This window comes from Columba livia, chromosome 2 (assembly GCF_036013475.1).
Source record: "Columba livia isolate bColLiv1 breed racing homer chromosome 2, bColLiv1.pat.W.v2, whole genome shotgun sequence".
NCBI lineage: Eukaryota > Metazoa > Chordata > Aves > Columbiformes > Columbidae > Columba > Columba livia.
Genome location: NC_088603.1, coordinates 139,127,048 through 139,199,136, shown reverse-complemented (window position 1 = coordinate 139,199,136; position 72,089 = coordinate 139,127,048). Strand labels below are relative to the sequence as shown.

Here is a 72,089-nt window from a genome sequence, read left to right as displayed (position 1 = left end):
CCAGTGAATGCAGCTGATGTAGAAGGTGAAGAAATCCTACCAAAAGGCTGGAAAATAAGAAGTTTTAAACAGACGCACAATGTAATTAATAGTAAGAAGGGGACAGTGTGTTAGGACAAAGCAAGGGGGATATAGATTAAGTTTATTGTGGTCGGTTAGATGTTTCATGTGAAAGTGCTTAATAAAACCTGGAGAGACAAAGAATTACCAAAAGCAATCTCTAACCAGAGGTAAATGACTTTGAATTGTGGCAATATCACAGTTAAGAGAGACAAAAATACTGCTTTTGAAATGGGTGAGGAGTGGAGAAAGGGTTTGGAAATTTATAACTGAGGCAGCTTTGCAAGGATTTATTCAAATAAGTGCATTTATTTAGGGGCACCTAGATGGAAAAAATATGATAAGAAACAGGAACATGGAATTGTCACGAACAGATCATGTCAAAGTAATCTACTTTCCCTCTTTGAAAAGAAGTGGAGATCATGGAAAGGGGGAACTAGATGTGATCTATCTGGATTTTGGTAAGATTTTCAACATTTTTCTATATGATGCTTTCATGAAGAAACTTGGCAGTCTGGTCTAGCTGAAACTGCCATGGGGAGGATGCACAAATACTTGGAAAATGTAATTAGATTGGTACTCAAAAAGTAGCTGTCAAGAATTTGCTGACAAACAGGAATAGTTGCATGCATGAGGTTTCATAGAAATCTGTCCTGGGCTTGGTATCATTTTGTGTTTTCATGAATGACTTAAATGATGGAAGAGCAAACATGCTTGTGAAATTCACACATGACACCACGCTGGCAGGCTCTTTGGGGGCCAGGAGAAGAATTTAACATGATCTTGATAAATTTAAGAAATGGTCTGAAAGCAATTAGGTGAAATTCAATAAAGGCAAGTACAAAGTCCTAGGCTCGGGAAGGGAAAAATCTATCACACAAAGACAAAATAAATGCAGGAATGTCTCCTTCTAAAAATAAAGCAATTTTTGAAGCAGAAAGCACTCAAAATTGCAGTCCAATTTTTGTGAATCCTAAGGGTAACAAGAGTGACAGGTAATAATGGACGGTCCTCTTAGACTTTAGCCTTAACTTTTCACCTACATGAAAGATCACAGAATATCTCACATTTCCATTTCCTAAAAGATGGGGAAGGGGCAACAGAATAATTTTATTCTCTCTCGATCCTAGGACTCCTCCTTACTGTGCTACAGCTATAAGTTAAGGTGTATTTGGAAACCCTAGGAGGGAAGAATGAGGAAAAATATATGCCTTTTGTTTTCTTCATAAATATCAGTACATCAATATCAAGAGCCTCTCCGTTTTCCTGGCTGATAATATCCTGCCTGGCCACATGGAGTTAAATCAAAGCAGGCTGTTAGTGAGAAGCTGGCAGGAAATGAAACAATGTAAAGTCATAAATAAGTATAAATGTGTAAGGTCCCATCACAGAGAATACCAAGAATCCCAGAGAAAGCAATGGGAATCGATCAACGAGTAAACGGCCCTTTCTGTGGACCTGAATGGGCACAAGGTTTGCTGCCGGAGGGAGATCTTGTTTCCTGGCCACCACAAGAAACCTTTGTCAAACAACAGCTCTGTGAGAGGTTACTCTGCCCCGATCCCAGCGCGGGGTGGTGGGAGAACCACAGACCAAGAGGACACTGGTGTGGAAGGCAACATGGGCAGGGTTGTGTGGGAAGAGCTGCTGTGGGACCAGCACCCAGCCGGGAGGGACAGGGCTGCCTGTCCCTGTCCCTGTCCCTGCCTGCACAGCCAGGAGGCAGGGACTGGGGCTCCCACTCTCTGCTGCTCCTCTGCAGCCCTTCCAGGAGGAAGAGACAAAGTTCTTTTAATGGTGTTCATGATCTTGACTGGCTCAGGCCTGTTTACAAGAACTTGCACAGAAGGCTGAATTGGCTAAGTTGACACTAATGGAGCTCCTCTGGTCACCGTGGGGGCTGGCTCACTGGCGGGGGACGTGGAAGGCTTCCCCCTCAGAGTAGGATGCACTGCCTACACCTTCCTGTGGTCCCCCAGCAGTGCGTGACCTCTGCCTCTGTATGATGGCGCTCCATATCTCCCATAATTAAAAAAAAAAAAAAAAAAGGCATTCCAGTGGATATAAGGGGCATAGGCATTTCAGAGACCTTGGGAGTCAAGCGGGTGAAGGACAGATCGTGCATGTCCTCTACAAACTGGCTGAAGAATATGCAGAAAGAAAGGCAGAGATGTTGCGGTGCTGGAAAAACTGAGCACGTGACAAACCTTTTCCCACTTAATAAATGAGAAAGCAATAAAAGAAAATAAATACAAATTCACTGGTCTAACTCAGAGCCAGCTCTTGCTGTCTTCAGCAGGCAGGCTGCTCCTGGGCACCACAGCCTTCAGTGTTATGCAGTTTTAATGATGTCTCTGCAGGCACACAGACAAATTTTGAGATCAGTGGCCTTATACAGGAGGACATGTGGGTTGCTACTGTCTCCTCTGTAAGCTTTAAGAAATTGGTGGCAATTTTGCAAACAAGCTAAAGATCTCAATATTAATACGCCACTTAGAGCCACTCAGCAAGTAACGCCTGCTCTTCCAAGGACAGCAATCGATCAAAATAAAAGCTTCCATCAAAAGCTCAAACAATCTTAGTGTTAAATCCAACTACTCTGCAAAAAATGGCACTTTTTTTCCTTGTCATTATGCTGTAATGGCAAAACAGAGATAATATTTTACCTGTTATTGATTTCTCTGGGTTTGATTACGTTATCAGTCCCATAAAGGCTATCACCTGCCGCCCAGAGAGAACCAGGCTCATGACAACATGACTGGCTGATATAAATGCATTGTGGCTGTGCAGTCAGAAGCAGCAGTATTAAAACAGTATTTGGTCTCTAAAGAGAGATGCTTTTTGCAGAGGAAACTCATTTCTGTGCAGAGGTGTTTAAATGTAATTCAAGCACTTAGGATTTTGCGGATGGATGATTTTCACGCTGTGTGTATTTACCTTCTCTCCTGCTGCTGCCAGCTGAAGAAGGAGATCATTACTGCCAACTCTGAAGTATCCAAGTGCCTTTGGAGAGGGAAACATTGTGTGTGACTCCCGTGTTTGCTGCCAGCCTCCCACGGCACCATTCCCTGGCATGGCAGGTGATGGCGACACCTGCACCCGTGGTCGGGCTTTCCTCACTGCCGGTAAGCATTACAGGGCTGGAGCTGAGGGCATCAAGCAAGAACCATAAGGTTGTAGCGATGCTTGTAGCCTGGCAAAGAGACACTGTGGATTCATAAGATATATAAAGGGAATACATTTTATTTTTGGTTGTGGGTAGGACAGTACTGCAAAGCAAACACCAACCTTTCTTCTTATAGCATCCTTTTCTATGTCCAGATTTTCTGGGTTTCCACCATAAACACAAATACATTGCCCGTCCTAGCTGCATAATGTAAGAAATCCAACTGTAGGCATCAAGTGGAGCCTATCACTATGGGATTCAGTTTCCTAAATTCTCCATCTAAGATCATCTTTGTATTTGAGGAGCATGCCATCCCTGGAGATAGAGCACTTCAGGCTGTTGTGCCTTTGTTTGCCAACATGAAAAGAAGAAAAAGAAGGATAAATTAATCACTGATGCGCTGAGGATGCATTCAGTGATTCACCTAGCCTGGGAGGAGTTTATGAAAAGGCTCAGTTCTACAAATGTTTATTGCCACATTACAGTGACATTGTTCTGACAGAAAATGCTGGCTTCTATAAATTAGCTAGAAAAGAGAAAAACGTCCTAAACCAGGCTCTTAACTATAGATTCTCCTCTATATTTTGAGGGGCAAGCAATTACAACAGCTTCTGGTTTTATTTACTCAGGTGTAAATCAGTTGCAGTCAATGGAGTTTTATGTAAGAAAAAATGTCACAAGTGAGACCAAACAGATCAGATAATCCCTTGCTATGCCTGCTGACAGGGTGAGGTCAGTGCTTGCTTTAGCCCTTGCATCATACCAATTGCAAAATATTATTCATATTATTACCATAATCATCTTTTTCCTCCTGCAAAGTATACCACGTGGCAGGATGCTGAGTACATCAAAGTTATTTTCAGTGCCCCTTTGCTTCTGTGCTCTCCTGTCTCTTCTTTGTCCCTCACCACACTGTCCTGAGAGTACTTTTTGTCAAGTGTAAATGTGGAATTGTATGTGAAGCTGAAACTTTGTGATTTTGAAGTATCTGCTTTTGCCTGTGGGAAATCATTAAGTACCACTGGTTGGCTAGAGAGCCAGGGGGAATGTCAGTATTTGTTGGTGTATATCTTATAAATCTGAAAGTAACTCAGAGCTGTGAGATTGTGTAAGTGCCTACGCTATAGAGGCAAATATTGCTGCTGAGATCTCTGCTCTCTCTTGCTCTGCTCACCCCAGAGTTACCTAGTGTAACTTTCCACTTGTCAGCATGGACAGACATCCTACTCATGATCCAGCTGTGTTGATGGAAAATGTGCTGCTGGTAGTTGTCCATCTTCTTCATCCCCGCAGCTTGCTCATGGGCACTCAGGTGGAAGCACTTTGTAACCTAACCCCAGCGCTGGCTCAGGCCAACAATTTAAACTGTTTTAAGTCATCCAGGATGATCTGGACTGTAAGAGTCACCCAGGATGATTTGTACTTGCCCACTTGGAGAGATGGGGATGCCCACATCCCCTGTGATGCTAACAGAGGGGAGGACAGCGATCACACCTGCACCCAGAAAGGCAGGCTGCAACCTTGAATCTGCACAAGTGCACTGGCTTAATGAAATCCATTTAAAGCTGCCATAATTAAGCTGATGTATGTATGTACATGCAGAATAGATGTAAAGTCTCACCTGGACTTGTTAGAGTTGCATTAAATTGGATTTAAAGCACATGAGAAAAGAGCTTGCACCTTCCTCTCACTGGCATCTTTGGACACTTTTGCAATACCAGCAATTGAGCTCAATGTTAATATTGTTTGTTGGCCTTGCAACTGGAAAGAGACACCAGCAGGATGGTTTACACTGGGAAATTACATCATGTTAGAATGTGTTGCTCAGGACTCTGGGTGACTACTACAGTGTCATTTGCCATCATAAACAAGGCCTGTGAGACAGCTGTGGGGAGGCTGAGCACCAGCGGATGGGGCTGATCCTGCTGCTATCTGAGCTCCTTTGGCAGCAAGGACACACTGTCATGGTGCAGGCAGGCTGTGCAGCTTTGCTTACTGGCTGCAAGTGCCAACAAGATTTTCTGTTTGTTAGTGGGTGATTTTTTTTTTGTTAAATGATCTCAGAGAACTAGATCACATATCTTTACTTCTTTTTCTTTTTCTTTCTTTTCTTTTCTTTTCTTTTCTTTTCTTTTCTTTTCTTTTCTTTTCTTTTCTTTTCTTTTCTTTTCTTTTCTTTTCTTTTCTTTTCTTTTTCTTTTTCTTTTTCTTTTTCTTTTTCTTTTTCTTTTTCTTTTTCTTTTCTTTTTTCTTTTCTTTCTTTTTTTTTCCTCTCCTCTCCTCTCCTCTCCTCTCCTCTCCTCTCCTCTCCTCTCCTCTCCTCTCCTCTCCTCTCCTCTCCTCTCCTCTCCTCTCCTCTCCTCTCCTCTCCTCTCCTCTCCTCTCCTCTCCTCTCCTCTCCTCTCCTCTCCTCTCCTCTCCTCTCCTCTCCTCTCCTCTCCTCTCCTCTCCTCTCCTCTCCTCTCTTTTTCCAGTCTCAAAACAAGCAAAATCTCCCTTCTTTTCCAAACAACTTGAGCAGGCTGCAACCAAGATCAAAATAGGAAAGTGTCAATTAACAGGCAGTGTATGCTCAGTTGCGAGACTGAATGGGCAGTCAGTGTTTCTTGGCAAGAATGAATATGGCAAAACCTTGCAAAGGTTTTGAGGACTGGTTATTTAAAATTCAGTTGCTTTAAAAAGCAAGGGTTCATTGGCTCCCTGCTGTTAGGTAACTATGAAGAAACTAAAAATAGCACCTGCAAGAACTATCAATTTATAATTTAAATGGCAACCTATAGTTTAATTGTATATAAGGAAAGGTTAAATAACAAAGAATATTTGGCTGTATTTCAGATTAGGTTATTATTCCCAGGTCATGACAAAGTGTTCAGTATCCTACTTATATGTCCTCAGTCACCCTGTGCACATGCTGCATCACTTCAGAGGGGGCCTTGGTAAGGGGCAGTGGTTGTGAGACTTCGCACACCAGATTCTTAAGCAAACTTGAAGTAACATGTCATTTTTGCTTACCACAGTGTGTGCATATTTTATAGGGTGAAACAGGAGATTCTTAAATCAAGATAATGGCAATTGTAAGCAAAAAAAGCTGTAAAACTAACCCAGGGGAAAAAAGAAGAAAAAAAAATAATAAGAAAAAAGTCTTCAGCCAAGTCAGCTCGTGTCTCTGATCTTCCACAGGACTGCAGGACTGTAAGAGCTGAAATGACAGGAGGGAAGGAGGATTCAGCCAGGGCTGGGACAAGAGGCATCTAGAGAAAAGGAAAATCTCTTCCAGTAGCAGTCCCCGTTAGATTGCTATAAGTCATCTGTGAAACCTCAGGACCAGTCATATTCTTCAGGATCAACTTTTACTCAAGGAAAAAGTTTGGAGAATTGCAAGATGAGCAGAGGAAATCTGGATTATCTTTGGAATAGAGAAACTTCAAACATGGGAAGGTGGTAAATCAGGGGCAGGCCTTGACATCTGAGATGTCAGAAAGACCACTTGGGACACGGGGCTCTCTTCTGGTGCAGTACAATGCTTGGGCTTGCTTTGTACACATCTCTGGTATTTAACTCTACATTGCAGGACTAAAGGTCCTGTGGAAAGCAGACAGTGATTTCAGAGCCTTCAGTGCCTGGATGGAGTGCCTTGAAGTGATTAGGTTTTCACTATGAGATGTACAAAGCTCCTACAAAGCCAGGTCCTGTATCGTATTGCTATATGAACTACCTAAATGAAAACTTATGAAACTTCTAGTCAGTTGAAAGTCTTTGTCTGTCATTATTCTCCACTGGATAAATAGGGAGCATAAACTGTGGGTAAGAGTTTAGGCCTTGTTAGGACACAAGACTTGAACCATCCCTAGAGGAGGTTTCTTTTTATTTAATTTAAAAACACCTCCCTTCCAATCCTCTGTTTTTTCCCTTGTGGTTAACATTGCACACAATTTTACTGAGAAGCAGCTCACAATGAACCACTTCAAATATACCGCTGCATTTGCAAAGGAAGGAATTTCTCTCTGACAGTTCAGCAGCACCAGCATGTGCTGGAAAATAAGCATGCACCAGCAAACAGCATGATGCACATGGGCAATCCTAAACAAACAGACTGCTTATAGTGTGACTGCATGCAGAGACCTAACACGATTTCGAGGTAGCTGTTTTCAGTACCTCAGAGCATCGAATCAAACTGCACAGAGCAAATAGAAGTTGCTGTTGGTCTACATGTGAAAATAATTATTAGGGGAGAGAATTATCATTTTGTCATTTTTGTACAGTGGAGACTTGGTCTGTGCTTGGGAATTGTAGGTGTTACCAGAACACATATTTTTAACAATAACAGACACCAAAAACATCCTTTGTTGAAAATACAGGGACTAGAGGAATCTGTATTCCCATCTTTAGACAACATAAAATTGAGCTACAGGTACTGAACTATTTTATTACAAAAGCTTGATACTTGCAACATGCTATTTAAAACCAGTGACATATCTACACAGGGGACACTTGCAAGCCACACCTGAGGCTGATGGGTGACCTACAAAAGCTAAATGCCTGGCAAATATGTTTTCCATTTATTTTCTTTTTTTGTTTTCCTTTTTGGTGGTAAGCCCTTCTTTCTTGGAAAATATTCAAATGTTCATTTGGAAACCTGAGACTGAGTTGTGCTTTATATTAGGCTTCATAAAACAAAAAAAAACCCAGAAACATTGTTGCAAAATATATATATATATATTAAAAAAAAAAAAATATATATATATATATATATATATATATTCTCCAATCATCTTTATCGGTACTATGACTGCTAATGGTAGGAAAGTCACACTCAGTGATACGTGAGGCAAAAATAGCTAAAGGTTATTTTAGACCGCTTTGACCTGAATGTCTGTGCAGCTCTACAAAACCAGTTAAAGTCAGAGTCCAAGCCAGCAGCTTGCCGCCCCAATCCCCGTCCCCGGCACCGTGCTGCTCCACAGCATGCCAAGCTGCCTCCCCAGCCAGCTGCAGCAGAAGCTGCCATGCAGCAATCCCAACTGAAAGCCAAAAGATAGCATGTCCCAAATCCCCTTTCCCTCCTCCCACCAGGAATGGGCACGTGTATCTAGACTGGGAAGGCCAGTGACATTGGTGTGGTGCCTGCCTGGCCATTGGGGTGTCTTGTCTTCCAACCCAACTCTGCAATCCTTTCAGCAAGCAATTAGAATAATTTTTTTTCTTCTTCTTTTTAATAGTCTTTGTCTACATTTGGATATTCTAAAGTATCAAACACAGGAGCTATGCAGGTTAAATAAATGCAATCTCAGAAGTCTACCACAGTCTTAACGGCATTATCCCTACTTTGCCATTCCCATATCCCAGGACAGAGAGGGAAAGGGAGGGTGTACATGTACAAAACATTCATCCTGAAAGACAGTACAAAAATGGAGAAGACAGGAGGACAAGATTTTACAGAAATGGCAAACACAGCTTGCATCCAAAGTAAAATGTTAAGGGAAATCTGTTACAGCCTTCAAACTCCAAAATACTGTTTCTCACAGGGAATCTAAATCACCCTCTAGGAAAAAGGGAAAAAATAAAACCTCCACAAAATGTCAAGGACCTAAAATCTATCTCTATCTGTATCTCAGCTGTTTATAAAGCCAATCTCCACGGTTTCTGTCATACATTTCAGTTACACATGTCCCGAGCTAGCAAACTAGAAGATACAAACCTGATCTATATAACCATGGCAATAAGCGAAGATATCTGTGCACGCTCTAAACCATGCTTATTTAAATAGCAGGAATTGCTGCATTTGATTTACAGAGAGATGAGTAGGTTTCTGCAGGAAACTCTACTAATAGTTGAAAAAAACAGTTCTGCTATGGACTAGAAATGGGTTCTCCCCACCCACACATACATCTGGGATTTGATCACGGACCTTTAGGAGAAACCCACAAAGCCTGTTCTACTTAGGAGAATATATTACAGGGCAAAGGAAAACCTTGCGGGCTTGAGAATTGGGTGGAATCCATTTATTCCACATGTGAAAAGACTGGATGAGGAACTGGAGGATCTGCAACAACCAAACTGAAACCTCTCCATGTATTACACACATAAGCCACTCTTGATTGAAGTCCTGTAAATCTTTTCCTTATATAATATGTTTCCTTGTCTGGTAGGGCTTGATTTCAATTTATACTGTTCTTTTTTTCTTTCCATCATGTTCAAAACTATCATAAACAGTCTGTAAACTCTGTATCGCAAATGGCTTTCTAATAATAAAAAGGTATTTTGAGAAGAAAGATCAGTTCCTCATGTCTGTGTTGAAAATGGGATACCATCATGTAGTCAAAGGTAAAAAAAAAATCTATTAATCTTTAAATTATTGTAGTATGGTAAAAATATAATAAATATAGGAAGGAACATTCTACAGACTCTAAATAAAGAACTAAATTTCTAGCAAGAAAAGAAATACTTTCCCCAAAGGAAGTTAAAGCTTCTGGAACATCCCTGATGGAGGTATTTTCTATATGAATTGTTTTTAAGAACTGGAGGACATAAACTAACAAAATTGTCTAGGTTAAAAAAAAGCCTAAATCACAGGCAAAATATGTATTTTCTTTACTAATGCAGTTGGCTTCTTCCTCAGTGAAGTACTTAAATTCCATCTTTTGTCTCCAACAGACACCTCTGCAAAATCCTGTTTGCTTACACCATGACAGTATTCCTCACCAAAGCAAACATCTGCACTTCTGCAGCAAATGCTTTGGGGATCTCTACTTGCTCTTTCAGGAAGCATCTGTGTCAATACACCTCAGTGAAGACATTCTTTGCAAAAGAAATCTATCACCATCTTCTTGATTTATTATTATTTACTGTTGTGCTGTCCAAATAATCCCAAAAGTTTATCCCCATCTCTGAAGATCTGTACAGGTTTTGTTTGCTTGGATTGGTTTCACAAGGATGAAAGCAGCATTTCCAAAACACTACAGTGAGCATTGCTGTAGTTAAAGCAAAAAACATTAGTGTTTGATCTTTGGTTTTATAAAAGCTAGTTTATAATCACAATATCTTATCTGTTCTTAGAAGGTAAATGGTACATTTATGAAAACAGAACTTATAAGGAAATAAGCCTATTGAATTGTACTTTAAAATGCAAAGACATAAAAAGATTTTGCTATTTGTAGTGTGAAGAAAGCTTGTTTCCAATTCCACAAATATTTTAACAAGCAATATTGTGTATATACAAGCTTTGCAATATCAATTGAGTGGTTATTAAACATATTTGAGTTCTTCTCCTGCTCCCAGCACACTTGCACACTCACACAGACATATGTGATATTCATGTTAACAATTTATCTCTTGGAGGGAAGAAGCGAGTGCTTTCTCAGTCCAGTTATCCTGCAGGTTGCCTCAGGTTATTCTAGTTTTTATGTTCAATTTTGCAGGGATTTTATGGATTTACCAAAATACCATAATTTTTATTTTGAAATCACATTTTTTTCCAAACAGACCCAATCCAGATCAGACCTTATCATACTCTGTTTCAGTTCACTGCCACCATATGTAAGTGTTGTCAGGGCTGTAATACATAAACTATCTGGCTCCAGGTCTGGTTTCGCTGTGGTTTTGGAATACAGATTTTATAATATGCAGTTTCCTTCCTCTGAAGTCAATGGGCTATTCAGTGGAATAAGGTTTCTGAGGCACAGGTCATATCTTCAAAGGCATATAGGCACTCAAATCCTGTTTAAGGATATTCCACTGATTTGAGCAAGGTACGTGCCTTATCCCCTCCAAAGGAGGGGGGGGATTCCCCAAACCACAGCTAGACCCAGGTTAAACAAGTACCCAGGCACTCCCCAGACAATCTCATGACTACACATCCCCTAGCCTTACTGATAGGTCACTAACATAAGACACAGGTTGGACATGCCCTTCTTTAGGTGAGACTCAGTGCAAATAGAGCCATCCTCAGGTTGCTCCAGTTTATGCCATTGATGAGACTGAAAGACCTGATTGAATTTTTGGCCTTGGATTGCTTGAGTTTCCGTGATGTTACTGCACACACACGTGCAGTGAGCTTGCTGCACAGATGGTCTGCGTACATGTGCCTCTGGTATGGACATCTGAAGCTTCTGGGCTGCACCAGACTGGCTGAGCAGAAGCAAAGCAGCTGAACAGCACGTAAGCAACAGCATTGATAGTCTCCAGAAGCACAGCGCTTTCTGTGCCTTCTCTATGAACATACAGCCTCTGAAGCTGCCCTAAAACATCAGATCTGCTGTGTTGGTGCGTGGTGACAACAGCACATGCTTCCAGCAGAATTTATCTGCTGCAGCACAGTAGCCATGGCTGTGAAGTCTGGAGAGGTGCCAGTGCACTTGGAGCTCTTGTACTGGACCTTCAACCAAAGCTGCTGTACATCCAGAAAGTCAGCCAAACATAGCAAAATCCTCAAAATGAAATTACATCTCCAAGAGAGAAGAAGAGGACATGTCCTGGAAAGCTCAGCTGTATGGCATTTTGACTCCAAGCTCCGAAAAAAATGTCACCTTGCTTGGCTGTCCCTTTGGCTCTGACTAAATTATTTGGACTCATGCTTTCTGATAGACCAGTGTTCTCTGACTTCTTGAGATGTGTGTGGACAGTGGTAGACTTAGGTCAAACTTTATGGTGGCAGAATAATAGCTTCAGCTGTTTTCATTAAGAAAAATAGTTTTGAAAGAGCCCTTCAGGCCAGGGCTACACTAAAAAGTATTGTTGCTTTAGCTGTTTTAAAAGGTGCTTATGCCTGGGGACAATCACCTATATGTGCCTAGCTGTAGCAAAATTTAAATCGTCAAGCCATCAGGATGTAGACTGCACGTTTGGTTGTTTTACAGGTCCTGCCATAAGACGGATAATGAGAGATGGGGAAGAAGCCCAGCTGAAAGTTCCCAGAGGTTTGCCCTGACTCTGAAGAGCTGTGTCATTGATTCAGTACAGAAAATAGGGCCCTTATACACACAGATTGTAGTCTAAAACTTGTTTTGAGCAGGTATTAAACTGGATGATACAAAGGACATCTTTGGCTTTCTGCTATTTGCCAGAGTGAGAAAGAGCATGTGAGGAAAAAGAAAATATCACACCATGGTTTTCCTGCTAATCATATTTTTTCCCTCAGCCATCACTAGCCATGCTCTATTCCCACCTCCTTGGTGAGTTCTCATGTTCCTATATAACCAGAGCAGATACTGCTGTGGTATTTGGGGTCAGGGTGCATCTTCTCTAACTACATGTATGAAAAGCAGGTCTTGGATCCACAGTAAATTCCTCCCCTTGCCCTGGATCTGAGGAAGTTGCAGGTCTTTCGATCTGTGCTGGAAAACCCAGAGAGGTGTAGATTGGGGATGGGGCTGATTCAGGCCTCTCACAAGCCTGCAGATGAGAGAAGGGGTAAATGGAAGGCAGATGGTCACGACTCACGTATGGAAGAATTAAGCAGATATACGAGCAAAACCTCACAGGCAATTTCTTCCAGCTAATCCCTGCCATAATTTTTCCCACAGCAAAGCTGATCCAGTACATCATTTCCATGAGACAGAAGGCAGTTTTATCATTGCTCACTTCTCAGAGGTCTTAGACACTTGCTTTTAATCATACAGTGTATGCTGACATCTGGTGGTATTCAGTAACCAAATCTTCGTTAAACAAATAAATTTCAGTTTTTAGGAGTATTCATTTTTGTTTTCCTTTAGTTGGGTCCAGAAAGTGAGGATTCCTCCTAAGCCATCTTGGACTGGAGATTAGTCCGAGACATGCATATGGTCCTGGATCTCTTGCAAGACACTTACATGGGCACTTGTCCCCAGGTGAAGACAGAACCACCAGACAAGGGACCCGACTGAATTCAGACACAGTAATTCCAGCACAAAATGGAGCAAAAAGCATCTTACCGTTCCCCATTCTGAACACAGAGAGCCACTGCACTAAAAATGAGTGCCACAAAACTACCACAGGCTTTAGCAGGAACAGAGGCACTGTAAAGTGGTGGTAACACTTCTCATGTAATTTATTTTATCTTTATTCCAAATTAGAGAAAAAGAAGCAAAACACTGTGTATGAACAGCAAGTGAGATTGCACCAAAACCTTGTTTCATGGCAAGTGAGAATAAGTAGCATGGAGTCAGCTGCCATGGTTTAAAAGATAAAAAAAATTGGATTTAAATCATGTTTAAATTTCATTTCCTCCACTCCTTATTCTGTTTTTGATTAGTTTTAAGAGCAGTTGATGGTCTTGTGATTTGAAGGTTTTGCATTTTAAATTTTGTGTACATGGCCTAGAATTTTATGTGAAATTGTGGGTTTGATCTTTGACCTCTGTTTACTACAGTCCTGATTTGCCACAAATTTGATATCAAGCCGTAAGGACCTACTGTAAACAAGCTGCTCACTTTACATAGCTATGTTTGCTTCCTAAATGAAGAAGTATGTATGAAATATACTTTGGGTACTGTAGCCTCCTAAAGAAATAATAAAAAACACATCGCTGCTCAGCTCTCCAGGTGATGTTTACATTTGGAGAAAATAAGTTGCATGCCTAATAGAGAGAGAAAATGCAATTCTTGTCCATCCTAGGTTTGCTTTAAATTGTTCTTTAAAGATTTGAGAGCTCAGGCCATATCTTTTGATGTCAGTGGGAATTTTGCCATTGATTTTTAAAGGATCAGGATTAAGCCTAAATTGTTAGGGTCTAAAAGGCAAAAATGAAAATGTCCAAAGTCTACAAATCTCTCACTGATCCACTATCCCGAAAGAAGGGACAAAAGCCTTCTACAAGGTCTGTAATGTACATCTTGATTCCAGGACTCCTGTTTTCCATACATTTGTATACTTCAAGATGAAAAGCAACTTCCAGTCAGGACTGTAATTGATGGCATATGGAGTAGGACACACTTCCACCATGGACTTGTAAAGCTGCTGGGGAAAGGGAGATGAAAGCTGCTTGTAAAAATCAACAGGCTGTCTGTACGCATCTTCCACAAGTAGTCCTGGCCTATCAGTACACAGAACCCTGCCTGCAACCCCTCCCAGGAAGAGTCCCCAGCTCACAGGTTCAGGCCTTCAGGCGTGGTCTTACACCTTACAGTAAATGACCCAGCAAAAGTCTGCTGGTGAACATTTAGCTCAGAAACGTGTCTGATCATCCTGCACAAGCTTAGCACTTTTTGCACTAATCTGGCACTAGCAGCTACATCTTTTGAGCAGCAGGTCAATGTAAGGTCTTCACCTTTCTCCTGTATCATCCAGCCAGGATCATCCAGCAGTGAACTTCTCATCATCTGGGCTTCGTCCTCACAGTGGAGAGCAGATGGTGGTGGGAACACCTAGGCACCCTGGAGAAAGGCCTGTTGTCCTGTTTGGCAGAGGAGGAAACAGTAACCTCATGTGTTTTCTGGCTTAAGGAGTCTTGGTAACTGTGACCAAAGCCTGGTAGTCAAGGATGTAAACTCTTCTCAGCTAAGAATACAGTTAATCTACAGTGAGGAGGTGTAAGCTCAGAGAAGTGATGGCAAACAGATATGAAAGGCCCTCTTGTATCCTCTTCAGACACCCTAGTGCATTGAGTATCTGAAATGAAGTGACCCTGGTGCCAGGTCAAGCTATCCATGGATGACTTAGGAGGCTAAAGCAATTGCAGGTAGGAAACCGCATAATGAGCATGTTGGTTTATGTGGTCCCAATATCAGACAAGCCAGAGTTCAGGGAGACATGTGGATCAAGCAGTTTCCCAGATCATGTGAACTGGTGGTCGATAAAGCACCCATTGCAGTCTGGAAAGCCTTGTGACCCAACAGAGGAACATCATGTTCTTTTAATAGAGACTCATAACTTGACCAATGAATATCAGATAGAAATACAGCATCACAGTAAGGAAATCCATGCAATTAAAACCCACAACAGTCTCTTGTGTCTCCATTTCTCAGAAGTACTCCAAGCTGATAAGAGCCTGATGGGAGCCACTAGAGGCCGATGTCATTTCCCAGGCTGTGTAACCCTTTCTCTTCTACCCCCAAATGACTGTCAATAGACCAGGAGGAGACAAAAGAGTGCCACCTTGAAATGAGTCAGTTTGATCATCCTTGAGATTTTCTAGCAATGCAACCAGCAGCTACTCCATCTTCACAGGTGCTACCTCCTGCTGGGTGCTACTCTGAGTAAGATACTACTCAAAGGGAGGGAGGTGGCTCAGTATTGTTCTGATTCTGGTGTGGATCAGCTACTACATCCAGACAAAACCTGGTACTTCTGTTGCCTTTGACCAAGTATAAAGACAGACAGAGCCAGCAACAGCAAGTCATGTCACCTTCCTGAAGATACTTGCCCTGAGGTATTTCTTGAGCTACCTCAGATTCCCCATGACAAGAACTGAAAATACACATTATACATGTGGAGGAATTATACATGGTGCATTCTGAATACATCCCCTGTGTTCAGAACCCTGACTCTGGTGCCAGATCTCTGTTGTGCTGTTTTCCTAGGATATTGTGGTGCTCACTGAGGACACCTTGTAATTCCATGGATTTGAAGCAGGTCTAGTCTATTCTGCTTGCCCATCTGGCAGAGGATATCTGTACTTTGAAGGACCTGCAAACAGAACTCCACTTGGGGCAGAAGCTTGCAGCACAGCTGAGTGCCACTGAAAGCTGGAAATAATGTTCTCATTCAAAACATCCTGCACATCCCATCTTCTGCTTTCATTCCATGGGACATTTCCCCAGAATATTTTAAACATCAGTCCCAGGGGCTTTAGTACCGTTATGCCTGTCACCTCAACATCACTTTCAGCCTGAAGTCAGCAGTGCACAAGCATAGGGACATTTGCACATACTGAATTGGCTTTTCTCATGGAGGGTGGTACCTGAGTGGAAATGCTTTCTGAAATGCTGTTTACTTTCTTAATACAGCTGGCTTACAATGTAAAGAAAGACTAAATTCATCTTAATAACTTTGGGCTCTTATACATGCAATACAATCAGAGATTTTAATAAATAAAGGATGCCATAAGGGCCCCTGGCACGCTTAGGCAGAGCAGACATGCCTTGACCCAGTGCAGAACAGTGATCCATCACTGCTAGGTCAGCTTCAAAAGCAATTCAACAAGGGCTTGATGTAGACATTACAGAAAACCTGTTCAAATAGCTTTCTTATGCAAGAGAAAACCACAGTCACATTTGCATTTTTGGCAGTGAACCAACAAGAATGAAGTGAAACAACAAGAACTGAACTCAAGAGATATTTTGAGCTGCTCCTCTCCTCCCACTCCCCTTACACTCCTTTTCAATCTCTTACCAGTTCACACATTTTTGGCAACACAGAGCCATACTGCAGAGGTCACTGGCAGGCTGCTGGGGACCACTGTGGCTTTTGGCTACCAAAGACAACTTCCCCAGCCTGGGGAAGCGTCAACCTCTTTGGTCGCCATTTTGAGCTCAGGCTGAGTTGACTGTGGGTGAAGGAGGCAGAGGACCGGGAAACTTTCCTCAGCCCAGCAACCTTTGACAACCAGTTGCTACTTTTCCTCCTCACCCAGGGATCTGCTATCCAACAAGTGTAAATTGAGGATGACAAATAAGAACATTAGCCTGGTGTTTCTGCTAAAATGATTGGCCTTGGAGAAGCTGATGTTGACACTTAAATTGTCAGCAGACTTCCAGTTTAGTGCTCCAGTTAAGAATGGGTCCATTCACACTTCCCTCTGAGCTATTGTTTCATCTCTCTCTAGACTGGGCAAATACCACTGCAGCAGTTTACACTCCAGTTCCACTTTAAAGGGGTTTTTTTGCAACCATAACCCAAATTGCCTAGAAGCCTTTTTTTTTTTTTTTTTAATGTAAGCTTAGACTCTGGAGAATAATTATGCAACACTGTAAAAATAGTCTGCAGCAATTTACATAGCTGTGAAATATTGGAGCTGTTTTTTTTCCAGCGTACTTATGTATACATGGCTGCAGCTAGCCCCAGTATTTACAGGACTCACTGGAGCTGAGATCACAGAAACTGGTATTTCAAGTTAGGCCACACACATGAACAAAACATTTATTGTTATAAGGCAAGGATTGGTATTTTGGAGAGTTATATCATCATCTAACTGAAGCACTACCTTGCCACTTCTGCCTTTCCTATGTCACCACTAGCTGAATTCATATAACATCCTTGTGGCTAATGCAGCCATTGATTATGTAGTCAAGTAGGAGAGCATTAATTTAACTTCAGTTTCTTTCTTGTAATTGCATGTTTCTTCCATTTTTGAACAAGTTAATCATACTGAGGGGCTGTATTCACATTTCTCTCTCTGCAGTCAACTTTGCTGCTGTGCATTTCTATGAGGTATCATACCTCCTTGCCTGCTGGAAGCTCAATCCCCAGCCTGCTCTCCTGCATGATTATTGTCTTCTCTCTTGATGCATCTTGCTGACAGTAGGACCACCAGTCTTACTGGAACTAAGCAATCAACCCCACTTCTTAAGAGGAGCAGAAAACTCAGCTGTAGCAGGTGGTAGAATAACTACCTGCTGAGTTTTCTGCTACACTAATTGTCAGGACTTTGGACGTTTTCAAGCCCAGCTGCCCAACAGGATAAACTAATACAACCCAATACTTCCAAAGTACAGTACAAGCTCTCTGGATTGCAAGCAGTTTTCTTGTCCAGAGCCTGAAAATGCAGTGGCTTAGTTCTTCCTTTCTATGCTTCTCTAGAAGACTATTTTTGTCTCCCATGTAATAATGCCAAGCTCCTACCTTGCTAGCTCCTACTTTCCCTTTTAAGGAGCTTTTCTAGTTGTTATTTTCCCCAGAGAGCTTAAGTGATCAAATAAAAACTAACTGAATGAAGGGACAAAGCTGCAGCTTCGGAACAGACCCATGGCCTGAAATCTCTGCAAAAAGTGATTTAGGAAATACTTCCAGCTCTGTCAACCTAGCAGTGACGAATTAATAATTGACCATTAGATTTTGGCACTGATTTGAAGGAGTTAAATTCCCAGGCTGCCTTTTCAGAGCAGGGTGGGGCATTGGGGAAGTCAGAGGGAGGAAAAAAAGGCACCTGAATGCCCTGGGAGGGAGCAGCAAAACCTTCTGCCAAGATCCCCTTACTCTTCTATGCTGCAAACACTCCCCAGCTGAGGGTGTCCTGGTGCCTACAGAAGACGCAACCCCCCCGGCCACACACACCTGACGGGGGCTGACTAGCCCTGGCAGCTGTTCCCCCACTAGGAAGCCAGTGCCACGTCCCGGTTCTGCTCACATCTCCTCACAGCCACCCAACCCCACTGGTGTGACAGCACATGGCATGGCCAGTGACCAAGGCGTGAAGCCAGGGACATGGACATCCTCCCTGATTCAGAGTGGGCATTCTGGAATACGTCCTTTGGGGGTTCGGGCACTGGGAGCGGGACCCTCTCTGGCCCCTGGTACAGAACACACAAGGTAAGTGCTTGCTTGCAGCACCATGTTGGGGCCCAAGAACTCCCCAGGGCTCGGGGAGAGTGGGGTCATCATTTCAGCCTCTCCCCACCCTCCTCTGAAGAGCCGCCTTCCAGCACCTGTTTGCTGCTGGCTCCTGATCCCTCTTCACCCTGTTGTTCAGCCTGCACTGCCCCAGCTTCCCCCCACCAAGCCGTCCTTCCTGAGGAGGAACCGGGCAGAGCTGTACTGTTCTCTGCTAGAGCATTGCTGTTTTTTGTCAGCGGTGTTTCTGTCTCTGTCAGTGCTGACAATGTATTTGGGCAGCTGCAAAAGAGAGACTGAAGTGGCCCCTGAGAACTAGCAAGTTGAAGCATCTGCTAACAATAAAAATGAATTGGAGGTTGATTAAACCCTTTACCTTTTCCCTGCTTTTTGCTTCACAAACTAGGAGGCATGGGAGAATATTCAACATTCTTGGTTTTTGCTGCATAAGAGGCAAACCACTTTTTTACGATGCAAAGTATTGGTATAAATTGTGCATAAAATGGCTTGCAACTAACTGCTCTGCCTTGTCTGTGAGCAGCTCAGTAGCAGGTCATAGCCCTGGGAAGGTCCCAAAAACTTTCCCCTCTGGCTTCTGCATTTGCTACTGGGTGGATATCCAGATGAGGGGAGGCATGTCACAGCCCCATGTTCTCAGAGGGAAGGAAAACTCTGAATTCCTGTGCTCACGTCCCTGGAGCAGCAGGACTCCTGACTGATGGTGCTTCTCAGGACCAGAGTTGGAAGCTCTTATGGGAGACAGGAGTGTGGAGCCAGGGGTTGTTGTGGGTTTGGGAGTTAGGGTCCTGGGGCTGGGAATGCTGGCAGGGCTGCTGGGGAAAGGCAGGAGCAGGGACCTCCCTCAGCATGGGGACACTCACCTGCCCGTCATGGTGGAGATATCTGTTTGCAAAACATCCCAGCCCTGCTCCTGTACTTCTTGGGGTGGTTGTGTGAGGATTATTGTGTTTTAAACACGGCAGTTTTCTGGGAAGACCTGAATATTTTTTTGTGTGTTGCTTAAGTATCAGTGGGCAAGACTGGTTTTCTGTGCTTGCATTTGCTTGTAGATTTGAGGTTTTGGAGCAGGTAATGGGTAACTATGGGTTGTGTTGCTGCCCACCTTCATTTTCCCTGTGCAATCTCATTTTCACATTTCACATTTTTTTAAAAAATATCAGAAACCATTTCCTCCAGTAAACAGGCTGTCTTGGCTGTGATTCAGCGTATCAGCCCAGTTTCAGCACTTCATGTGGAGGCTCCTTCCCTTTGCCTTTTCTTGAGGCCGTTTCATTCTCTCTGTTAGGTTTTGAAGAGGAGGTCTTTCTTTTTCACCACTGCAAGGGACTATAACTGCACCACCTCTCATTTGTCTGGAAACATTGAAGGAAAGCTGACTTGAATTGCTTTTGGGGGAGTATTTTTTGGCTCTTTCAGGCCCCACAAGGATGTGAAAGAGTGAGATCCACTTTCAAGAGCCCCTGAAGATGAGGGGCTCAGCACAGCTGCCAATCACAGCTGCCTAATGCATGTGGGCATTGGAGACATTCACGTGGGACCTGCAGACCTGATACATACAGCATTAGGGAAATGTGTGGCACTAGAGTAAGCCTTAAATGATATCTGTAAACATGCAGCTCCCTGGAAGAAGTTAAAGTGTCTGTGTCCACATGGCCATGTGGTATAATGCTTCCTTATGCTGGCATGACATTTCTTTGAGTTTTTTTGATTGGGGTTATTCTCCTGCCAGGTCCCTGACTGGGCTAATTGGTGCTAGCTGTTGGTATGAGGGTAGCAGGGGAATGTGTGGTCATAGGAAAAAAGGGTGGAGGTAGGACTTCTCCTTGGCATCTTGGTTGATGCTGTTTGGGGAACTGCAACTCTGAAATCAGCAGCACAAGATCCTCTGCTCCCACAGCCTTCCCTGTCTCAGTGTTGTGTTGTGTTGTGTGTCATGGGACACGGGCGTGTTTAATGGTGCAATAAAAGATGATTAAATACATACTTAGTTACCTGAAGTATTTCTTGACAATCTAAAATTACTGTAATATTTTTGGGTCTGCTGGAGTAATGAATGTAAGAAACCACCACATGTGGATTTGATCTGCTTGATAGGAAGTGTCTGTAATTGCTTCAGTTTAATCCTTTTTTATTTCCCTCAGCACTTCTCAAAGGTTGTTTATTTATTTCCAATATTATTGTTGACGGACAAAAACATTTTGCTAGATTAGTTGAGAATATTAATTACAATATTGATCTTGGTTTGACTTCGTATTGGAGAAGGAAAAATGAGCTGGGTGGCAAGTCAATGAAAGCTTGGGTGTAATACTGCTTCTATAACTCAGTAGTTCACATGGCTGTTGTGTGTAGTCACTGTGTGTAGTTGTTCAAGCAAGGAAGCTGAGCTGGAAGTTTGTTTCACTTCTGCTTCTTTTTCCTCCTTTGCCTTTCTCTTAATAAACTCGGAATTGTTACTGGCTGCCCAAACACTCACCTCAAGAGATTGTTTTATTTCGTGGGCTGTGGTAATAAATCATTTCAGCTCTATATTTGAGGTTTAAAATGCTGACAGCTCCTTCAGATGGATTCGTGGCCTCTTGTCCCGTGACAATACATCACAGCCTGTCATAGGCCATACATGCAGGTGGTGAGTATGTGCAGCCAGGAAACCTGATACTTCATGTGCTCTAATCAGGCTGCTATCAGGTGCAATGAGAAATCCCACAGATTAAACACATCACTGTGAGGTCTTTCTACACTGCCTTATATCATATACATGAATTCTAGATTTTGTGTGAAGTGCCACAATGAAGGTTTTTTAGCTTATTCTGTTCAAGTTCATTCAGTGCTTCAACTCAACCCACCTTGCTAAAGGGTTGATGTCTAGAGTCACTGAGCCTCAGCAGGGTGAGGGCATGGTTTAGTCCCAGTTCCTTCCAGTGTCAGTACAGTCTCTGTTGGTATTTCTGCTGGCATGGGGACTGCTGTCCCTGTGCTGTGAGAGATCCAGCACAGGAGGGCAGGGAGCTGCCAGCATGGAGAGGGAGATTCTTTCTCCATTTCCCTTGGCTGAGGAAGCACCCCAGAAAGACTGAGGGTCTCTTCATCTGGTACTGCCACCAAAGAATTGTCATGGTACATCCTACAAACATTCATCAGGAGATTTTAAGCACTTAAATAATTAAATTTCCAACCATGGTTTTCAGTCAGGAAAACCTCTATAGCAAGCCAAGGTCTCCACCATGCAAGTGCAGGTGGGAGCCCAAAGGGCAACATGGCCACAGCACATGTGGGTTTCAACTGGGCAGCCTTCCCCTGCAAGAAGCAACTACCAGATATTTTCAGGCTGTTAAACGCAAAGGCAAACCCTCATTTTTCCTTTTTCCACTTTGAGTGTTTCATAGCGTTCTTTTAATGCTATTTTCTTAGTCTCTGTGGGGTATCTTATACTACAGTCTGCTCCCTGATGGACTGCAGATGTTAACTGTTTCAGGTTAATTGGTAAACCAGTCTCCGAGCATGGGGAGAGTAGAGACAGACAAGCCTTCACCTAGCTCTCTGCTGCTGTACTGATTTGTGAAGACTATGGTGAAAAATTTTTCCTCTTTCCCTCTCAGCTCCTTATTCTAAAACTGTTCACTGAAAGCAAACAAGGATATCAAAACACTGTCTCTGTTTAATTGTGTTGTTTCACATATTTTTAGTTTCTTTTATCTTATGGGGAAATGTGTGTGGGAGAAAATGCATACTGTTTTCTTAGGAAGGAAATGTATGTTCTTTTCAGAGCTCATAAATCAAAAGTTAGGAAGAGGATTTTGTTCATGCTTTCAAGTACATTTTTTTGAATAGGTCATAGGGAGTCCAAAAGTCAAAGCTTATCATGAAGAAGCATGGGTAATAGTTGCCGCTAGCACCGATGAACACTCTTCTGGTATTGTCCCACAATCAGAAATCCAGCATCATTTCCATGTCTTAGTCCCCATTTAATTAAAATCTACTAGGAAAGGATGTGTGGCTTTGGATCATAAATGCAGGACTGTCAGATGGGCCACCTCTGCACCCAAGCTTTCAGGCTCTGCCACATCTGTAGGTCTGATCTGCTGGGAGTTGTGCTCTGATTAGCTTTAGTGTGAGCAAGAAGCTGACATGAGAAAGCAAAATAGAGCACTGGTTAGAAAGGGTCACTCATATCTTTTTTACAGCCTCATACATCCATTCTGCCTAGTGAAACATCAACTGTCCTGCAAATGTAAATACCATGACATGTCTAGTGTTAGATGAGAACACAGTTTACATCAGCTGCTGTGTGGGAACTTATTAATTACTCAAAAGTAAGGGATATAAGTACAGGAGAGCCTTACCCTTTGCATGCCCCCCATAAACACACCATAAGCATGTTTGTCTCATTTCAGCTCCTTATGAAATTTCCTTAGGGAAATGTAGCTTTTTACTTTCAGTCACTGCAAGCAGAGTGGATACCTCTGAATATAGTGGAGCTAGGGGATGGGGCAGCAACGCTGGAGCAGATGCCTGGGATGGGAAAGCAGCCCAAAGTTTGGAGGCAGCATGCGGCTCTCCTAGCCAGGCTAAAGACTGACATGCTTATCTGGTTTCCACCAGGCGCTACTCTGGGTTCCAGAACAGCCTGATTTCCTAGTGCTGTGCTATTGTCAGGTGAGCAAAGCCCTTTTATTTAGGCTGATGATTCGCAGTTCATTTTGACCAAAGCAGACATGATGGCTCTTCCTGGGTACCTCAGCCAGGACAACTGCCCTTGCAGGGCTGGGGCCGTGCTGAGCACCAGGTGCAGCTCTGCCAAGTCTCTGTTCCCTGATTCTCACTGGGCTATTTTTCCCAAATCTCAGATTATTTTCAATGCTTCTCCTTCCAACAACTGCGATGGTAAAATGAGTTTTCAGTTTTTCTGAAGACATTAATGAACATATGCATTTGATTTGTTTTTAAATGATTAAGGTGACAGTGAGTTAAACAATAGCTTTGTAATTATGCTAATCTATTTTAAGAGGTTTGAGAATGTTAATTCGGAAATTTCTGGGCAATAAGGAACATTACAATTCTTGTCATTTATCAGAAAGTAGGGTGCAGAAGACAAATGCAAGGAAACTTGACTCACAAGTTATACATATCCTACCTAGTTTAGAAATTAGTTTTGCTTTGGACTTCTTCAAAATGGTATTTTACAGAAAGATTGGGGGCATAGTGCAGACTCAGATATCCAATTCAGCCATTGACTACAGGACTTAAGACATAGGCACTGCTCTTCAACACAATGATCCATAGCAGCAGAATCAGATTTAGTCTGGACCCAGCAGAGCAGGATGAGCGCTAGTATTCCCTTAGTCAGCACTGAGTGGGAAAGACTGGGCTTGGGACGAGACTGAATCTCTACCCTGCTTTGGAGGTGCCTGGCTCAGTGCAGTACTTTTCCCCTCCCTGCCCCCAACTTGTAGACTACAAATAATGGACTTTAAACTAAATTGGCCATGACTACTGTGTTGGTTTTAGTGTTTCACAGCCATGCCTGGGAGTTGCAAGGTGATGCAGGGTGAAAATCTGGCTGCTCAGGCAAACACCCAACTTGTCCTGAGATTTCATGAGGTTGCTGTGTGGACCTAGGACATCGCCACCATCCAAAGAGGTGGTGTTGCTCCCATCTTGAACCTGTGCTTCTGCTGCTTCATTTGCCGTAGCACTCATTTGACTCTTTGATGAGGCAGTTTGTTTGGATAAATCAACAGGAAAATACCCATTGATATGATTTTTTAAACAAATGTTTCCCTTCTCATAAAATCTCAACTGTGACACTATGGCCCCTTATGATTTTGTGACCCAAAGAAGACTTTATTGCTCTTCGAAGCTGAAGTATGACCTTTCTCTTCCTATGCTCTTGAAGTCTGCTTTGGGCATAAAAATAATGCATCTTATCCTTGCATGGCTCCAACAGTCTGCTGGATCTGAGTAACTCCTGTTTGAAGGAATCAAAAGAATCCAAATGACTCAAGTAGAAATTTGACCCAATTCAAACCCAAGGCTTTAGAAAGATGAGCAAACAGCAGACTGTGTGCTTCAGTTGTAAGGGAGATTAAGACCTTTGGCTCACCTAGTAACTGGAGGCTGCAATTATTCCATTTGGAGCTTTCATGACGTGTATAAACTGTTATGCTCATGTTTATAATGTCACCAGATTGTCCCAAAAGAATGGCATTTGTTAATGTGAACAGTTGGGAGATATGCTTTCCATTCCGTGACTAATCTGGACTTTGAAACATACTGCCAGCAACTTGGAAAGACAACCAGTTGGTGTGCGAGTCAATGCCAGGCCTGGAGCAGCAATCCTAAGAAATGTGGCAGTGATATTTGCAGAGTGTGTTCAAAAGTAAATAGTCAATATCAAACTAAACAGATGTGTACTGCTTGATTTGAGGTCATAACAGTATAACCCCATTTTCCTCCTTGGTGTCCATGGTTGATTGACATCATCTAGGCTAGAAGCTTCAGTCTTGTTTGGTGATATGAACTGTTTTGCTCATAATGGGCAAATGAAGAGAGATTATGTAACTGTGATATAGAGAAATGTCGGGGATTGGCTCAAGGAGTACAGACATGAGTCCACCAAGCAACTGTACGAGCAGAGCCCATTTTAGTTGACATAAGCAGGCCTTAGTTAGCTTGTCTATTAGGCCGTGGGAAAGGGGGGAACAGAAAAGTACTGACTAAGGCAGGGTCAGGATATTTTTGAAGAGATAAGAGTCAGAAGAATGTGGGATGCGCATAGCTAGCTAAACCCAAGTAGGTGGAGTAAGTAAATGTGCTTAGCCTATTAGATAGAGACAAGTATGCATAATTATGGTATTTGGTATAAATGCACGCTATCTCGGGCAATAAAGTTGAAGTATGCTTTATCACTCATATTGAGTCGGCTGCATTTCTTCCTCCGTCCGCTCGGGTCTGGAACTCTGATGGGACTTTTCTCTGCAATTGGCGCCCGAACAGGGACAAATAGTCAGTACTTTTCTGTTCCCCCCTTTCCCACGGCCTAACAGACAAGCTAACTAAGGCCTACTTATGTCAACTAAAATGGGCTCTGCTCGTACAGTTGCTTGGTGGACTCATGTCTGTACTCCTTGAGCCAATCCCCGACAGAGAAATTGTGGGATTGCTGGAGTTTAACTCCTGGATGAGGGACGTAGTGACTCTCTGGCTATACGCCCTTCATATCCTGCTGTGTTCTGCAGAAACAACCCTGTGATGCAGAGGCCTATGGTGAATGCAAGGATTGGAGGAAACGTCTTAATGTGTGGGAACAACAACTCATAGCAAAGCAAATGTTGGCTCCTTGGACATGGCTTCTTCATTCTGACTGAGGTGAAGAAGTAACACAGAAGTACATCTCTTCTTGTAGACAAGCCCAGCTCTTGCTGACACTTAATCCCCTAGATCCAAATCAGTTTCATGGGAGATAAAATCTCCACCAGAGTTTTAGACAACATATCCAATGACTTAACTGTCATCCTATTCAAAATAAAGTCATTTACCAGCTGATATGGGTTGCTCTTGAAGCCTTTTTCTTCAACAACCAAGGATATCTCCACTGGGAAGAGGTTCCTGTGAAAAACAACCAAAATATGGCATCTGTGTACATAACAGATTTCTATCCAGATAGTTAACTCCCATTTAAAACCTATTTTAACTTTTTGGAGCTCCAACTTGGGAGTAAATTTATCATGACTTCATTTACTTGGTTTTATGACTCTAACCTACCATTCCTTAACATTTCCATTCTATTTTTGTGACTGTTTTAGTTTTGGGGTTTTTGTTTGTTTTCTGCTTGGGCGTTGTCACAAGGTATTTTCACAAGGCATTTGTATTTATTGACTTCTAATGTCATTAATCCCTTTGCTTTGTTTCTCTCTCTTCTGGTGACAATCTTTTGCTCCCTGCAGTGACTAAAGCACAATGAATATTATCATTCAGTGTCTGTGTCATCATGCAGCAGTGACTCAGTCATCATGTCAAGATGATGGAGAGCAAAGCTTGTAGTGTCTGCAGAAGCTTCAGTCAAACAAATCATAGCAGCTTTTATCTGATCAAGACTAGCTTCATCTCTTGACTATTGTACTGGTTTTGGCTGGAGTTAATTTTCTTCATAGTAGCTTGTACGGTGCTATGTTTTGAATTTGTGGTGAAAACAGCGTTGATAACATGGGGATGTTTTAGTTACTGCTGAACAGGGCTTGCACAGCATTGAGACATTTCTTGTTTCTCATGCTGACCCCCCAGCAAGTAGACTGGGGGTGCACAAGAAGTTGGGAGGGGGCACAGCTGGGACAGCTGACCCCGAATGAGCAAAGGGATATTCCACACCATATGATGTCATGCTCAGCATTCAAAGCTGGGGGAAGAAAGCAGAAGAGGGGACGTTTGGAGTTACAGCATTTCTATTCCCAAGTAACCATTATGGGTGATGGAGTGCGGTTTTCCTGGGGATGGCTGAACACCTGCCTGCCAATAAGAAGCAGTGAATGAATTCCTTGTTTTGCTTTGTTTGCATGTGTGTCTTTTGCTTTATCTATTAAACTCTCAGTGAGTGAGTGAGCAACTGTGTGGGGCTGAGCTGCTGACTGGAGTTAAACCGTAAAAACTACAGACCGGAGGCTACTTGGACAAACTAAAAAGCAATGTGTGACTTATAAAAGCATAGACATGATAGCATCTGACTCAGGAAAAGGGTGCTCAGTTCTCCTTAACTTTTTTTAATTCCTGAAAGGGAGTAGACCAAATTTATCTACATGATGCCATCTTTATATGAATCCCTGTCAAGAAGAAACTTCCTAACTATTATATCCTATACTAACTCTAAAATACCAGAAAAAGAGACACTAAGTTCTATATGGGAGAATCCACATAAGGTACAGTTGTTGAAAGATCAATAATACTCAAAATTGGGGAAAAAACTTGCCACCTTGTTACCTTTTTAAGTGTGACAGAGAACACAAAAAAGTGATAAAGGTACCTAAAAGGGATCATCCAGGTAAACTGATTTCACTTTTCTGCAACAAAAAGCAACTATATAGTAGATGGTTTGGATTCTCATGAACTAGTCACCTCCTCTTTATGTCAACACCCACTATGAACTAGAAAATGATAACCAATACTGCAATTCAGGCTACAGTTTGTAGTAAAAGATAAAAATGTACAGCTGCAATGTGTCAGAAGGAGACAGCTGAGAAAACATGTACCTATTGCCTGTATCTCAGGCCTCTGCAAAAAATTTGCATATGATATCATTTATTTAAAGAGTTTATTTGTTGTCCCCAGATTTGTGTCTTACAGTTTTGATGAGAAACATCTGCAAAATAAATGCATCCAGTTATGTGTTTGTCTATGTGCATCCATGTACATACATGTGAATATTTCAGAGAGTCCAAGACCTCCTGTTTTTAAATCATCACTGATAATCTAGCAGTTGTTTGTATTTAAAGGAATAGTGTTGCTAACCAGAAGGTTCTGCCTTCTGTAGTCCAGTCATTTTTTTGCATTAGGAACTATCTGTAAACGATTAACACTCTCTGTGGAAATGGAAGTAGGAGAGGCAAGTGTGTGAGGTGCAGGAAGGAAAGCAAGGAACTGATGTGCAGCACCCCTCCTCTGCAGGAAATGCAGACTGGAAGGGCCTTTGGGCTGCCCATTTCCCTACCATAAAATCAAGTACTTATTTTAACAGATGGATCAAACTTCATTCTAAATGCAGTCAGATCTTTCATTTTTTGCCTCCCCTCTTGTTGCTTCTGTTAGAAGTTGTTCTGAAATGCCACTGGCTTGGAAGTGTCCTCATTTCCAGCCTGTGTTTTCCCTTGCCTGCATGTGTGACACTGGGGTTCAACAACTGAGCATGTTCACTCAGGTTGTGATGTGGAGAAGCATTTTGTGTGCACATCAAAGTAAGGGTTAGTTATAGCTAACAGAGAATTAATTGAGACAGGATGGGAGACAAGCCTGCCTTTGTTGGAAAGTGATGCTGGAGAGGTACGTGCTGGAAGAGGCACGTCATTCCTCTCATGAGCTCCTCTCAGCTGGAAAAGGGAGATTTTAATATAAAAGTTCTTTTTATGATTTGGTAAACAATGCATTAAACTGGCTACATTGCTGTCAGGGTTTTGTGTATCTGATTTAAGTGGAATTAGAAATAGCTCTTGTGTATTCCAGCAAGACTTGTACTGCAATAACAAGAGGGAATGAGCTTGGTTTTGAGACACGTTTGTGTGTCCATGCAGAGTGAGCCATTTCTCCAACAGTACTCTCTGAGCTTTGCCCTGCAACCTGTTGTAACGTTTAACTGCACTGTGTACTCACTTGTTCAGATAGCTCCCTTTTGAGCTAGCCTGCCCTTCTGAGCACGGGCAGAGCTAGCTCCATCTCACAGGGCATGAACTAGTACACTCCAGCTCCCCGTGAGCCCCATGTCCTATCCTCAGCTCTCGATTTAGGTGTCCAGGGAGCCACATGAAACAGGGAGAGGAGCAGCACAACCTCTCACTGTGTGCCAGGTTGTATCTTCTGGGAATTAATACACCCAGGCTTTAAGTGGTCTGGCTTGAACCTTACTTTGTACACCAGGAGCTAGGTAGGCTCAAACAGGAACATCCAGAATATTTATCTGCTCCTGGACAGCAACAGAGGAATATTCCCAAGCCAACTGGCTGTTTGTGGGAGAAGCTGGTCAGGCAGTGCTGACTTGACTCCTTGTATCTCCTGTAGGACCTGGAAACTGGTCAAAGTTTATAATCCTATTCTTGCTTTTCTGGGTATGTCATTTCAATAGTTGCCATGGAGATGTTATGTGATGGTCCTTGAGAAAATCTTTCTATTAAGATGTTATCAGCCATGACTGAAATTTTTAGAGACTCTGTTATACAGTCATTGGGAATATTTTTTATTTGCAATCTAAATGGCAGTATTAAAGCCATAAAATGATATTTGATTATGCAGCAAATATCCCAGGCTATTCACTGAGGAACAATGTAAAAATCCTTTCTGCCATTCCTTTCCCATTTGTTATTAATTTTGGGGTCTCATTGCCAGGGATAAGAAATTGGAATTTAGGGGGTTGGATATTTGGTTGTAACTTTTCAAAAAGGAAAAAAGAAATACTGTTTATCATGCTTGTTAACATTATAGTGGATGGATAAGTTTGGATACAGCCTTAGCAAGCATATCAAAACTTACCTTAGTGTATTTTACAATTAATATTTTTTTGTATCAGTTTTCTATCTATTATGGACATTAATCAATCAGACTGATGGATATAAATAAGATCTCATGAAAACAATGAAAGCATGGAGCTGAACAGAAGTGGCCCACTTCTGAGTTGCTTTATCTTGTCAAGTTCCCACATCTTCTGATAACTTATCAGGCTCTCCTTCCAGCCTTTACAAACTGCCCCTTTTCTGGAAAAAGATTTATTTTACATTTGTGAGGTAATGAAAGGTAAAACCTAGTAAAGGTAAGGATAGTGTAATATTCATGAGATAGGGACTTTATCTGCTGTGGTTTATAATCCAGCCTGGTGGTCTGTGTAAAACCTACAAACTGTCTTGTCTCCTCTCAAACTTATCCTGATATAGCTACCAAGTTCTCTTTTCCTTCTGTTCCTAACAAAGGTAGTGCCAAATGTTTTAATTCTCTCCCACTTGTATATTGAACAATGTCCTTTGTCTTTTACATCACAACAAACAAATAAAATGTATTTTCATTACATGTTCCAACAATGGCAATTGACCTTTTACTCTTATTTCACATCTCCTTCAGTACTTCATATGGGCTTGAACCCATGTATGAGTGTGTGAATTGCACTATGAAAACCATTGAAACAAGGACCTTGTTTTCTTTACATATCTGTAAAGCGCTGAGTAAAGCCAGAGCTCTGTGAGTAATAATAGCTAAATGATAAGCCTCTTCTAATGCCACATGGTGGCTCTTTGAAATATATGGTTTTTGTTAAGGACTCTGAATTCCCCTTGCTTCAGTGTTAACTCAGAATTGGAAGCTTAGGAGACATTCTACCCCTTTTCTTTTAATAAGATCCACTGAGATCTGACAAAATCCTAATTACTGGAAATGATGTGTAGTTTTTGAAGCAATACACATAATTATGTTTTTAGAGGACACCTTGAGATCACAAATAAATGCAGAAATAAAGAAAAATAGGAGGAACAGTTTAACTAGCCTTGATGAGTGAGCTGACAACATATATTTGAAATGGTTTCTTTCTGCTCATCATTTCAATTTATAGGCATAACAAGTTTCCGTAGTGGCCATATACCTTTTAGTCAATGCAAATTAGCTTAATTTTTCTAGGTTTTCATTTCACAGACCTGGCAACAGCAGTTCAATGTGCATTAGGAAAACACATATATAATATGGGTAAATTGCATCTCACTGTATAACTGAGTCTCCAATGCTGATTTTAGTCTGCAAAGGATAGACTTATTAGAATTAGTGGCAAAGATTTAGATTCCAGCCTGGCTTTCATTTGCCATAAACCCCTTACTTTACTTTGACAGTAAAAAGAGACCTTGCATGTAAAATAACCCTTTAAAACACTGCCAGAATGATGTGAAAAGGTGATAGGGTAAATAAACATCATGTCCTGCATGAGTGCTCGAAGAAGGACTGTATGCAGAATATGTCATACTGCTGCTCATTTATTTTGAAAAGCAATATGTTGTTGGCAAATGGATGCCTCCTGATCCATCCTTCAAACCTCCCTTCCCCATGCCTGGGCTTGTGCGAGACCCTTACGTGGCTGGAATGGGGGATGCCAGTGAGTGCTGGGGGTGCCTTGCTTGGGAGGAATTTGCCACATTTTGAACTCATTCCTCCCAGCACCCTCTGTGCACGCCACTGTCACCACCAGCAAACCCTGCGAGGTCGCTATTTAAAAAACCTTGCTGTACCTCATGAATTTTGATCCACCTTATTGTTAAACATTGGCAGGTGGCTTATAAAGAACATGACGCTAATGGAGTGTATTTTGGGAGGGTTCTTTCAAACCTGGAACTGTGCCTTGCCAGCCTCACAAATAGTTATTTTAACGTGAACAAGGCAGTGAGGGAAGGGGGGCCAGAGGAAGGCATTCCTCAAGCTGACTTTGCCACTGAGGAAGATGTTGGAGGTTTACAGCTTCAGTCTGTGTTCTGTGTACTCAGGGACTGTCTAGAAAGGACTGCAAAGCCAGGAAGTTACTTTCATGGCTTGTTTCAAACCATACTAAGGTGAAGGAAATAAAATTTCTGTAGTGGTTGTTTTTGTTTATTTTTTTACTTTCTGGAAAACTTAAGGGCAAGCTGTTTCTGTGACAAACCTCATGCATTTGAAAGCACTGGAAGAGTGCATCAACAGTTTGAAACCTCGCGTCTGACCAAATGTCCTGTACATTTAGACAGATGTTTTGGTGATGAAGGGACTTGCATTTTATGCCAATAGTTCTGAATATTTAAGACTTTTTTTCCTGTAGAAGTCCTTAGTTGAATGAAGTAGCACCATGGCTCTGAAGTTGTGTCTGCAACTGAATTCCCGCATGGAGATTTGTCTCAAGACACATGTGTGGGAAGTTCTGGAGTGCTGCAGATGATATCACAACTGGATATCACAACTGGAAATTCTGTGTTCAGAGAATATAATGTTTATTACTTATAAAACTGACTGTTCCACCAGTCCTCTAACCTCTAACGGATGTCGAATGGCAGACACAGCACGAATAATAAAGCGTTTTACATGACAAGAAAGGGAACAGAAGGGTTGTGGTAGCCTTCAGGGCAATACAACAAACATTTTGGATTGACAGGGTGATCTGTCTTCTGTTGCAGGTCATCTTTCACTCATGCATGGTTTGATTAGCCTGAGATATGGTATCCTATTTTTTTCTCTCCTGTTTTGAATTCTGCTGTATGTGATAGCTTTTGTGCATTAGAAATAACCAGCTGATTTAAGATGCGCTCTGATTTGCGAAATTTGCAATCCAGTTTTCCTCTTTATTGCATTTTTGTTCCCTATTGTTTTCTTTAATATTGGCTTGTCTGCGTCTGAACCTGTACAGGACAGTTTTGCCATGCTATAGCTGCACGGCGTTGCTATACTTTCATCTCATCTCCCTGAACAGATCCATGTGATATTTGACCTCCTTAGGGCATTGTACTCTGCTTTTAATCTTTAGGGGTCTGTCCAGCCCTGGGTTTGGAAGAATGGTGCTATCACCATATTAACCAGAGCTCATTAACACATGTCAGTCTGGAGCAGGCAGTGCAGTATATATGCCAACAGCAACACTCAGGTGAAACATGTGGCCATTACAATAAAATAACCTGAGCAATAAGGGTAAGTTTTGAGCCCAGACTGCCACTACAGATTTGCCTTGATCATACACACACAATGTTTTTCCTCATGTGCAGACACAGGAGTCTGGCTAAGTTAGGCACAAGGGAGTGTCACCTCAACAGCTTTGTGTGTGTTTGTTGGGGCCCAGAAGGCACCCACAGCCATGCCTGTCCCTGCCCACCCCCAGGGCTCTCCCACCCTGCCCCATGTCAGCTCCTGGGGCCATCAGTGTCTGCTTCAATGGTGCACCAGCAGGGCTGGTCTCCACCTCTCACAGCTGTGCCCTGCCCGGCCCTGGGTCCTGCTGAGACAAGCCCACTGCAGGCCCATGTCCCAGCCCAACCTCAGCTGAGGGAAATACTGATTTCAGTATTTGACAGGGAAGTACTGATACAATGGTCATGTCTCAGCATTTCCCAGAAAATTAGGAGAAGACTGAGAAGTTTTTGACCCATTTTCAGTTCCTGGCAACCTCTAACAGGAGGACTGACTTTTAGGAGATTGTTCCCGCTCAGATACAGGGTGGTCATTACATTAGAAATTTCATGTGTCCCACAAAGAAATCCCAGCCAAGCTCCCAGGTACCTGATGAAGCAACCATAGCGGTAGAAAAGCAGTCACTACTCTGGAGAGGACACCATTGGTGAAGGGCATTGGAAAACTTCCTGCTGGAGTCCCTGTCCATGCAGTGTGTAAAGCCATCAAAGGGGCATTTGATTCACAGTCTCTGGAGGCAGGTACTCACCATCAATACCCATATATGGATCTGATTTTGCATGTTTTTTTAGATGACAGATGGAACACATAGCCTCATCCTCTGCCCACCAGCTGCAGGCAAGTTTTATCTCCAGAGCTGGATGGAGATCCTCCTTTGGGCTGGCTCAAGACCAACCGTGTTTCCTCTCTGAGGTGCTGGTTTCCTCCCTGGGGTGCTGATTGCCTCCTGAGTCCTGCACAGTGTCTATGACCCCTGGCTGAAAGCTGGGAATAAGGAGATGCAAGGGACTATCCAGAGATGTAGCCACAGGGGTAGGGTCGGCCGGTGAAATGGAAAGAGTCCCAAAGACCGGGCTTTTCTCTGCTGGGAGCAGTGTAGATGTATCACAGTTACTTATGTGAAGGCAATAAAATGATGCGGTAAAGGAGATGGCAGTTCCTGTTTTCTATTCCCTGCTGTCTCCTTCTTAAACCCTTCATGATGAGATTGACAAGGTCAGTTCTCCACCCCCTCACATGGAAGCTTGTCATTTAAAAAGAACAAGTATTTAGGAGCAAGAAAACAATTTTGAATTAACTGCTGTTTTATTGAAGTTGCTGTGTGTGCAGAGGATGAGGGGAGAGCAATAATCCACTTGTGAAGCAGTCAGACTTTGTGCAAGATGTAACACCACCAGCATCAAAGCCTCAGGAAGGAAAATCCACCCCTCTGCTCCTGCAGGGCCCTGGTGGGGGCCATTTGACAGCACTTCCCCAGTGCATAATGAGGCTGCAAGGCTGTTCGTGTCCCTGAAACAATGCCTAATATCAGCAGAGACATCTGTGCTGAAGTGTGCTGAGATGTCTTGTCACACACTCCCCACTGCTCCCAGTGAGGGGTGTTCCCAGAGCATGGAATATACACTGTGTGAGAGTGCCCAGGACATGCTGAAGCAACCTCTGGAGGTTACTGGGGTGCAGGAGGAGGATTCAAGATGTGCAGGACATCCAGTGGCCTGGCACCAGAGTGTATGGGCAAAACTCTTGAGTAATGCGTCTTCTTGGATGATTCTTGCACACAGGCTGTGGCACTGGTGCTGTATTACGTAGTACAGAGGGTGTATGAGCAAAGGGAGCCCACTCATCTCCTGCATTCCCCCTCTGCTCCCCTCCCCTCCCCCTCTGTTGTCTACATCTTCTGCATCTAGGCCACTACAGAAATGCGTGAGCTGGAGAGAGTTTGATTCAGCTGTGTCCCTTAAATAAGAATATTATCATCCCTATGTAATAAGGCTGTTGTTTTTCACACTTTTGGGGATGCTCTTTCCTAGCCCAGGAATTGCCTAGCCACAACGATAATTTCTCTTTATTATAATCTCCAAGGACTTGCTGGACCATATATTGCCTCTTTATAAACGTTGAGGGGTAACTGTCTCTGTGGCTGGCAGGCACTGCATGTTTGTAGGTGCCCAGGGACCTTATTGGAGAAGAGTCACAAAAGCTGAGGCTGTGAGTGCTGAGTTGGATGCCACTTTAGAGCTTGCAAGCAATAGTTATGCTGGGTTATGTTACTGTGACCTTGTTTATAAAAACTCACTGACAGTATGTTTGTCTTCTCTACAAGCTAATGGGGGTCCTCACAGGACTACATGAGTGACCTTGAGTGGGTCTTGAATACACTTATGACAACATACGAAGTGTTACAACATTTTGAAAGTAGAGAGAGATTTACCATGTACCTGGTATTTGAGCTTGCTGAAATGGCATCTTTAAATGGCTGCTTTTCAAAATAATGAATCCTGCTTGAATGCTTTAAATTTTGGAGCCTCATAGAAAGTTTGCAATTCTTACTGAAAATTAGACAGACTGAGTAGAAAAGGATCTGTTGAAGTGACACAATCCATTAACAAAACTGTCAGGAGACCTATGTTCCTGGCTGCCCTGTCAAATTGTAGATATGTTAACACATAAGATAATTGTGTTCCAATATGAACAGTTCGATTGCTGTTGATATTCCTTCTGGATTATGTAATAAAAAAGGCCCTTTTTTTTTGGAAAAGAAGAATACACATGTGTAGTGTTCAACTAAGACCTGTCTGTTTTCTTTCATGAGATTTGAGAAGGTGTTCTACTGAAGGACAGCAAAACCACCTCCTGCACTGGGGATACCTTTCCATTCCCAGTTGTTTACTACTTGAACCCTAGTCAGCTGTACAGATATTGTTTTTTTTAATCAGTTTACTCAGTGCAGCATGAACTTGGTGACAGCAGAATACAATAATTTGTTTTTGACTGGGTTACAATGTATTATCAGAAAACTACTGCTACATTGTTCTTCTTAAACTAATAAGAGATATTTTTGTATTTCATTGTTTTGTTATCTTACAGACTCAGCTCTTAGGAGTTGTACTTGCTGCTGCTGCAAATTTTCTGATTAGTGTCTCTTTGAATATACAGGTATGACAATATTTCTCTTTATTGTTGTTTATATTTAGCAAGTAATTTATATTACAATTTGTTTTTATGGTGAAATTCAAAATACAAGTTTTGTTGTATTTAATAAACATTCCCTCTCTTTATCCTGCTGTAGTTGTTGGCAGTAAGCTAGCTCTCAACCTGTTCTGTGCTATGATTCCCACATGGGAACACAATAAAAACTCCTAAGTCCTTCCCCTCCTTGTAATGTGCCATGAGGAAATACCAGCTGTGACTGTACTAGAACAGGCTGCATTTCATTGGAAAAACTCTTGTTGGTCAAGTGGAAATTGTCTAGCCCATAACAATGAGGTTGTTCAGACTTCATATCTTTTGTCTGCTGAGGGCAGTGAGTGCCAAAGTCAATGCTTTGCCAAGGAATGTACGGACGCATGCAGGCAGACTTCTGCTGACTTGTAATCATTAACAGCATTTACCAGATTCGAGCTTTCAAAATGCTGTTTAGGAAAACCCAACAACTCTGCATTGCCATTTGACAGACAGTTTCAACTGAAATTTTTATTTATCCTTTAAAATAGGTTTTCCTCCATTTAGTAACAATATCTTATCAATATGAGTAATGACTTTCCCTAGATCTCAGTGTTTACTTACTCTCCTATGAAATGGACAGGTCAAATTTTATTATTCTCTCTCCCTTTCCCACCATGCAGTCAGTCTTCCCTCTAGCTAGATGTTAGCCCACCATTTGCAATGTATTTCAGCTGGATTATAAACAGCCTCCAGCTAAATACCATCCATACACATTACTATGCAAAGAAGGCAGATATCTGGAGAAAGAAATTGTAGGGGAATCACTGAGCTCACCCTCCTGTGTTTGTTGCACATGTTTTCAATCACATGGTGCCCTCAAGGGTTACTCCTACAAGAATGCGGGAAGAAACCAGAGCTCAGAATTCAGTCAAGACCTTGTCCTATTTGGTTTTCAGTAGAAATTTGGATTCTTGATTTCACAATATTATTTAATAACCATTTCTCTTTTGGGCTTTTGTTTGTTTATAAAAATGAAACACGCAAAATCCAGGATGTTACTATGAATTGCTGGTCTGTGGCTCAGGGAAGTTCAATCTCCTTATGCTCCCTTTCTCCTTGAAGGCCTAACCTTCTTCATAGGATTTAATCCCCTGAACATGTTCCACAGCATGAAGCTGCAATAATGTGCTGTGTCCTCTCAACAAGAGAACAACTGAGACTAAGGTATATCACTGATGTTACTCTTTGACCCATACTGTCTAGTGTAGCCTACAGAGTAGGATGGGAGTGTAAGGAAAGTTGTTCACAACTTCCCTGGGGCTCTATAGGGATACTTCCAAAATGAAATATCAGGTGTTGGAGAAAGAGAGAAAGAAAGAGAGAAAGAGAGAAAGAAAGAGAAGTATTTTACAACCACTTATACTACAAAAGTCATATCATCTGGTTTTCAACTTTTTTGACCCATTTCCCTGTGCAGAGAGGCTAGTGAGGAATCTGAGAAAGGAAACAATATTCTGCAGAACTAATGTGGTAAACATTACATCCTTCCCAATCATGACACCATCCTGACGGAGGCTGCCTTCTGTTTCAGAAGACCAAAGTGATCAAAGTCAAATTATCTTGTTAAATACAGGTTCTGGCTGTCCAGCCAGACACTGACACACAACATGTGTCAGTGTTAGCTTCTACATTTAAGAAACATTGACAAAGTACTACTTGAGTATATATTATGCCTGTTGACACAGGTATAGCTTATTTTCCTTCCAAAAAATAAGGCTTTACCTGAGATATTCTTCTAAGGTCAAACAGAAGGTTGTAGGCAAATCCTGAATTCTACCTAAATTATTTAGAGCCCTCCCTACACCACATGGGATTAAGTGCTGCCTTTTTAATTTTGAAATTCTATTTCTGGCAAGGATATGTATGATGGAGCAGGAACACTGTGATGTCTGGTCCGCCTCTCCCAGTTCATTGCCACAGTTCTGATTCTGCCCCATCTCCTGCCTTTAAGTATTTCCAGATTCACAGCACAACTGCCGAGCTTTGCTTTGAGAGAAGAACAGGGCTACACAGGGATGGTTAGGAAGCACTAGCTAGTATTCATGTAATATTTTTCAGATTTATTCAGCCATTTAATTTTTCAGTTATTTCCACTGTGGCTAAGGAAGCACACATCTAAAGCAGCACTGAGTTAGCACAAAGCAATGTGTCTGCAAGAACAAGCTGAAAGCCATGTTTGAAAAGAAAACCTTGACGCACCTGGAATTTGAAGCTGACAGCCCCCTTAATTATTCCACTTTTGTCAAATAAGAGAACACAAAGGAAGTCTTTCTTTTCACGCCTGTTCCTAACAATTAATTTTCTAGAAATGCGCTCATCTCCGATTGGCTTGCGAAGCAGAGCCGAAGCCCTACTACATGAGCAGACTGTGGTGGTGTGGAATTACCCTCCTGGGGCTCGGAGAGGTGGGCAATTTCACAGCCTATGGATTTGCTCCCATTTCCCTTGTTGCTCCACTGGGATGTGTATCTGTCATAGGTGAGGAGGTTTGCCATTCCTTGCTTGGGTACATATTTTAATTGAATGCTTGCTTGTGGCCGGAGGAATAATACCCCAGGAAATGCAGTGGGAACACAAGGGAAAAAATGTTAATGTTGTGGTTTGAAAAGAAATTATTCATATAATTACTGGAGCTGACAGTTTAACACAAACCCTCTACTTAACTCTGAGAGTCTTTTTATATCTTTCTCCTTCCACAGTTATTTCTATTGTGGCCTCTGGTCCCTCTGTGCTGTGCTAGTTCTGCCAGTCAGTGACCCACTGCCATACCAGCCTTGACGGCTCTGTGAGCCCCTGAACCTGGGAGTTCACATCCTGCTTACTGCACAGAGTTGTGGTCTGATTCTGAGTACCTACAATGTTTTCTATGTTACCATCACACCAAGTGGTTTCTGTTGGCTGTGCCTCTGATCCATGCTGGGCAAACTTGCTGGATGCTCTGTCCCCCCATTGCTGGCAGATACCCACACACTGGCATGCTCCTCAAGGTCTCCGTGGTGGCAGGGTTTGGCCTGGGCTACGTGCAGGAATCACTTCTGCAGAATCATGTTCTTAGTAGATCCACACCATTTTTTCTGTCATCCAATCATTATCTTCCCATTCACAAAGATTTTAGGAACCACACTCGGAGCAGATAATCTTTTCTGCTGGTCCTGGTAGTTGTGTGTGTCCAAAAGGGTCTAGAAATTTCCTGAAATGTTTACTTTATTCATGAACTTTATCAAAGTTGTTCATTTCTTCTTTGATGTGCAGATTGATTTGACTTTAGCAGAAGTCCTATCCTTAGGACTCATTTGATGTGACCTTACTCTTTACTTCATAAGAGTTTTTTTGTAATTAAGGTATTTAGAGGACTACTTCAGGTATGACATGTCTGTATCTTTGCTAAACATACATTCTAAAATATGTTACATTGTGCTAATGCAAAGCAGAGTGGACAGGGTGTTACTGTATGAAGGCTGTGAAAACAGGAATACAGGTTACAGCTGTATCCCTTAATCCTGTCGCTTCATACCCACAGCTGAAACCTCCAGGGCCAAGATATCACAACGGTTCTGCTTAGGCTGGAGCTCATTTTTTTTCTATTGACAAGTAACAACATTTCATGGTCTGTCTCTAGCTACCAGTTTCACACTTGAAAGTGACATTGCAGAGAGCAATTTTGCATGGGAAGGTAGAAAAGATTAATTATCTGCCGGGTGGCCTCCTGTCTGTAGGAAGGAGGCAGCCAGCCACACGTGGGTGTAATTTAGCAAAGAGATAGCGGGGAAGGAAACTGCAGGCAATTTACTGTAACCTTTATTGTTAAACTACTGCAGAATTTTGGAGAATGAGATATAAAGCCACAATTGTTCACCACTGTGGGAAAGACTTCTCAAAGAAAGGGATGAGATATTACCTGAGATGAAAATGTAAATTAATATGACATATACCAGTGTGATTTTGGTGGCAGTAGTTATATTTTTAACAACTGTAGACATTTCCAGATGTCTCTGAACATAAAGGCACACTGACCAATCTAATTTGTTGTCCAAACTGAATAAAATGCAAATATAGAGAACTAGAAATAAAAAATGAAAAGCATTGGGAATGGAAAAAATTAAATTGGTTATTAAACTGCTACAAAGAAGAGGTCACATTTAGGGTTGTTTTTTATCTGGGATGATTTGTTCTTCTTTACCTTTGCAATATGTGAAGCAATGTTGCATCTGTTTACTCCATTCTCCCTTACTTGTAACAAATACCAAGAAACCATTTTCCCAACTGTTGTATCTTATTTAAATTCTCATCCACTTCTTTTTTCTTTTTTCTTTTTTTTTAACTGACCCAAAATACTTATCCTGGAAGACCCCAGAAATCACTTTAAGATCTTATATTCCATTCCCATATATATATATATCAGCTGACAGTATCCGTTTCATAGCCCAAACAATAGAGAGATCTGAAATTTTATTTAGTCTAGCAAACTTTCTCTTACGGAAGGGAAAGTAAAAATGGTGTAGCCAGCCAATTACAACAATAACTTCCCAGTAACACTTCCTACTGCTAGATACTTTCCTGTCTTCTGCAATTAAAGCCAGAGAGAGAGAGCACCTTTTTAATTTTAGAAGAGTTCATCATTTAGGGCAGTGACAACTGACCAAGACACCTGCATATCATCTGCTAACAACTTGGCAAAGCATAGTTTAGGCAGCAGGTCTTCCAGTTTAAAAGATTAAGAAATACATTTCTCATTAAGTTGTGACCTCTTTTAGGTGGTAGAGGGTGGCCTTTGCACAGTTTTTTGAGGTATTGTTGAATGTGTGTCTTTCATAAGATAATTTTTTAAATTAAGAAATTAAGCAATTAATAACAAACTCCAATTATGTATCTGAACCCTAAATCCACTCTTCTGATAAACATTTTTTTCAATTTGGTGTCAACACATCCCACCTGATAAGACCTGACTCCCACTGGCATTGGGTACTCAGTACCTATGGTGTACTGAGAGGAAATGTGCTTCATGTTATGCCCAGTCACCTAGTCATTTAGGCATCTCTGAAGATCCATATGGCTCTGGGTCTGCATGGAAAGTTTCCTTTGCTTGGAACCCAGGGTTTTGGAGGAGGATCAGGCAGACTGGAATCTCTGCCCAGAATGGATATGGGCTGTACCCATCATATACCTCCAGACCTCTGAGACAGGAAGCATCCTGGGTCTCAAAATAGATGGAGCCAATGTCTGTTATGCTCTGCTACCACATCTAACTGCATCCAACCGAATTTTGCACTTAACCCGGTATCAATTAACTAGTGAAAATTTTGTGCCTTATCCTCTTGAGCTGGCTGCTTCTGATGGCTGTTTTAAAAAGAATCCAGCACCACAGACCATGAATTGGCAGTAGACTTTATTTTTTTTTTTCTTAGAATTAAGCTACAAATACTATATTTTTCTTCTTACACAGTGGAAGTATTTCTGTGTGTGGTTGCAATGATGCAAGCTCTACATCTGTTCAGAGTTTAAAATAGCTTGAGAAGACAGCAGTTGTTTTCTTCAAGAAGAGAAATGGGAAAATTTTAAATTTAAAAATGGAGAAGTAATACACATTTAATGTAATCATTAAAAAGCATTTTATACTTAAAAAATAAAAATCATGTGTTACATGTAGCTTGGGTAATTTTAGGCTGCTGTGGCTTTTAGCTCATTGTCTTGCTTTTGCCTGCACAAGTAACTTGGCAGGGCTGGAGGGATGAGGAGAGACCAGTGGTATCAGAGATCATTTCTTCTGCAGTTTTCATCATTCTGTGGAGAGTTGTTTTACACTTAACTCACTTAGACTGACACTGTTGAGATCCCTTTGCATTTTTATATGCTCCTTTTAAGTAGCTGTGGGGCAAGAAATTGCTTTAGGCTTTGAAAATTGATATCCCTGATGGTGCTTTAGGAAAAAGATTCTCAGATGTTCTTGCAGAAATGGATTTCTCTCACTCACTGTAATGTAACTTCTTTGTGGCCCAAGAAATTAGGATTTTGAGAACTTTGTTTCTAATGAGAACTGAGAAACATTCACCAGACTATTCTTTAAAATCTGTATTTGTCTAGAAGATGCAACAAAAGATCTTCAGGGTTCATCCTTCTCTCTGGAGTGTGTGTCCTATAATCCAGTTTCCAGAGTTAAGCTTACCTTAACGGTCTCTCTTTTGAGCAATTCGCCTTATATTTGGCTTCCTTGTTTATTAGGATATTGGTATTAAGGATGGGGAATAAAGCTTTTGTCCACCCCTTTTTCAAATTTACTAATACTAAGTACTAGTACTAAGTACTAATATTTAATCATGTTAGAAATGTTACATGTTCAGTGTGCAGGATAGCTATCAAGAGGTCATGCACCAACAGACTAAATACTGTAGTATCTTCCTTTATATTCAGTACACCATTAAGATCTATCATATAAACTAAGGGTAGGTTGGGCTAGTCAATTAGCTGTCATGAATTTCTTCACAGATGTCTCGGGCAGACTTAGCTCTTTGTTTAACTCTGGCTATGCATACAGGTATTCTTTAAATTTCTCAGATTTGTGCTAATCCTCCCTCACACAGAGCTCTGGCCCTGAAGGAGACCCAAGTCCCATGAGGTCCAAAAGCACCCATCCTCCTCGTACCTGAATTCTCTCTCCTGCCTAACCCAAAATGACCCACAGTAGGTCAGCACACTGGTTTTCCTCAACCTCCTGCCCTGCCCTTGAGCAAGACCGTACATCTGAGATGTAGGCAGGATAAGATGAAGGAGGTTTCAAGCTAATAGTCTCAGGGAAGGGGTTCGCAGCCATTAATTGTCTATATGCAGACTCCACCATGGAGATGGTACTACAGGCACACAAAAACAGCTGTGATTTTTCTGTCGGTGCCTGCAGAGTGCACATGGACATGCTCATCCACATGCTTTGTGCATGGCCATTAGAGGCAGTCTGAGCTTCCTGTCCTTCTGTCCTCTCAGTAGCCCTTTGCAAGGGAGAGAGATATTTTAGTCTGCCACATGGCAAAGGGCACAGCTCCTTTCTCCAAACCAGCTCCTTTCCTTTTGAATGGGCTTAATAAAAATGCTTGGGCACTTAAAAAATAAATAATTAAAAATCACGCTATCCTTCAGCTAAACCACATTCCTCTCACAATCGTCAACCTCATCAGTTCAGCCTTTTTTCTTGTCCTGCTCTTAGTGTGCAGCCTCTGGATTCCCTGTGGAAATACTGGTACTTGCCCAGGAAGACCTGCTGCCCATTCTCTGCCCTCATCACCTCCTGCTCATTGGAGCTGCAGTGATCAAATGTGCTACCTGCCTCATCTTATCTCCAGATCTTCCTGACTCTGTGGCAGACTACAATAGCTTGAGTTTGGGAATGGATTAAAGCATCTCCAAGTGCTTCTGTATTGGGATGGTCCTGAATCCCTTCGGTTTGGGAGGTAGACTGAAGGTCTGTCTGTATAAACATACTTTAAGGTGTCATTTAAAATGTGACTGGCAGGAACTGCATCCTCATGGCTTGAGCACTGCTCAACAGATTTAGTGGAAAATCAACTTGGTGAGCTTAAACTGTTTCATTAGACAGAGACAGACCCTAAAGTTGCATAGAACAGGTAAATGCTCGGTCTCAAAGTGATTTTTTTTTTCTTGTTGCACAAGCCGGGAGAGGTGGAAACACTAAACGGTAGTCTTTGAATAATGGCTAGTAGTCTTCCTTTGGTATTTCATCCAGACCACCAGTGAAATGGATACAGAAGTATTCTGCAGAACAGGTGGTTTTAAATGCCTTTACCTGACTGAATCAGTTAAGCTTATCAGAATGAAGATTTGAGTCAAATATTAAATTTTGTGGTTTTATTGTAAAACTATTGGATGAGACAGAAGCAGTAAAAGCAGTCTGTGCATTTATGAGGATAGTACTCATTTATTTAAAATAGTACATAAAGCTCACATAAGAATTTAAAAGAGGGGAAGAAAGGATATGCTAACATTTGAAGTTATGAACAGTTATGAAAGGAATTATTTAACATAAAACCTGACAATAAAAATAGAGGTAAAAAGGGGAGATTCATAAATAACTTCAGTACCAGGAAAACAGCTTAATAATAAAATATACTTACATGTGAAATAATTTTCGGTAGGAAAAATAAGTGATGGACATTCATTTGGGTTTTTTAAGGTTGGATTTGACAAAATACAGAAAATACACTCTACAGATCAGTATCTGTTTTCTATCACAGTATCACAGTATGTTTGGGATTGGAAGTGACCTCAAAAGATCATCTAGTCCAATCCCCCTGCTGGAGCAGGAACGCCTAGGTGAGGTCGCACAGGAACATGTCCAGGCGGGTTTTGAATGTCTCCAGAGAAGGAGACTCCACAACCTCCCTGGGCAGCCTGTTCCAGTGCTCTGTCACCCTCACTGAGAAGTTTTTTCTCAAATTTAAGTGGAACCTCTTGTGTTGCAGCTTGATCCCATTACCCCTTGTCCTATCATTGTTTGCCACCGAGAAGAGCCTGGCTCCATCCTCATGGCACTCACCCTTTATGTATTTATAAATATTAATAAGGTCCCCCCTTAGTCTCCTCTTCTCCAAACTAAAGAGACCCAGCACCCTCAGCCTTTCTTCATAAGGGAGGTGCTCCACTCCCTTAATCATCTTCGTTGCCCTACGCTGGACCCTCTCCAGCAGTTCCCTGTCCTTCTGGAACTGAGGGGCCCAGAACTGGACACAATATTCCAGATGTGGTCTCACCAGGGCGGAGTAGAGGGGAAGGAGGACCTCTCTCGATCTACTAACCACCCCCCTTCTAATACACCCCAGGATGCCATTGGCCTTCCTGGCCACAAGGGCACAGTGCTGGCTCATGGTCATCCTGTTGTCCACCAGGACCTCCAGGTCCCTTTCCCCTACACTGCTCTCTAATATGTTATTTCCCAACCTATACTGGAACCTGGGGTTGTTCCTGCCCAGATGCAGGACTCTACACTTTCCCTTGTTAAATTTCATTAGGTTATTCCCCGCCCAACTCTCCAGCCTGTCCAGGTCCTGCTGGATGGCAGCACCGCCTTCTAGCGTGTCAGCCACCCCTCCCAGCTTAGTGTCATCAGCAAACTTGCTGATAGTACACTCCATTCCCTCGTCTAAATCGTTAATGAATATATTGAATAATATTGGCCCCAGTACTGACCCCTGAGGCACTCCACTAGATACTGGCCTCCAACTAGACTCCGCACCATTGACTACCACTCTCTGGCTTCTCTCCTTAAGCCAGTTTGCAACCCACCTCACTAGTCTATTGTCTAGACCACACCTCCTCAACTTAGCTGTGAGGATGCTGTGGGAGACTGTGTCAAAGGCTTTACTGAAGTCAAGGTAGACCACATCCACCGCTCTGCCATCATCCATCCACCTTGTTACATTCTCATAAAAGGCTATGAGGTTGGTCAAGCATGACTTACCCTTGGTAGAGCCATGCTGACTGCCCCTAATAACCCTCTTATCCTTGATATGCCTTGAGATGCCACCAAGGATAAGCTGTTCCATTACTTTCCCAGGGGCAGAGGTGAGGCTGACCGGTCTATAATTACCCGGGTCCTCCTTCTTGCCCTTTTTGAAGACTGGAGTGACATTTGCTTTCCTCCAATCCTCGGGCACCTGTCTTTATCTTCTCCTGTTATGTATTATCCCTTTCTTAAAGAAACAAACAAGAAACAATCCTAACTGAAGCTTTCATGTGTAGGAGGCAGAGGAGTTGTTTTGTGAGGTGGGTTCTCACCATTCAGTGTCTGCTAGTGGCAGAACCCACATGTCACACTACTCTTTATTTCTATCTGTGCTGGAGAAAACCTACATATGGAAGTAATCACACACAATCACTCTCCTAGCAGAATCAGCACCTGACTAAGCTATGTGTAGCAGCATTACAGCCCTCCCTTAAGGCACTTAATTGCATATCATGCAGAAAATGGACATTTTCTACCATTTTTTTCAGTTTACATTTAAAATCATATGCTTAAGTGAATACATATTTATTCAATAATGAATACAAATCAGCCTATTTTATGCTAATGTATGAAAATACAAGGTTGTTTCAACCTAAAAAATAAGCTCCTGAACAAACACTCTTTTTGCCATTTTCTACATTTTAATGTAGTGTCAAGTCATACTATTTTTCATTTGAAATACTAACTCTGTATTTCCAGATTGAAGAGTTTCATGAGCCTTCAGAAAGGCTCTGTCATATAGATACAGATATTTTATAGGGCCTATTTACTACTCAATTTGTGGACATTAATATAGGTATGAGTCAGTTAAGGCATGAAATGAACTCGAGGATTTCATTAGGGTGTATTCATTCTGTAATGTTTAATCCTTAACAGATAATCTCCCAGATTTTGTGCCCCTCTCTGAATCTAGCAGGCTATCTGCCACCACTCTCAGTGGGAGCAGGATCTGTGCCTAGTTTTGAAAGTTTTACCTTAATAATTAATTAAAAAGCTAAAAATATTCTGATGCACCAAAAGTATACAAGTCTTTTGGTATGACCAGGGATGCAGCCTTTACTTCAATGACTTACGGGCTGACAGTTAGGGCTTAGAGTTATGCATGTGTTTTGTAGCTAAAATCAGTGGTTCAAAACCAATGAGGCTTTAAAACAATGATAAATTGCATGGCTTGCTGCTGAATTGTTGCCAGCTTACACTTTGACACCATTTTTAGTCTGCATTTCTGTACTGTTGTATTCTATTGCTGACCAATTAAAAAAATACAGACTATTCCTCATTCTGACACTGATCTCAATCTCTATGACTGTCTGTAGCTTAAACAACAAAAACAAAAAACCAGGCAAACAAATGACCAGTTGCAAAGACACATTCATACTTTTCAGCACAGCAATTTCCCAGGTTCCTCAGTCTATTCATCCGTAGAGCTGAACTTAATGTTCAGTGATTTATTTCCCACATCAGTGTAGTGGTGTAGGAGGAGGGGGCACACAGCTTCTGTGACAGAGAGGGAACAAGGGGATCCTGACGTGGGAAAGCAGGTGGGAAAATTTGGGCCAGGTGGCAGGAAATTAGACTCATGCTGTGGTCATGGGGCAAAATCATGGCGAAGGGGAAGCTGGCTAGGAGGAAAGTGTGAAGGTGTCACATCACTGGTGTTGAGGAGAAGTGGGAAGACAGGAGACACCTCACCTGTGGTCTGAGGGATGGTGAGGAAGGAGCGGAGAGTTTGGGGAGCTGAGCACAGGGGTTTCAGCAGGGCTGCAGTTAGAAACTGAATTTGGGATGTAGTAAGGTCTTTAAATCATCTATCTAGTAGCTGTGGCCATATATCTGGCTGTGGCTCTGGATGCCTGCTTACTCTCCGGCCAAGGTTCACAAGGTCTTAGGATAACTCAGCTTAGAAAGGATCTCAGGGGGTACCTAACCCAACCTCCTGCTCACAGCAGGGTCAGCTTGGAGGCCACCAGGCAGAGAGGAGATGGTGCAAGGAATGTGTTGGCCATCTAGCGTATTGTCCTAAACTGCCTTTTCTGGAGGAGTTAATGTCTTAAGCAGCTAAATGCACCTGAGACTGTGAGCTGAAGCCTAAAGGAGTTAAGGAAGAGGGGCCGAGCAGCTGCAAGGGCTGTGCCTTTCTCAGTGGGCTCCTGGGGTACATGTTGGTGCCTTCCATTTGTCTTGCTGGCCAGGGAGAGCTGCAAAGCCATCAGAAGGCAAAGCAAGTAAAGGCCAGCCTATGCTCCTGGGGATCACCACCTCCCTCAGAGCCCTCCTCCTCTGGCCCTGTGTTTCTAGTGAGCCACTGTCTTAATCAAAACAATCTGTCCTTGGTTTCTTTGATTTAATCTGTTCTTTTAAAAGTCAAACTTGTGGAGCTTAAAACCTAGAAAATTTAGAAAATAAAAATAAAATTTAAATTTAGTATGTAATAACAAGGTGCTCTCTTGGCTGTGATACTGTAACCTGCTTAAAAGTCAACCCTGAAAGTAACAGTCAGAGTCTGCCAGGCTGCTCATCAGTCATGGATGTTCTCTAGCATCTCAGCAGTTCTGTGTAAGTGTTCTCTGCTTCTTTGCTTAGATTTACCCCATTTGCTTTTCTTCTTCACATGAATGCAAATGAAGTGTTGGTGGCTTATCCACAGGGACTCTTGTCTTTTGTGTTCAGAGTTTCTCCTGGGGGTCATTCTCCCCACTTGCTTGTTGTACCTCCTCTCCTACTTCAGTTTTTCCTACAATCCCGGATGGCCTAATGTATATTCTTAAATACCCTCCTATTTTTAGATTCCTCTACATATTACACATCATAAAGAGCATTAATTATACATACAGTCTGCTAAGCTCATGATCTCTTGTGCACTACCAGCTGTCTCTGGAGAAAGAGCTTGCCACATTTGAATGCATTATTAAAGTGGATGACAGGCTGAGTGACAAGTTTCATTATCTAGACGCATTCCAGTGCCTCCCTGTGCCCACTACCAGCTTCAGAGATTGTAATCCCCCCAAGCTGTCATTTGCCATCTCCAGAGAACTAGGCAGTAGAATTTTGGGACATATCTCACCCCAAACTGGATGCCAACACTGGAATTGAACCCTAAATTGCATTTAGTAGATCTCCGCTGAATGCAGAGAGCCCAGACAAGGGGGTACTCAAAAAAAATACACAACAAAACAAAACACTGCAATATCTGTTCATGAAGCAGCAGGTCTTTGCTGTTGATTGCCTAGGTGGGTGAGCTGAGGTGGGGTTCGGAAGAGCTATGACAGCAAGGAAACAGAGCAGCAATTAATTCCTGCACTGTCTTGGGTTGCTGCTGCTTCTTTCCTGGTTTTTGTCCTGTGTAGCTCTGCTATTACCAATGTTGCCTGGATACCAGTGTCTTTTCTCCAGCAAAGCTGTCACTGAAACATTGAATAAAGAAAACCGTGTCAAGCAGCCTCCTTTCAGTGAGGCATTTGCAGTTGAAGATTCTTTTTTTGCACTTATTTGTTTGCATAGATTTCCATCATTCTTCATATAGTTTTAATTTATGACTTCTACTAGATCTGATTTTCTACTGACTGGATAACACAGACATGAATTCCAGTTCTCTGTTTACCTCTTGGTATAAGCCTCTCTAGATGTATCTAGAGTACATATACTAGCTAATAACAAATCAAATTTTTCACCAGAACAATGGAGTTAATGAGGCAAAGATGGTTGCAAGAAGGTTGAACTGTGATTTCCAGAATAAACCAAAGATTTCACGCTGTAGGCAGGAACAGAGCTCTTATAACAGCATCTCATGATTTAGGTTCAATGGGTCCCTTCACTGTCCCTCCTGGGCAGTCTTGCTTTGAGGTTTCTTAATGAATCTAGCATTACCAATGCACCTCTCCCAAAGGCCTGTCCTCACATCTTTTACACAGGAGCCATTCAGACTCTTTTTCTTCTCCTTAGAGGTAGATGCTCTGATGTTGTGTGCTGGAATAGAGCCATCTGTCCCAGGTGGTCAACAGTCTGACCTCTCTTAAGTCCAAACCTGTTCTTCCTTTTCCACCACATGTCCACACTGAGCTGCTTACCAGGAACCCTGGCCAGAGCACTGCTGCTGCTCACCCACACACCCACTGCTGCCCATCCTGAAGAGGCAGGGTCAGGAGCTGGCACAGGGGAGATGTGAGAGCCAGGCAAGGGAAAGAGCTGCCCAGAGAACAGGAGGCCACTTCCAGGGTTCACTTCCATGTTTGTCCTTCCTTATACAAGTCCCTCCTAGAAGACCATGAGCAGTGCCCCTGTATGGTACACATGTTGATTCTTTAACCTGCTTGCTTGCAGACATCATGACCACTCTCTTAGTTCATACTAAACACTACGTTTTGCAGTAGCTTTCTTCCTTTTGATGATACTACTGCTACTTTACTTATAAGCCCCTAATGCATTGAAGACTAAAGAAGCAGGATTTTATCCATCTATCAGGCAATTTGCCTTGAGCAAGTGAGCTGGTAGCAAAATGGGGAGTGAAACAGTAAGGCTGATGAGTACCCAGCTTCCCTAACACTTCCACATATGACTGAATCAGAGCAGTTTAAGCAGTGTTGTGGGAGATGGGAAGGGTATCACATCTCTTCAACTACTCAGGAGCCTGCTGGGTACGTTTAAAATCTTATAAAACCTGAGGGCTGGTTGCTTGCGGAATGGGCTCCTGTCTGGTTATATCATGGTATAGTGCAACAATAACAGCCGTGAGATATATTTAAACTTGGCCCAGGGCAGCTTTTTGCTACAGCACTTGATATTCTATCAAACAGAAAAAAAATGTCTTTAAATTTCTGTTCTAGGTAGTGCATTTATTTCTGTCTTATTCCTAAAGAAGACCATGAGGGCTGCTGATATATTGGGTAAGCAAGCGTTTGCTAACGTGGACATGTGTGTTGCCATATGCTTAGCAAGCTGTAACTCTCACGCAGCCCCCCACCTTCACACTCCTACTTTCCTGAGCAAGTGTTTTGAGGCAGATACTTTCAAAATTGGGAAGAAGTGACAAAAAGAGAGAGAATCTTCAATGCATGAGGAAAAGACTGCATTCCCAAATCCTCTGCTCTTACAACCATAACTCATTCCTTATGTGTCCTTATTGCTCAAATTTATTTTAATTGTCTATTTTTGCCTCTGAGGTTGTATTTAGTATTATATTTATGATTACAACACAATTTTAATAAAACCAATGCAGTTATTGAGCTATTCATTCAAATATAAGATCTTTTTTTTCTTACTGCATACACATTGCACAAAAATTCAAGCTCAATTAAAAGTGACAACTTCCCTTTTGGTATTAATTTTATTACTTCAAAGAAAAAATAATCATGTTGTCAATGTTCTGTTGGGAAGCATGCTCCTCACTTTAAAAGCATCTCAACTTTTTGTCTATGATGTCCAAGATTTTTTTGCATATCAAAACTTCCCTGCTTGAACAAAGTAATGGTGAGAGACAAGCGTACTTCAGGGGTTGGGCTTTACTGAAACCATCTCAGCTGGAACAGGGCATGTGGTGTTGCTACATGGCACCTGGTATTTCTGTGGGGCTCCTAGCATCTAGGCTTGCTTGTCCATACTATAACAAGAACATCCTGGCTGTTCTCATGAATGTTTTGGAGAGATCTGTTCCGTATTGTTCCAGGAATACCACACAATATTTATTTAGGTTTGAGATCCAAATTTGCCAGCTGAGCTGCTACATTCAGAATCCACCCTCCTTTGACTGATCATGTTTCCCTTAGAGCCTTAGACATCATGTGTTGCTTTAACTAGTGTTCAGCACTGATTTATTTTATTTCTGAGAGTTCGACTTTGCAAGAAGGATTTAACAATGCTGCTACATTCCATAGGAATGAGCTGTATGATGGGAAATATGGTGATGTTTTTGCAAGCACATAAATATAGAATGGTTCTGCTTTTCCAAAGGAACTGTGTGTGATAGCTGTGCCAGCAAAATCCTCGGGATGTGCTTTGTTTTGTATTCCTGAGCCTTGTATTCCACACAATTTTTTTGGGTTTGCCAAGAATTTTAAAGATTACTTGAAAAAAAAATTGATTATCTAATATCTTCCTTAATCCAATACAGCTTATGAGCTCAGGATCAGCTCACTTCTGTCTTGATACCTCAGTGAACATCTGTGTTTGTCAGCTGGCTGTCCACAGGGCAGAACTTCCAGATTTTTATTAAAAGCACAATAATGCAAGTTCAACCTTGAAAAGGGGCCCTGGCAACCTGATGCTTGAACAGTCTTTTGCAAATCAGCATTTTATAAAACAGGTCATAGGTCTGCAAATACAACAGGGAGCGGCCAAAATGTTGGCTTCATGACAGCTTCACATAAGCATTGGACTGGAACATATCTGTTGCACTTAATGTTTCCAGGGCAGACCCATAGCTGGTGCAGATCTCTGTGGCCACATTGACTTTGGGAGAGTTGTGTTCATTCACACTGGTTAGTGATGTAGCTGTCTGCCTCAGGAAACAACTTGTCCTTTCAGTTTAGGATAAGTTTATGTGACCTGCTTTGTGCCTGTGAGAAATAGAGAGGATCAATTTTCCTTTGTCATGTACTTGGTACCAGAACTGAGAATATTTGAAAATGCATTGCTGAGTTGGAATTCTAATTCATGAGGATTTACTGACAGCTTTTTTCATACTTCCAAAATCCTTTGAGTCTTTTATTAAAGTTAGGTTAGATAAGACTCCAAATGCAAGGCAACCCAAGTACCTAAGCCCAAATCTCATTAAATGGATGTAAATTTTCTTCTGGAAACTATTTCCAAGTCAGCTGGACAGCAAGGATGACCAGGATTAAGAAATATTTTATTACCAAAATAATGTATCCTTTTCTTTACAGGAGGAACACTGGCAGTAACAGGGACATACTTGTTGGTGACATTCGCTCCAAATACACCCCAAGAACTCACAGCAAGACGAGTACAGAATTACTTAGTGAGCTGGCCTTTTTTGGTATATTTGGTGAGTATCTGGTTCATACTACTCCCTAAATAAGAAAAACTGGAGCGTTAGGACCTTTTGCAGCATTATGAATTAGTGGCAGAAAATCCGCTCCTGAAAACAAGTTGTGTGATTTTCATAGGAAAGAGAACAAGTCTCTGGGTCTTCACCCCAGTCTTCAAGCTGAAAATATGCTGAAGCAAAAGATGTCTTTCAAACTACATGCTGGGCAAAGTCACAGTTGTGCAGGATTAACAAGAATGGAAAGATTTGGGGGTTTAGTGGGCTTGAGGTAAAACCTGAATATTGGCGTTGCTTATATTTCCTATAGATGTGTTCATGGAACACCGTCTGCATGAACATCTAAGTTAGAGTGCTTTTCTGGAGTGTGATGGATTTGTACTTTTAAAAATCAGGCTATATATGCTCTTTTTTTTTCTTTCACATCACTCTATTTTGTTCCCACTTTGCTAAGCCTGGCTGAATGGAGCTCTGTGTGGAGCTGGGATGTGGAGAGGTGGTTGGCTTCACTGACACTCAGGTTAATCTGAACATGAGTTTGAATTCAAATACAAAATACCATTTTGAATAAAGTATCTGTATACAAACTTCAAATACCATACATCTTCTTTGATGTATTTAATTAGCACCAGAAACAGGACCAGAATGAGAAGGAATTTCTCTCTCTTCCTCTGGAATGCTGAAAATTTGTTCCTCCAGCTAAATGTAAAAGAAACAGTGTAGGAGCTTCAGAAGCAGTTGCTTTTTGCCCAGTAAAGCGATTCACTTGTGATAGATTATTAGTACTCAGGCTTTTCTCAGTAGGAGAGTTAGGAAACCACTGAGTAGATGATTTAATTTAACCTTAATCTTTTAGCCAACGTGCAGACTTTAAATACATCTAAGTAGCCGTGAGACTACTGATTAAGCAGAAAGTACATGCTACCACAAAAAATGTTGATCCTCTTGCTCAATTTTTTCTATATTTTAAAAGCTCCTGAAATACGGTGATACAGCTCAATACAATAAATTAATTATCACGCTACACAAATGACAACATGCACTTTCAATCAAGCAGTAGAGAGGTTTCTGAAGGTAATTCCAAAGAGTTTTGGGGTACTCAGCAAGGGTAGCTTCAGCCTTGACAAGAGCTTCAGCAAATCCATGTAACCAGCAGAGGGAAAGGGACTTCTTTGAGAGGGTGTTCAGAGCAAGGGGCTTGGTGCTTACTGAAGGACCCTCTCACTTTCCTACCAAATATCCCCCTCTAACATGCAGTTCCACTATAGATACTAAAACAGTATGGCATTTTAGGCAATAATTTTAAATTGCTGACTCACAGATTTGTGTAGAGTTGGTGGAGGGACAAAACTTCCCATTCATGCCCAGTGACACCAGAAATTGCTGTGTCATATTCTGTTCACATTTTCTTAAAACTAACAGGCTGCTGGAAAAGGGCTTTGTGTAGTCTGAGGACGTTGCTGAATTTGTTTCAGGAAAAAATAATAACACTGTTGAATGCTTAGGAAAACTGTGCTGTATTCTTCTTAGGAGACATCAGAAGGAGGTAGTAGGTGACCCCTGGACTTTCTTTCCGCTTTTCTCTCTTTTCCCTGCCTCAGCCAGGATCCAATTTTACGTGTACAGCATGGGTTGCAGGGAAGGATGGAGCAAGTACACAGCAAATATCATTGACTCAACAACATATCAAGCTTTCTTTGTTACATCTGCTGCCTGGATTCATCTGTTTTGAGCTTCCTCTGTCCAAAAAAGTGAGGAATGAAAGGCTCCACAAAAGCCTCTGAGATACCAGCCTGATTTCCTGGTATGCTGCTGGAAGTTCAAACAAACCATGCTGTAAACATTCTCTTTGGGCAGGAAACTAACTCTTCATAATTGTTTGTAAAATGCCTAGAACACGTTGGCTGCTGAGATATAAAAAAGCGCAGCAGAAGTTGCAGAACTTCCAGTACAAATATATAGCGAGGAGACAGTACAGCAGTATAATGCAGTCCAATAGTCTTTCTAAAAGTAGCCCTGAAGTGTAGTCTGCTGAGAAATATAATACAAAGCCCCAACAGTACAAAATGTTCTGTGTGGGTGTCAAACCATCCCCATGTGGCGCTCCACTGGCATCAGAAGAGTTCTGCAGAAATAGCCTCTGGTTCCCACATGAGACAACTTTTGAGTCACCTTCTGAGACTTTGCTGTAGCATAATCATGTCTGAGCAAGAATGACTATCCTAGCCTGGTTTCTTTTTGTCTTTTGCTTATGTGCACTTTGAGTGACTACAGAAGACATCAATTATAGATGAAGCTCTTAGGTTTCCCTAAGCAGAAGCGTAGTGAATATTGGCTTGTTAATATTTAATCTCTGCAAAATCAGGTTCAAAGCATTTCTGCTTTTCCTTCAAAGTGCCTAGAAGCCCCACCTTGTTTATTGGTCCCTACGTTGCTGTATGTTCCAGAAAGACAGCTGAGGCAGACAATGTGGTATTTTGTTCTGATGTCTTCTGGTAATGCTTAGAAACATGGAAAACATCATGATTATGAAAAAATGTTGATGAGATGTGGGCTTGAGGAGACTTCAATAGAGATTAGTTATAATAGCAAAAATGATTGTAAGCAGGTCAAGTTCCTTCAATTCCTCTAAATAGAATATGTGAAGCTGATATAACCTACTCACTTCCCATTCCTGGATTTTGTATTTAACACTACCACAGCTATCAACTATAACAGCGAGCACTATTTTGGGTAATTCTCAGGAGACAATCATAGGCAGCAACTGGGGCACGCCAGCAGAGTCCCTGTTTGCGTGAGGTCCTGTTAGGAGCTATGAACTCTGCTTGCAGCATGACTCAATGTGGTGGCCTCTCCTTTGTCTGGTGATGAAAAGTGACCTGTTGGTGGGTCACTGAGCAGCACCATGGAAGAATAGTTTGGCTGCTGGGCAGCACAAGGTGAGAACTAATTGTTTGTATTTCATGCTTAGTGTGTGAGACTTCACAGAGCTGAGTAAACTTTAATAACAGCCCTGGAAAACAAAACCGGGTTTCTCCCCAGGTTTGACCACAGGACTTCCATCTCTGGCCCTACACCACTGCTGCTCTCGGGGCTTCCCCAGGAGGCAGAAGCAGCCAAGCACACAGGTCTGTGTTTCTCTTCCAGAGCTGCCATCAGAGACTCTTTTATGTCCTTTTGATGGTTTTGCTTGGCTGTTTCCTTTGAGAAGTGAGTCTTGATGAGTTTGTTTGCTTTTGGGCAGGAGGGGATCACAGTGGAGCTTTATGGTGGCTTTAGCAAGAGAAAAGCTGATGACAGGATGAGGACTGCAGGGCTGATGGAAGAGCAAACAGTGACTTGGCTCAGTTGAGGTCGTGGTGCTCGGCACTACCTGCTGCTCTTGGAGTTGGAGAGAGGTGGAAGAGGGGCTGGAGCACGAAAGCTGGTGTGATGGAGCAGTATGAGCCAGCAGCTATCCCTGGGCTTGTTTTTGGATTATTGTTCTTGCATAGTTTGAAATTTAAGTGACAGGGCAGATGATGGTGATTCTGTCTATTGACATTGTGATCAAAGTTGTCTAAGGGATATAAAATTAATCAATACATGAGGTGTAGCTGGCTGCCTACAGCAGGGCTGTCTTATGAGGTTCTGCACACTGTGTGGCAACCAGCCCAAGGGTCTGGGTGCTCAGGTTTGCACAGAGGGCGAAGCAGATCTCACAGTGCTGTGTCGTCTGGTACCATGGCCCCATTCCTGTCACACTATCCTGTATGCCAATCCTGAACTGACGTGTCATTGAAGAGGATACCTGGGACATCTCTGGAACTTCTTTCTTAGCCTGGGTATCTTTCCATGTGGGGAATATTTATTTAGCACAGCCTTCTTCTGTTCTGTTAGCAATTGTTCACTGTCAAAATAGCAACTGAAGCTATTTGGAGGCTGTTGTAGCTGCAGCCTGATAACAGATATTCCCATCTGGTCCTGAGATGTGTTTGTCAGTGGCATGAAAAGTGAAGCTGCTACCTTTACTTCTCAAGTTCCCTCAAACCCTACCATAGTTTTCCAGAGAGAGGCCAAGATGAACTCACATGTCTGCAGATCTTAATATGACTTCTGCCTTGGTTCCTGATTTAGATGTACTCAGTGCTACACTGTTGAGAAGAGCTGGGGAAGGTGGCCAAGCTGCATACTATGAGACTGAGGCAAAGGCCTCCTTTCTACCAGCTAGTGGCCCAGCTTTTATCTTTGGGAGCAGAACTGGTGAGGAGGGAAGTTGCTCTGGAGGCAGGTGAGACCAGCACTCCGCAAGAGATTGGAAAGATTATAAAGCAAGGAGTAGTCCAGGAATGCATTTTTTTAGCCAACAGTAAAATGCTTTCTTACATTCAAAACATTAAAAAAAAAAAAGAAAAGTAAAAATAGTTTGCTTTTTATTTTAATCTTGCAATAAATATTTGACATTTTAAAAAGAAAGCTGGTAGAAAATATCCAGATTTTTGTTTGCAATGTTCTGAGATGCAATTGTCTATTGGTTGTCTTTGGGAGCAAGGGATGAGTTTGAAGGTAAATTAAAAAAAATAATTAAAGCATAATTATGTTCTATTCATATTTTTGAACACTACTAAACTGGGGGAGGTGTGAGTATGGTAGAGAATTTTAGTGACTGAATGTAGCTGATGACTGCTTTTCTGCTGCAGTCACTCTCAAAAACGAGAAGTCGGTTATGTTACATTATATAACCACCACTAGTAACCGCTCAGTCGCTTCTTTGGAAATTTCATCCGTGCAAAACCCAGATCCTTTTGAGTCTAGTGCTGCCTTATGGTGACTGTTGGTTTAAGAGTGGAGTGGCATTATAAAATATAAATCAATATGTTGGTTTATATATAAATATATAAAATATAAATCAATATGGAGGTAGACATGAGGGTTTTCTATTACTTGTTTTATTGGTAAAAAATGGCAATAACCAGAGTCATTAATGATAACAATCTCATTTTCTGTCTTATTTCCCCCATTTGATTACTTTCTACCATGCACAAAGTTCTCTCTCTCCACACGGTCTCTAGGGCTACCAGGCTTCTGAGCACCTCTCAGGGCAGAGGTCCATAATCTCTGTTTTCATGTGTCTTCTGGGCTTCACAAAAGCTTTTTGGCTCTTGCGCTTACAGTTTCTTCAGGCATAGAGGGGTGTTTGGGCAATGTGGGCAGGAGGGAGAATACCCATGCTTTCAAGACGGCGGAAGGCAAGAGTTACTAAGGGAATCTGCAAAGAGACACATTAACAAGAAGTCAGTAAATTTAACTGTTTCTTATTTAGCTGTCAGATGTTATTGAAGGAGCAGGTTTGGACCATGCACAGTGTAGGTAAAGCTGCTTCAGCAGCTGCAGATGTCCTTCAGTGTGGTCTGCTAGTGTGTCACTGAGCTTTCCAAGGTAAGCTTCTGACAGGTACCTGTGATTTAAGAACCAGCACATGCAATAAATGTTTTCTTCCTTGCGATACATGGCAGAAAGTTTGAACAAAAAGACAGTGTTTGGGAGAAGGGAAAAGAGGGTAGCAAAAATAAGCTTGCATGTCACAAAGAGTGACACTAGGAATACCATAGATAGAAGGAGAGACTGTTGTTCCTTCAGATAAGTTCTTTACTACATAGGAATTATAATTCTAGAAGAATTATTACAACTAAACATGGGCACATTTGCTGTCACATTAAAAAAGTTTTCTCAATGCTACCAGTGACAAAATACAACTAGAAGTGCAAAAAGAAAAACTTAAGAAATAAGAAAGACTTGAGGTTTAACATTTGCTATAATAGGAAGTACAAATGACAGCAATTGTTTGATAGCTCAGTCAACTGGCAATAAAGTTAGTTTTTAGCAGAAGATGCTTAATAAAGTAATGCTCCTCTGAAGTGTTAGAGCAGAGAAAATGAATGTGACATCTCAAAGACTTTGAATGAAGAATTTATTGCATAGTTTCACAGCTCTAACTTTCTTCCCTTTTATTTTCAGATCTTAGAAATTATAATATTCTGCATTCTCCTCTATTTTTACAAAAGAAAGGCTGTGAAGCACATCGTGGTTTTGTTAATGATGGTAGCACTACTGGGTAAGAACCTATTATTCACTTTAATGTTCCTGTCCGTTACTTGATAATTTCTTGACATTCAGTCTCCCCAGTGAGTGTAGATGAGGGCCATTTCAAAGCAGCATGCTGATGGAGAATCATTGGTACATTTCACATTATTTTTACCGTGGTCTCTTTTTGAAGAGAAAAGCTGATTATGATACATAGTTTCTATGCTTATTGCTGGGACTATCTCTTTTGACAGATTTCCTGAAGTGAATACGCTGTGCACAGTGGTATTCTGTAGGGTTTTTTTAAATAATGCTTTAGCTTTAGATCCTGGGAAAGGGGACTATTTGAAACTGGTTTTTTGAAGATCAGGCTAGCTGTGAAAATCAGTTCCTTAAGCATTCTGTAAGCAAATGCAGTGATGTGCCTGTTTGCATATGCAACATTTCACACTTTACCACCTTTCCAGAAGCATTGCAAGAACTTGGTGGGCCACTGAAGTTTGCCTTCTGATTAACACTGCCACAATCAATACCCAGGGAAACAAAGGAGATCATTTTATCAGGCAGCCGTCAATAAAGTTAAACTTGAATCAGCTTTTAAAGATGTCAGGAGGCTCTCTCTAAAGCTCTACTGCTTGCAGGCATATATTAAGAATTTGCCACCACCCCAATGTGGTTCCCATCCTTGTCTTCTCACTTGTCCATGAAACTCTGATAGTACACCACATTTCTTTGGTTGAAGTGAAAGGTTCTTGAACTGTGCCATTGAAATCAACTCAACAGGTGTATATTTTCACTGAGTTCAGTGGGCACATTATCAGTCTGCAAAGACTTACAAAGCACATTTCTGATGGAGTTGGTCATGAGTGTTTTGATAAAACAGAATTTCACTAAAGTTTTCTATTTACACAACTTGGATTTGACTGAATGTGAAAAACCCTCACAGATTCACTAACCATCTTCCTTCAGATCCCTGACTGGTTTCTTACCCAACTGAAAAGCTCAGACTTCCAGATCAACTTTTTTGGGACAGTGTCCGTATTTAAGTTTCCCGGTGTTAGGAACATTAGGATCTGTAGCTCTGCAGAAGCCCTGAAGGTTTTCCATGCTGCCTGCACGAGGCAGAAATTGAAAAGTCCCAAAAAGCTTAGGTCCAACTGTTTAACTGCTCTTAGTTTGTAGGAGCGAAGTGTGAGTCCAGCCAGCCCTCAGCTCCTAGCAGAGAGTCCGGGAGCATTGGCAGACCTCACTTGAGCTGCTCTTCAGCTTCCTACCCTGCCATGAGGAGTGTGAGGCACTGCACGCTCCTGAGCAACGAGCAGGGCCAGACTTCTCGTCACATAACTGGAAGCCTGAAGATCCCCAGATGGGCTTCTGCACTTGACTGCTGCAGTTCTGGGCAGAACCACTGCCTCAAGCAAGGTCAACACGTGGCTCCGGGACACCTGGGCCATTTGGCTGTGTAGCCCAGTGTGCTTCTTTAGCCATGGAGCCTGCCAGCCCTGATGCCACCAGCGCCAAAGGGATGCATGGAGCTGAACAGCAGCAGGGCTGTGAACCCGAGCCCCAGCAGGCACCGATTTTGGTTTGGTGGTCAGGCTGCAATCAACCAAAAATAACAATTTCATCTGGTGGCTGCTGGGGTTTTGGTGAGCATATGCAGCTTCAGGAAGAATGTGTCATTATTTCTGTTCTGTTAAAAAAGACATAAACAAACAAATCCTGGTTCATGGGAACTTTTGAAATACTGAAAATTCCCTCAAGCAGCAAACCCAGAACTGTGGCTGGCTCCAGTTCCTGCAGCTGTCCTGCTGCCTGGCAGTCCCCACAAAGCTACGCTTAGAGTCTTCTGCTTGCTCTCTGACCTTTCTGCTGAGCGAAGCGATGGGGGCTGAGAGGGGCCCGGCAGCTCTGCTCCCAGCTGTCTGGCACATGTGCTGCCCCCACACGGCCCTGCCTGTGGGAGGGGGTGAACAAGGCTTGGGGTCTCTGTGCAGAAAATTCTCAGTGGCAGGTCATGCAAGAGGATTTCTGCCTTCTCTCAGACCTGCACAGGTACATTCCTGGTGCAGGGCTTGTACAGATGTAAACGGAATGTAGAAAGGTCTCTTTAAAAAGAGGGCAGCCTTTGTGCTTAGTTGGACATGAGAGCTACTCTAATAATGAAGAAAATATGGAGGTCATAATAAAATCTGCAAATGTTTTGCTTAGTACAACTTTGCAAGTTAATTTTGTGAGAATTATCTTACCTCATGTATATACTGGGAGCTATCATAGATTTTGGGGAAAATATTTCAAATTTAAGTGGGATTTCTCAGTTTCCTGCCCTAACAGTCAGAAAATGACGTCATTTGTCACACTAGCGTTGGGGGGGTCATTCTATCAGAGACAGGAAAACCATCTCCTAGGTTTTGAAACTTATTCCAGGGTTACTTTAACTAAAAAGATCATTACACTTTTCAAAAACAACCCAAACCAAACCAACAAAAAACCCCAACCCTGCTGCTTTATTTTCACGTTTGTTAAAATTTTGAGGGGTGGAAACTGTCCTTTCATCAGACAATTTTTCAGCAATCTTTACCCTTAGTTGGACAATTCAAACTACTAATTTTTACCTGTCAGTGTTCTTTTAAAATAACTCCTCCATGTTCGACTACAAATCTCACATTTTTTGTAGGCTGCTTGTTGGGGCTTGAGTGTATTTTTTGGCTTTTTAGAATATCATTAGCACCATTGCAGGCCAGGATTAGACCCCCTCTGCTCACTTTTACTGCTGTGTTTGTCAAAACGCTCCACCTATTTCCATTACAGAGCAAGAAGTGAAGTACTAGGTGGAAAGGTTGTCATGAAAACAGTGAATTTCATGATGGTGAACGGTATCAACACAAGATGTATGCAACTCTTAAACTCCCTCTGAACTTTTGGACTTGCCATAAGAAAAATGCTTGCAATCAAAACCACAGGCATGAATCTGTTCTTCTTCCCCCATCTTTTCTCCCAACCCTTGGCCTGAACTCTTTGCCCAGTGCAGATCTTCTTGCCAATCTGGATTTTGCAGTTATGGGAGGCTGAATCAGACTGCCAAAATCCAACACCTTTTGTCTCTGGAAGAGGCTGGAACTGGGTTCCAGCTGGGGGACGGTGCTCCTGACGATTAGTTGCCTTTCTTCAAAGGTCATCTCCACATCATGACACTTCTTATCTTTTTATGTTTCTTTTGAATTTGTTACATTTTACTTGCAGTAATCACAGCCTACTTCGGTTACCTTCAAAGCGAGAGCGCCCTCTAAAAGGAAATCTAAAGAAACAGCTGAACTGTTGGCCCCTTTTCTGAAAGATGTGCATTGCATGACTCCTCTGAACTGGTGACATGTATTGAAACTGTTGTCTGAGATTTGTTTGTGGTGATGCAATGACAGTGATTAAATGGATTAAAAACACACTACTGAAATACTCTATTCTGTGAGGTAAATCCAGAAAATGGTCCTAAGAGCCTGGCACTGAAATGAAATGCAGACCTCTGTGTTGGTTGTCTGCTCTCCATGTCTACATAATCCGTGAGGAGAGTTAGATGCTCTGGGATGTGATCCCAGAAGTCAGCTTTGGCTGGCATTGGCCAAGTCCCATCCCAGCAGAAAAATCCTGAGGGTGAGGAGTTATTTTAGGCCGTCAGTGCCACATGCAGGCTGCTACTAGGAGGTATCCCAGCTGCTATGCACAGAGAGACCTCTCAGACCTCTCCTGAATAATGCAACTTACGCTCCAAATTAGCAATTGGAGCTAAACAAAGTATATCTGGTAGATGTGGAGGCTGTTGTACCATCTCCGACTGGAGATGTGTTTAGGGAACTGGACCAGGAGTGTGAAATGGATCCAGTTCTTTCCTCACCCTGAGCTCAGCTGCTGTCACGCACAGAGACACCGGCACACAGAAGTCCTACCTTGCAATATTTTATGTGACTCTAACCTCAGCTACCCAGTTGAAAACGAGAAAATGTTGGTAGATGCAGGATTGCAGACCTCAGTGCTACAAGAACTTAAGAGCAAAACACAAAGCACACATGGAGCTAAGCCCACTCTGACATTAGACAGTAGCTTCACAAGCATTTGTGAAATCACACACTTGGTTTTAGGTGCCCAAATCCCACCTCAGTGTCTTTTTAGGTGATCAGACCTGTGGCTCTGACCTGGTACCTTATTCTTTCTCACCTATGCGCTGAGGTCACTGGTGTTTATCCTGCCCTGCTAATGTCTCCCTTTCCCTTTCAGCATCCCTGACTGTCATTGCTGTAAAGGCTGTGGCCAGCATGATAACACTCTCTGCGAAGGGGAAAATGCAGCTAACTTATCCTGTTTTCTATATCATGATTGTTTTAATGGCAACTTCTTGTGCTTTCCAAGTCAAGTAAGTGAGATTGTACTTATCTCCTAACCTTTGTACACATTTTATGTCAGTTTTATTTGGTACTGACATCAACTCCAGATACAAGTTGCACTTAAAGGCAACAAATTCCTGGCAGAATCTTGACAGGTGCATGAATTGCCTACAGTTGATTATATTGTTTATTTAGGCTTTATTTCTCAGTTTCTAATTGATTATTATAGATGCTACCTCCTCTCATTATCAACTTATACAAGGTCTTCTAGTTTTGACACAGGTCTTGAACTCATTAAATGAACATTATGTTTATGTAAATTTGGGGGGTTTACTTTTAGAAATCTTCACTGCCGAATAATCAAAAGGCCGCATTTGCCCTCATTGTGCATCTCTTTTCCCCAGCTTATGCCACTAGTCAGACTGAAGAACAGAGTTTATCCCAACTTTCTCTCTGCTTCTGTTATATCTGCATGTTGCACTTTGCTACCCTGTAGGTCTGTACGTTTTTAGGAAATAGTTAACTTCTGGTGTGCAGGGGACATTGGAGTTTTCCCTGCTGGCCTCTGGCCTGTTAAGTGATAGTTTTATGCTGCCTTTGCAGATTGCTGGGGGTGGCAGCATAGTAAAATATGGCTTGCAGCTGAACAGAGAGTCCATTCCCTTTCTGCTGATCCCTCTGCTTCAAGTGCTGATAGCATCATTCAATAATCTCATCTAGACTGCTCCAGTGCGAGCCTTGAGTGTTTACTTGCATGATTATGTTCCAGTAGAACAGCCAACCCAGCTTTCTCGTGGCAGAACATACCATTCCCATGTGGAACCAGAAAGTCCGTGCATTATTATGCAGTGATTCTCCATAGCTGACTCAGGAACTCCCCTGTAACAGATTATAGAGTAATTTATGTCCAGCTTGTCTTTCCTGGGAGAACAGCTCAGACCATTTAAAAAAGGAAATAAAAGCTTCGTAAATAGGAAGCTGCTGAATTGACCTCTCCTTGCCAGTTTTTTTTTTCTTTCTTTCTTTTGCTGGGTCAAAATTAAAACAGAAGTGAAATGTGCCCATTTTATTCCCTGGGCTCAATGTCTCTTCTCTCTTGGACACATTTTCCAACAGAGAAAGTGCTGTCAGTCTAAATTTTTCATTTTATTTGTTTCCTCTCTTATTTTATTTGACTGTTGTGCATTAGCTCAGAACAGCCTGTGCTGCAACATCCTTCTGGTTTCAATGCTGGGCCTTAGTATCACTGTTTTAGTCCCTAAGACCGAGTTTGTTGCAAATGAGAGAAAATAATGAGGTGTTTTCAATGACTTCAAAATCCTGACTATCCTGTGGATATGTAGGATTTCTTTATTTTTAAAGCACCATGGAGACTGTTCAACAGTTGCTAAAATAACCATGCAATTATTTTAATGGCTAAAACAGATCCAAGCTTGGATTTTTACTGTGCACATATATTGTACCAGTGAAACATTTAAGTATGGTTCTTTTTATAGGTTTTGAATACACTCTGCAGCCTCCTGATTTTTCTTTTTTTGGTCTGAAATGCACCGTTCACATAACAGAGTATCTGTCGGTGCATCCAAGAGTTCACACTCATGATTCATCACCCTGTGGGTAAATGTTGATAGCTGGGGTCTCCATACAAGTGGGTTAATTGCTTTGCCTTTTTCATCCACGGATGCAGAGTGTGCAGGCTGCTCCATGTTCAACATTTTGGTCCTGCAGGTTTGTGTGCAGTGTATGCTCCTGTGGCCTAGCACACTTTTGCTCATCATTCTGGTGAGGTTTTGTATTGCCTTTCTGAGAAGCACAGCAGAGTTTCCAACCTAAGGAGCACAGGCTTGGAATTACCTTCCTGGACTTTCCCAGCAGGACAGAGTGTGTCTGGGGTATGATCACATGGATAAACATACAAATATGTGGTTTAGCCAAGTTGGATTGAGCAGTAGCAGCAGTGTGAACTTCAGCAAAGTGAAACAGTTCATATGAGAACTCATGTGTTCATGTCTGTGCTGGAAATATATCCTTACACAATCTATTTAAATTAGAGTAACTTGTCCCAGGCTGCTCACAGGCAGCACTGCTTCCAAGAGCCAATGCAGGCCATAAGCAGTAATACCCTAGCATTCCTCTCTTATCCATGGCAGACAAAATGTTCCGTCAGTGGTTCAAAGCACTCTCCAATGACAACCTGTGGCCAGAAGAATCCACACCAGCCTTCTTACTTTTGCCTATTTGTACTCTGCAAAGTCAAAACCAGAAGGTAAACTCAATACACATATGCATCTGTCCAGGGCTACTTGCTGTTGTGGCAAACAAGTGGCCACATTTATCGTTAAACTGACATAAAGTGGCTTAATCTGACTTCAAGGGCAATGAACTTCCTGTAGGCATGAGACACAATAATGCTTATCTTCCAGGTTCCTGAGTCAAGCAATGCATCTGTACGAAGTGACAGCAGTCGTGCCCATTAATTTTGTATTCTTCACCATCAGTGCCATTATTTCAGGTTTGTTTCTGACCTTCTGCCTCTACACAACAATTTTCTAAACATCAGGTTTTCAAGAATTACTGCCTGTGAACAGGAAAACAAAACAGTCATGTTTGTCTTCACAAAAAGAAGTTTTTCCTAAGTGACAGGTGTTTAAGTTCTGAAAAATGAATAAGTTCAGCACTTTTGAAGCAAAACAAAAATAATCAAATTCTAGCATTTCCAGAATTGACAAGTACAGTTTACTGTGCCTTGCTGGCTTACTAGAAGAACCTGCATTTATCCCAGCCTAATCCTGACATCCAGTAAATGTGTTTACCATGTGCACACCAGGCTCTCCATATCCGAACTGGTAGAGCAATTTTAACAGCCTGGCAAACTACTCAAATGACAACCAGCTGTGTTTCATAGCAGTTAGTGTATATTCCATTTCAGAAGGTGGAATTCTAGGTTAAGTGAAGGAAATAAAATTACTCCAAAGACTTTTTAAGCATTTAACATTTTATTCTGGGTGAGAACTTTGAACTCAGCATTGCTAAAGAGGGACTGCAAATCTTGGAAACGGTGCGCAGCATAAGAACATGAACTCGGAGGACGACTAAGATGCTGTATCAGCAACGAGCCAAAATGATCATGTTGTTAGAACATTTATGACTCATTTTAACACACACTGGGGGCTTTCCTGTCATTGCTGTGCAGGAGTTTCTCATGCAGAGCTGCCATTAATGAGAAGGGGAGTTAGCTTCATGCACAGATTGCCTCAGCACCTGTGTTAGAAGAGACCTACACTTTGTGACCGAGAGGAGGCTTGTGCCAAAATGGGGTTGTGCTCTTGTGACCATATGGGGAATTTGGCCTTGTGCCTCCTTAAAAGATCAAGTACCTATTCAGGAATGGCTTAATAGCTTTGAGACTGGATACACATGCATTTGCACCAGGTTAGTTAAACCAGTGTAGGGCTTAGAAGAACAACCTCTGCTGAATCTTGCTGAGGTGCTCGTAGAAGGTACCTCATTTCATGATTCTCCCATTCCCAGTTACAGCCTTTGAAGATACAGTCACACATCAGCTGCACTGTTCAGGCTCTGTCGTTTCTGAGCAAAACTATGCTCATCAGTGGTTTAAAGCTGCTATAATATACTTGGCTGTGAATTGGGGCAGCTGAGATCCAGATACACATCTGGCTCTGTCACCTCCACTGCAGAGGTGCTAATTCCTGGAAGAAGGGTGACCAGAAAGAGCCAGTGATCCCTTCAGCCAGAAAGATTTGGTAAACTTGGCTGCTGGAGCCCTTAACTTGGTGTAAACATCAGGAACACAGCTAGTTATCGAAAGCCTGTTCCCAACTGGAGTTAAGATGTCCACATGATCTGTTGGAGTGGCTTAACTAAATCCACAAAGAACCTGTTATCTTATTGCTATGACTCTGCTTGTGAATAAGACCTTGGGTTTGACCTGCATAAAAATTGTTGCTGATAACGCAAAAAATACCTGCATCTGTGCAGTTCCTAGCACAGCAGATCCTCCAACCTGAGAAACTAAATCTCCAATCCCATGCAGTATCTTGAGAAAGCCTAGATAATAGAATATGGGCGCGTAAAGTGAATCCATCACCATGTGTGTTAATACCTTATTTGGGATTTTTTTTTCTCCATTTGAGCATGACACTGTTCCTGACCCTCCCTGCTGTAATTCATGTCACTTGGAAGCTAGTCAAGATCTGCAATTCTTGTTTCTGTCACATTCCAGGGGTCATATTTTATCGGGAATTCCAAAGTGCAGCTTTGCTGAGCGTGTTCATGTTTCTGTTTGGGTAAGTGTATTGGCCTAAAATCTGCACCAACGTTTGTACAGAAACAGCATTGACTTGTGGAATCCTTTCTTTTCTCAGTAAGAAGAAACCCGTCTTGTTATTAAAGTATTATGGAATAGCCATTATAGTAGGATAAAAAAACATTAAAGGAAAGATTGATGTCTGTGCTTTGGGAGTTTGGAGGCCTGGTTTTGAATCCAAATATGTAAAAATGTGAGACACTTATGAACTACTAATCTCACGATGGAATGAAAAACCAGCAGCATGTGTTCCTCCAGCAGGAAGGAGAAATCACTGCTCTGCACCAAAGATCATGTTGTGGGGGTGCTTTAATAACTGTGAGAAATCTCCTCCCATGTTGTTACCTTCCACTTGCGTGTCCGGCTGGTCTTTGTTGCCACCAGGTATTAGCAATTATGTGAGTTGCTTGCCTACGGGGCAGCACTATGGTATCTCTCCCTCATCCTCCTGTGCCAAGAAAGACACAACATGCTGAGAAACTGTTAACAATAAATGTTTGAAGAAGGTCCTGGGTGTTGTGAGAGCAGAAACCTTCTTCTGCCCACAAGCACAGTTACAACTCTGGGGACAGATGACAGTTACTTGATATAGGGTGTGAGATGGTTAAATGCATCTCCCACGACTGCTGGTGAGACACCTCTCACCACCACGCTGTCAAACACGTGGGCTGATAGCTACGGATGTCTTCGTCTCCTGCAGCTGGACTGGAGTAGGTGCACACAACTGCTACCTTGTTTGACTGCAGAAAAAGTGGCAGAAAATGGAGATGAGCAAATTCAACCCATGTATTTGGCAGGCAGGAATTAGTGATTGTGTATCCAACACGGAATGGATAGAAGATTTATCCAAGCATAGCAGTTTCTCATTGCTCCTGGCTTACAGCTTGCCCCTGAGACACACACTCAGATGAGAAAAACAACGGAGATGTTGATTGTCTGCAGCTAGACTGAGTTGTTAATGAAATTGCAAACACTAGAATGCTAGCTTAGATGCTCTGTGAAGATTTGCTCAGGGATTCAAATGTTGTGGTCTCACACTCACAGGCATTTGATTAGGTACATATTACTGAAAGTATAATTTTGCCTGCGGAGCCTTTGGAACTGATAATAAAGCTTCAGGAGGCAAAAACTAGACTGAAAGGGAGCCCAGGATGAATTTATAGAGCTGCCAGGAAGAAAAGTTTCTTTATAAACTGAGCAGCTTGGGTTTGGAAGTCCTTGAAAAAGAAACTTGGAAAGAAATTCTCATCTCAGATGCAGTGAACTGTTTCTAATGATACTATGCCACTGTTATTTTGCAGGTGTCTTCTATCTTTCCTTGGTGTATTTGTAATTGAAAGAAGTAAAAAAGAGGAGCATTTACATAGTCCTTTTATTGACTGTGGACATATTCCTGGTAAGTAGGGCTTTTTTTCTGTCTCTCTGTTTAAAAATGAGATATCAGATAATGAGATGACCTAGGAGAGTTGAGTCACAAATATGCTCTGGTCATATTTAATAAATATACTGTTCCCTTATTTTCTGTGCCTGTTCCCAACAGATTTTTCAAAGAATCTTTCAGACTTTTTCCAAGCTATTGTTACAACCAGTCAAATGAAAACAATGATTACTGGAGCAAAGAATGTTTAAATGATGGATTGTTGGGGGATTTGTTTTATTAAAATTCTTCACAGAGTTGTTGTTTTTCCCTTCTCTCACACCATTTCCCTAGGACAAAAATTGACAGGCAAAGTACAACCAGATTATCACAGTTCACGCTATGGCACTTTGAATAATGAAGATAACTCGGTGAAAAGTCAAAGCTGAAAGAAGAAAGCACCTTGCATGCCAATCAACAGGAGAAACGCCACTGGAACAAGGATCAACAGCACCTTTTTGTCAGACATATTCAAATATATGTTGAACTCCTGTGTGTTGATGAGTCATGGTATTATTTAATCCTACTTAATTTATCCCATGGCTCTCCCAAATGTGTTCTGAAGATAAAGGAAGCCTTAAGAAAAATTAAATAACCATTAATGAAACAGAACTTTCTTCTAGTATCAATGCCTCTTGGGGGTATTTTTAGAGTATTAATTGCTTTGAAAAGCAAACAGGCACAGGACGTGATTATAAAAATTCCCCTTTGAAACTCCCTAAGTCTGTATAGATGTTTAAAGCCAAAGGTGGCAAATGAGAAGAATTTTCATAAGTGACTTCAAAGCATTTTGTTATATGTATAATGCCTTTAAAAATATGTTCCTTCCTGTTCAGGAGTCAAAACCATGTGCATATATACAGTATACATAAAGATGTACAAACAATGTATAGGGGGAAAACTCTGGTTATCTTTTGCCATCAGATCAATTCTCTTATCTTCCAAGGAAACAAATATTTGTGTGAGGAGGGGGATGGAAGAGAGCATTTGCCATGTACATAGTCAGGCACACACATGCACACATTTGTGGTACCCAGCCAAGGCAGAGCTAGGGAACCACACTTGACATTTTACATCTTCCCAGGAGAGTCCTGCACACTGCGCTGGACTGGGCTGGGCTATAATATCTGCTAGTATAGCCTGGGATTTAGCCTCTGTTTTCTGGAAAATGAGGTTTTAATAAAGAACCTGCAAAGTTCCCCAAAAGGAATGGAGTAGCCAGGCTCCCTCCCTTGATGTCTCTTGGAAAAATACTCCTAAAAAAGAAAAGCAGGACACCTCCTGCCTACTTTCCTAAACCACTGGTAATCCTGGATGAGGGAAGGCTCACAGGATCACAAAGAGTCACAGTAACAGTACAATTTTTCCTTCATTAAGTTGTAGTGTCTCCACACTGATTTGAAGAGCCAGCAGTGGTGGGAACCATGGCAATACAGGCTTTGTGTCCAGCTTTCTGTGTCCCCCAGTCCCAGCCTCCTGGCCAGAAAGCTTCTTCTGGACATTCACTGTGGGTCCACCTACCCCTGCCTGGTAGCGCAGATCTGCCTCAGCCACCACAGTGGGGGCCAGACACCTCCTTTGCACAAACAAGTGAAAAGTGCTCTTGAGAAGTGTCTGTGTTTTAGACAAGATACTTCTTTCAGGTTTGAATTACTCTGCAGTATGGATAGTGGCCATGGGCTGTGTGTATTTTGTTCTGGGGGATATGAAGAAATCAGATCTCTTTTTTTTCCCCCTAGTAATTGTTTATTTCACTTCAAAGTAAGCACAGTTGAAGATCTGTGAGACAGTTTCATTTCAAACCCTACAAAACACACACAGAACTGTGTTTTTTCCTATGCAGCAGCATCCGGGGGTCTGGGGCGTGGGGCAGGGGGTTGTGGAGTTTTTATCCAACGTGGATCTTTTCCAGCTGGCATAGGACAAGACTCTGTGTCTGCACCTCACTTATACCAGCTGCTTGGCTGTGGCCTTCCTTTACCCTCTTACAGCTTGAGTTCAAGTTTCTGAAGCTTAAAATTAAAAACAAACAAAACTAAGGACATTCTTTTTGTATGCTTTCTCCAGGGAACAAGGGCACGCCTCTATCTTTTTTTTGCAAGTCAAATTTAAGCCACTTTCAAAGTCTCAAGTGAGAGTATCTGCTAAGGATGGAAATATGAGCCTTACAGTTCTCCATTTTGTGACCTGAGAAACAAATGTATGAAAGGATTTGGGTTTACTTCTTTTTTAAATTATTGGCCTTGGGCATCTTTCTGATGGCTGTTTCCATGATTCTGAAGGGCTGGAGGACATAAGGGTTACCATGTATAGTATTTTCTCTTAAAAGCAGGAAATCAAAAATAAAAATCTTTGACAAAAGTTAGTGTTTATTTTAAACTACTGTATTTCTTCTTGAACAACATTTCTTTTCTTTCTATGGGTTTATAAAAAAATTATAGGGTTAAAATGTTTCCTGTAAATTTGAATGTATTGAAATTAATGTATAGGGCAAAACACTGGTGAGAATTATGTGCAATTAAAACTTGTGATTTGACAAGATTTTTGAGATGTGAGCATATTCCAACTAATGAATGTATTCTAAGACTGGAAAAACTCAGTGATGAGAATTTATTGCTGCTCTGCCAAGAAAGCAACATGATTTGTTTCAAGAATCAGTTTCTAATCCACATCATTTTCAGATTCTGCTTGCAATATTTAGGTTGCAAACACCACAGGCAAATGCCTGCTAAAAGAAAAGCCTTTTCACTGGAACACACACACACACACCCCAAAATAATCTCTGGAGCCCGTCTCTTTAATAATGAGTTATTTGCTTGCAGTGTTTTTCCTGACATCAAAAATGTGGGCCAGACATAAGCTGCAAAACTTGCACCTGCAAACTGAGCTTTCTTGAACAGATCCTCCGTGGGCTCTGAGGAAATCAAACCACGGGAAGATGTGGTGGCCAGGCAGTGGCTTGTGTGGTCCCCAGGCTCCAGCTTGGGATGTTTGACAGACCAGAACCAGCAGGACTCGTTCAGCACTTGTTCCATGGCTGGTCATGGTGTGGGAAGAGATGAAGTATTAGCTGGCCATGGGCCCGGAAATG

General features: G+C 42.0%; 1 protein-coding gene across 3 annotated transcripts; it reads left to right on the top strand.

Annotated features, from left to right (window-relative positions):
• Nucleotides 1–17,207: 17,207 nt before the first annotated feature.
• NIPAL2 (NIPA like domain containing 2) lies at nucleotides 17,208–71,539 on the top strand. Of its 3 annotated transcripts, XM_021280780.2 has the most exons (11): nucleotides 17,208–18,667; nucleotides 36,170–36,238; nucleotides 38,614–38,785; nucleotides 50,639–50,698; nucleotides 52,694–52,815; nucleotides 58,813–58,909; nucleotides 63,148–63,283; nucleotides 65,678–65,766; nucleotides 67,498–67,561; nucleotides 68,883–68,977; nucleotides 69,293–71,347. In XM_021280780.2, exons 1-11 carry the CDS (start codon nucleotides 18,563–18,565, stop codon nucleotides 69,385–69,387), a joined length of 1,104 nt encoding a protein of 367 aa, XP_021136455.1. In that variant the 5' UTR covers nucleotides 17,208–18,562; the 3' UTR covers nucleotides 69,388–71,347. The 3 variants fall into 3 exon arrangements, with proteins under 3 accessions (XP_021136455.1, XP_064910143.1, XP_064910142.1); XM_065054071.1 differs by lacking the exons at nucleotides 36,170–36,238; nucleotides 38,614–38,785; nucleotides 50,639–50,698 and adding an exon at nucleotides 55,858–55,943 and having other exon boundaries at nucleotides 18,237–18,667; nucleotides 69,293–71,539; XM_065054070.1 differs by lacking the exons at nucleotides 65,678–65,766; nucleotides 67,498–67,561 and having other exon boundaries at nucleotides 18,240–18,667.
• The last annotated feature ends 550 nt before the right edge of the window (nucleotides 71,540–72,089 follow it).

Bases quoted from the DNA above. Each gene is read 5' to 3' on its own strand.
- NIPAL2 (XM_021280780.2), top strand. From the start codon at position 18,563: ATGGACATCCTCCCTGATTCAGAGTGGGCATTCTGGAATACGTCCTTT. The intron at 58,910-63,147 runs GTAAGAACCTAT...TTTCCCTTTCAG, and splicing joins AATGATGGTAGCACTACTGG to CATCCCTGACTGTCATTGCT. The intron at 67,562-68,882 runs GTAAGTGTATTG...GTTATTTTGCAG, and splicing joins GTGTTCATGTTTCTGTTTGG to GTGTCTTCTATCTTTCCTTG.